Consider the following 59,752-nt stretch of genomic DNA (forward strand, 5'->3'; position numbering starts at 1 on the left):
ATATTTTAATATAGGTCTAGGATCCATTTTGAGTGTAGTTTTGTACAGGGCTAAGGTCTGTGTCTAGATTCTTTGCCTGTCTTTTTTTTCTTTTGCACGTGGACATCCATTGGTTCCAGGAACACTTGTTGAAGGACTGTTTCCGCTTCATGAACCGCCTTTGCTCAACGATCCGTTGACTGTGTGGGTCCTTCTCTGGGCTCTCTTCTGCTTTATTGATCCGTTTATCTTTCTTTTTTTTTAAACCAACACCACACTGTCTTTATTACTGTCACTTTAGGGTAAATCTGCGGTCAAATAGTGACAGTCCTCTGACTTTGTTCTTCCGTTTTGTGCTGTTTATTCTGAGTCATTTGTATCTACATATAAGCTTTAGAATCATTTTGTGAATATTTGTGAAATTACTTTCTGTAATTCCTATTGGATTGCACTGAATCTATAGATCAAACTGGGAGGAACTGACATCTCGATAATATTGAGGCTTTTTATCTATTTATATGAAATATCTATTTATTGAAATATCTATGGTCTTTTCTTTCTTATATCAGAGTTTTATAATTTACCTCATCTATCCCGTACATATTTTGTTGGGTTTATACATAAGATTTCTCTCTTTTTTCAGTGGTAATATAAATGATATTGTGTTTTTAACTTCAAATTCCACTTGTTCATTGCTGGTATATAAGACACAATTGACACTTGTATATTAACTTGGTATCCTTTATCCTTTCCATAGTTTATTAGTTTCATGAGTTTTTCTTTTTGGCACTTTGGGATTTCTATGTAGACAATCATATCAGGTATGAACAAAGACAGTTTTATTTCTTGCCCCCATCTGTATACCTTTTATTTCCTTTACTATCTTATGGCAATAGCTAGGATTTTCAGGACGATGTTGAGTAAGAGCAGTGAGAGTTGGCATCCTTGCCTTGTTCCTGATATGAGCAGGAAAGCATCTTAGATCTTAGTTCCTCGTCAATAATGTTAGTAGTAGGTTTCTTGTAGATGCTCTTTATTAAGCTGAGGAATTCCCCTCTATTCCTAGTGTGCTAAGAGCTTTTATTATGAATGAGTATTGGGTTTTGTCAAATGCTTTCTCTGCATCTATTAAGATGATCATGTGATTCTTGTCTTTAGTCTGTTGGTCTGATGGATTGCCTTAATTGATTTTTCAAGATTGAACCAGCCTTGCACACCAGGAATAAATCCCAGTTGGTTGGGTGTATAATTCTTTTTACACATTGCTAGATTCAATTGGCTAATATTTTGTTGAGGATTTTTACATACATGTTCATGAAAGATAATGGGTTTTTAAATTTTTTACTGGCTACAAATGACCTCAAAAAAATTTTTTTTGAGGAAGACTTTATTGCACCTTAACTTTTGAAGGATAACTTCACTGGGCACATAATTAGGGTAGTTCTTTTCTATTAATACTTTAAATATTTTGCTCCACTCATGCTGGGTGTTCTCTGAGCTTCCTGGAAATGTGGTTTGCTATCTATCATTAGTTTGGGAAATTCTCAATAACTATTGCTTCAAATATTTCCTCTGTTCCTTTTTCTATTTCATCTCCTTATTTCCCATTAAGCATATGTTATATCTTTTGTGATTTCCCCGTATTTCTTGGGTATTCTGTTCTTTTTCATTCACTTTTTTTCCTCTTTGAATTTCAGTTTTGGAAGTTTCTATTAACATTTTCTCAAGATTGTTGATTCCTTTCTCATTTGTAAGCAGAATTATAATGATGCAACAATAAAGGTCAGTCAGCCACCAATTTTCTTAATACTCCTCCTGTTCTATGCCAAAACCTTGGTTTTTCAAAAGGTCTCATTATCAGGATCTGGTACACAATGTGAATGCCCTCCTCAGATCTAAAGCTCTTGGGTTGAATTTTTCCATAGGACAACTTTGTTCAATTGATCAAATATGAAGGATTAGTAAAAAAAAAAAAAAAAGTTCCAGAGCAAGTTTCTTAGGTCCCTTTATCATACTCTCAGACAGAGCTACAGGAGTATGTAACTTATGGGGGGAGTGATCCTCAGAAGGCGTGGCAGGAAACAACAAAACAAAGATGTAGCCTTGGATAAAGTCTGCTTTAGCCTGACCCTTGGAAAAGGGGGGTCTTGAGTCACTGAGTTAGGGGGTTTGGAGTTTTCTGCCTGTCCCTCCCATCCCTTAGTTATTATTGGTGTAGCTGATAATGGAGTGCTCATCTATTCTATGAGATGTCTCTAAATAGTCAAGGTCAAGTCAGTGGAGAAGGTCACATGGATAAACCATTGGGAGGATGGGTGTGGAGTCCTGAAAAAAAACAAACCCAGAAAGAGGGAAGAAACTATATTACTGTAAGACAATTCTGGGTTTGAAACTTTAAAATGAAGTGTGAATGTCCCATGTATTGTCTATTAATTTAGGAGAAATTATAGATTTTATTTCTTTGCTAGTATAAACCACTCATTTTGTTTCAATGCTTTGCATTCCATAACAAATTAGTACAAATTGGGTGACGTAAAACAACAGAAAATTATTCTCTCATCGTTCTGGAGGTCAGAGTTTAAAATCACACTGTGGGCAGGGCCATGCTTGCTCTTAAGGTTCTAGGGTAAAACACTTCTGTGCCTCTTCCAGCCTCTCAGGGTTCTAACAATCCTTGGTGCTCCTTTGTGGTCAAATAACAGACATCTCCGCCTCTGTCTTCACGCGGCCTTCTTCCGGGCGTGTCTGAGTCTCTGAGTCCAAAACTCCTTTTCCGTCCTCTTCCAAAGACACCAGTCCTGTTGTGACCTCATCATGACTTGATTACATCTGCAAAAGCCCTATTTCCAAATAAGGTCACATTCGCAGGTACTAGGGGTTAGGACTTCAACCTATATTTTGGGGAACAAAATTCAACCCACAACGCGCCTGGAACCTTGGTCTATAAATTTAGGATAATACCTCAGAGGGCTATGGCAGTGGTTAAACACCTGACACCCAGTCAATTAACAACAACAACGATAATAATAATGGGCAGCACGATATAGTAGATCTTACTGATTGCTTATTTATGTGCCAGACACCCTTGTAAAATATGTTGTGCGCCCTGTAAACTATCAGGCACACCTACCGCTATTTATGTCTCTCATTTGACGACAGTGATGCCCATTGAGGTGAAGCAATTTGCCAGAAGTCCCCCGGCTGTCCGGTGGAGCTGCTGAGGTTTGAACACAGACCGTGTGACCCAGGTCAATGACGTCCTAACCAAAACGAACAGAGGTGAGGTCCGGGCATAGCTGGGGAACAGTTTGCTGATTGTTCAGTCCTGCTGTGTATGGTCCTTAGAGTAATATAGTAGCCACTTCATGACTATGTCTTATTAAAATATTAAAAAAACAATTTTGAAACATTTGCCCATGGTATTCTCCAAGAGACAGGATAACGTTCTCTGATGACCCTGCCCCCATCCTACATACTCCCTTTATTATCTTCTTGCTTAACTTTCTCCATAGACTTCATCAGTATCTCATATACTTACGATTTTGCATATTCATTTCTTTATTTTCTGTATCACGCCAGGGGAATGTACGATCCAGGACGGAAATGATTTCTGTTAGCTGGGTTCACTGCTGTATTTCCTGCTCTTAGAAATATGCCTGGGCGGTTATCAGAGCTGCGGATAGGGGATGGGGCAAAGTGCGTAAAGGCGCATAAAAGGTATAAACTTCCAGTTATGAGATAAATATGTCCTGGGGATGTCATATACACCATGGTGACCACAGTTAACAGTACTGTTTTATATATTTGAGAGTTGCTAAGAGGGTAAATCTTAAAAGTTCTCATCACGAGCGGAAAAAACCTTGCAACTAAACAGAAAGGGGGGGTAGGAAGAAAGCAAGCAAGCCCACCATATAAAAGATCAGCAGTGAGTGTTGCTGGATTAATGGATGGAAGGATGGGAGACAAGAAGTTACTGAGGTTCCATAAATCCCCAGGGCTGAAACTAAGCCACCCTGGTAACTGGCAGAATTCTCCAACCTAAAACAGTGTGGTGGTTCCTAAAGACATTAAAAATAGAGCTACCCTACGACCCACCAATTGCACTACTGGGTATTTACCCCAAAGATACAAATATACTGATCTGAAGGGGCACCTGTACCCCAATCTTCACAGCAGCAATGTCCACAAAAGCCAAACTATGGAAGGAGCCCAGATGTCCTTTAACAGACGAATGGATAAAGAAGGTGTGGGTCATACAATGGAATATTCCTCAGCCATCAGAGAGGACGAATCCCCACACTTTGCATTGACATGGATGGAACTGGAGGGGATTATGCTGAGTGAAGTAAGTCAAGCAGAAAAAGACAATCATCACATGGTTTCACTCATACGCGGAACATAATGAATAGCGTAGAGGATCACAGGGGAAGGGAGGGAAAACAGTGGGAAGAAATCAGAGAAAGAGACAATCCATAAGAGACTCTGGATTGCAGGGACCAAACTGAGGGTTACAGAGGGGAGTGGGTTGGGGTAGGGGGTAACCAGGTGATGGGTATTCAGGAGGGCACGTGTGATAAACACTGGATGTTATACGCAAATGATGACTCGTTGAACACTACATCAAAACTAAAGATGTACTATATATCAGCTAAGTCAACATAATGAAAAAAAATTAAGTAAAAAAAAAAAAAAAGAATTCTCCAACCTGCTCTTTTCCCACAACTTTGTCATTTCACTGGGACTGTGTCCAGGACATACTACTTCCAGCTGATCATTATTCCTAAAGTTTCCTTTGGAGGACTAACAAGGGATCATAATTATTTTTCCTTCTCCTCAAAATGGGAAGCATGCCCCTGCAAATTTCTTTCTTTTTTGTGGTGAATCGTGGCTTCAGCATTCATTAATTTCTCCTATTTTGTGAAATCATTACAGAGCCGGAGACTGCTGGAACCTAGAGAGGTTACACATACCCACACGCCGCGTGCTTTTCACTGTAGCAGGCTGTGGGCGCTCAAAACCCGGTAATGCAGAACGTGTACGAGGTGACCGCGGCTCAGGTCACAGGCCCGGTTCTTTGGCCGCGGTTTGCATCTGAATTGTTGGCGCCTTAGAGTCGACTTCTCTTCAGGAGGAAGGAATTGGAGAAGCGGCAGCCGAAAGACATGCGCCTAAGCGGCGCGGCGGTGGGTTTGGTGAGAATCATTGGGGATCAGGGGGTCTGAGGCAAGGGATCGCGCCCACGTAAAATGGTTTCTGGGGCGTGAGCTCCCCGAGAAAACGCCAGGCCCTACTGGGAGTCGAACCCAGGATCTCCTGTTTACGAGACAGGCGCTTTAACCAGCTAAGCCATAGAGCCACCTGCGAGGCCCGGCGCGGCTGGAGCGGCCTCACTGCGCTTGGACTAGGTGGAAAAGGGAACTTACGCTCCGGAGGTTTCGGTGGTTCCAGAAAACTTGCCGCCTGCGGGGAGCCGCTTCCTTTCCGAGGGGCGCGCCGGGCGCAGGACGGCGGGAGGCGACGTCTGAGGCGCCGTACGGGGCGGACAGGATTTTGCTCTCATCCGAGGAAAAGCGTAGCGGAAAGTCGAGGCTGTGCGGCCGGAAAAGACCTAGAAGGAAAACCTGTGATTTAAAGAGCACGTCAGGTCTCGGCGTGAAGGGCCGGTCCCGCGCAGCCCCGTGAGGGGAAGAGGCGCCGAAAGCTCGGGTTTGGGCAGCCCGAGGGCGCCGTTCGGGCGGGCGGCGGCGCGGAGCCCCCAGCGGGTGTCAGCCGGGCCTCGAGGGAGCGGCTGTCCCGGGGGGGCCTCTCAGGACGAGCGCGGGGCTGGGCTGGGCGGTGGGGGACGCGGGAACCTTCGAAACATCCAGCGAAGCCCAAGAGCCATTTGCGGGTGGTTTCCCGCCTCTCGCCCACGTCTGCTCCCCTCGGGCTAGCTTTTCAGACCCTGACAGTTCCGCACCTGAGCTCGCGAAGGATGGAAGGCCTCTCCGCTCCATCCCCGGCCGCACACCCCCGGGGACCCGCGCGCCCGAGAGGTCGCACCCCTCCCGCGGTGACCGGCATACCCTCCCCGAGGTCGCATCCCCCGCGGTGACCCACACCGCCCCTGAGGTCGTAACCCCTCCCGTGACCCGCACCCTCTCCCCGAGGTCTCACCCACGTGGTGACTGCAGCCCCTCCCCGAGGTCGCATCCCCAGCAATGACCCTCACCCGGTCCCCGAGGCCGCAGACCCGCACCCCCTTCCCGAGGTCGCACCGCGGGCGCTGCGTGCGTGGCTCAGGAAGCCGGTCGCGCGGCGCGCCGGCGGGAGGGGCGGTGTCTGGCCGGGGGTGGGAGGGGCCTGGACTCGGGGGTCTGCGGGCTGGACGCCTGGAGGCGCGGGGCAGCGGGGCAGCGGAGTGCGAGGCGTGAGGGGGCGACGGGGCTAGGCGGGTTGAGGCGGGGCGCCCGGAGCTGGGCTGGAGCGGGAGACTCACCCAGCCCGCGCCGGAGCGCGCGGCCGACTGTACTCGCGGGCTCCCTCGCGCTGCCCACCGTGTGCTCCGCGCGCGGCGCGGCCGGCAGGGCACCACCGGGCTGCAGGACAGATCTGTGGTCTCCGTCTGGGCGGGTCACTCGGCTCCGGGCGGGCGTCGGGTGGGACCGGCACCTGGTGTCCACTCGGTGGGGTCAAGCGCAGGTCCAAGCACACGAGTCTGACTCTCACGGCTCCCGCTGGGAGGCTGCGGAGTCCCCGGTGCCCGGGGGAAAGGCGGTCTGGACGTGCGCAAGCTCCTTCCGCGTTTGGCCTTTGTGTCTCTGCAACACTGAAAGAGCTCTGAAGGAATTTGCGGGTTTTTTTTTTTTTCTTTCTTTCTTTCTTCTTCTTCTTCCTCCTCCCTCCTCCTCCTCCTTCTTTTCCTTCTTCTCCTTCCTCTCCTTCTCCTTCTTCTTCTCCTCCCCCCACCCCGCCTCTTTTTGAGCTAATGGGCGTAAGCGGCCCAGAGAGCTGGGTGAGGGCTCTAGTCTCCAGTCTCAGGCAGATTCGAATCCCACCCAACGCCGGTCACTTCGTGCAAAAGCCACAGAGCGGTCTAGGGACAGCCCTTCCGGTCTCCCGCCGCGGTCCTTTGCCTCCTGGGGAGGGGATGTCTCTGTCACAATAAGGGATAATTGAGACCCGGTTAAGAAAATAAACTCGAACCCAAGCTCTTCCCCTATTTCCCCTTTGTTGTCCTATCTTTGGTCACGATTTGGAGTCCCAAAGGTTAGGATTTTACTTTTGTAGAGCGATTCTATTTATTTAGTTAGTTTTTAGAAAGAGAGAGACAATGCCTGTGCACAAGCAGGCGGGGAGCTGAGAGAAGGAAATGTCAAGCAGGCTGCGCACTGAGTGGGGCGCCCCATGGGGGTGCGCATGGAAGCATGACCTGAGCCCAGACCCAGAGTTCCGTACTTAACCAATGGAGCCACCCAGGAGCCCCCACTCTTTTATTTTTTTTTTAAAGATTTTATTTCTTTTAAGTATTCTCTACACCCAAGGTAAGGCTGGAACTCCCAACCCCTAGATCAAGAGTAACATGCTCCACTGACTGAGCCAGGCAGGCGCCTAGAGAATCACCCTTTTATTTGATATTTTCTAGGTTCCATCTTTCATTGTCCTACCTTTGTCTGAGAGAATATTGCTGTGATTCCATAACCCACATCTTCAGACTATCCAGCATAGGCTGATAACTTCTAAGTGTCCTTCTCACACAGACCTCTTTAGCATTTCACAGGATTATACACAGCTGCTGATAAGGCATTTCCATCTTGAACTCACCCAGTCCTTCCTATTATGGCTTTTCTCCTTGTTAGCACCACAGTCTGGAACCTGGGGACTCACTCTAGATGACTTTCCATCATTCGTTCCCTCCTCACACACGAATCCATCAAGTGTCTGCTGTTTAAGCTCAAGCAGGAACACTTTCCTATCTAATGGTGGCAGTCTCGGCATTCTAAGTGGAACCTACTACTGAAAATCATAATTTGACGTGATTGAGAGCTTTTACTAGAAATTCCTTTAACCTGTCGATAAGCTAGCTAGTCTAAAGATAAAACTCTGGCTGTAATCTGATATTTGTTTCTAGAGAAGCTTATAGTCTAAATAGATAGCAATCTGAGCTTTTGACTGGACAGAAAATTCTGGATCAAGCTTACCATAAAGGATAGTTGAATTTGACCAAAAAATTAAGAAAGACGATCTTAATTGGTGGCATATAGTGTTCCAGGTTTGTTCCTTTTTGCATAGAGGGAGTTGCAGACATTGGGTGGCCTGATTGGTGGATCTGTAAAGGGCAGAGTGAGCCACAGCCCCATGAAACCCGAAACTCCATGGTAAGACTTTCACCCTCACATTTGTGCTATTTCTGTCCCAGCCCTGAGGGTACCTCTTAAAACACAGGATGGGTGTGAGCTTTGGCTCCTGTTGAATAATCCAATTAGGGAGCACCTGACACAGGCTTTTTTCCCTGGGCCGTCTACTCTGTGTATCTAATGTCAGGTGCACATCAACTACCCATTCTCTCTTATACTGAGAGAGGACAAGTAGAAATAGAGAGTTTAAAGTTAGTTCACATTGTGCCTAGGGTTTGGAGATACTGTTTGCCAAACTGTACCGGCATAAAGCGGCTGAGTTCAGGAGGACGTGGTGGCAAACAGAGGGCATGGATTCTGCAGAACTGCAAATTAGGACTCGATGTTGAAGCCCAGAGACCCTCGGAACCCTTAGAACATAGTGACTGATTAAAATGTATTTTATTGGGACGCCTGGGTGGCTCAGTTGGTTAAGCAGCTGCCTTCGGCTCAGGTCATGATCCCAGCGTCCTGGGATTGAGTCCCACATCAGGCTCCTTGCTCGGCAGGGAGCCTGCTTCTCCCTCTGCCTCTGTCTGCCTGTGCTCGCTCTCTCTCCCTCTGTCTCTGACAAATAAATAAAATCTTTAAAAAATAAAATGTATTTTATTTAATTTTATATTAGAATTTTAAGTAGACTATTAAAGTCATAAATGATGTCCCCTCTTTGGTGGGAAGTCACAGTTTGAAATTTAGTTTTCCCTAATAAGGGAACAGAAAAATTGCCCTGCTGAATGTCACTGAGTTTGGATTACCATGCACCTTTCTAAGTAACACTCCTGCTTGCTCAAGCATATAATGCTTGATTCCATCTGTCTTTAATGTATTTTCCAAGGTACTAATGTCCTTAGTATCTCTATTTAACACAATTTGTGTATTCTGCCCATCTCACCACCAATTTGTTTATTAATCATCTGTACTTTGCACGTCTTATGAATTATTCCCTTTGTTTCATAAAGCTTACTATCTACCGGCTTACTATCTACTGGCTTACTATCTAAGGGGGGCAGAATCTCTATCAGGAATGTCCCAGATCCAAAGAAAATAACGTTTCTGACCTGACACTTGAAAGGGCGAGAGAAAGCTCTGTAGTCAGATGGATGAGTGGGCGGGAGGGGTGGTGAAGGGAGAAGAGAAATCAAACTTCCCTTTGCCTCCAAATCACATTGTATGTCGGAGTCTTTGGGAAGACATGCTAAAGGGAAATTGTTTTGACTTGTTAAAACAGTAAAGAAGACTTTATTTAAGGTTATTGCAACAAAGACCAGGAATGGCAGTGGGGGAACAAGACTGATCTCATCTCTGAATACAGCAGGGACACGTGGGGACTTACAGCCACAGGCAGAGAGAGAGGAGTGGACAGAACACCATGAAGATGACATACCAAGGGCAGAAGTGTGCACTGACTTAGGAGGATTCTTGGTAAAGGCTGGCCAAGGTCCGGGCCCGGTTGGGAAGGGGGATCAGAGGAGCCAGACCAAATTCTGGTTGAGGAGAAAGTCTGCCAAATAAAGCACCTTGAATTTGGACCCAGGTGGAAAACACAAAGGTCAGAGACTGAGGCCACTGAAAGCCAAGTGGATGGCCAAATTGTCCGTGCCAACCCTGGGTCCTAGGAACACCTGCTGGCCGAGTGGGGGGCTCAGTGAGGCCGAGGCTGGGCAGAGAAGCCAGTAATCGCAGAGAGCACAGGGGAAATCTCCCCTCATTCACCCAGTGACAATGACAATGACAATATTTTCTGCATATCTCCATTCCCCAGGGCACTGGTCTTCAGACGTTAGCATGTCCTAGGACCTCCTGGAAAGCTTTTTAGAACAGAGATTGCTGTTCTCGCCCCCAGCATTGCTAGTTCAGCGGGTCTGGGAGGGACCTAAAACCTGTGCTTCTCATATGTTCTCGGGTGACTCTTGCTGGTGGTCAGGGGTCATCACCTTGAGAATTAATTCCCTATCGATAGAGGATGAGAAAAGGGAACGTGAGTGAACGAGGGGACTCGCCTGAGTACTAAACTGTTTGTGGAGGGTATCAGGAGGGTACCAGGTAGTGTCTAGGGCCTCAGGCGTGTTTACGAGGGCAGGATGGTGTGCCCCTGCCCCACACCTGTGCTGACGGCTGGCTGCTAGTGGCTCACAGCTGTCCCTTCTCCGGAGATTTTCGTTCAGCCCTCAGAGCCACCTCCTTGGGTACTTTGTGTCCCTGGGGCCTGCGGGTGATCTCATAGCCAATAGGTGACTGACCTGAGTTACAAAAGGCCATCCCTCTTCCTTCAAGATGGAATGCAGATAGTGGGATTTATTCCGAAGCTAATCTCTAGCAGAAATCTCGTGTTGTCTTCTTTCTTCTGCCCTATCCTGCCGCACTGATTCCCTCTTTCGGAAACCACCCAGGAAACTGTGGGTGCCTGGATCCTAGTCCCCACTTCTGTCTTCTGGGAACAGAAGCCAAGTCAAGGAGGATTTCTGAGACCACAGGATAACCTCAGACGTTCTCTGGGATGGACTCGGGCCCCCTTTCTCAGATCTGGGGACTCCAGCTTCCAGAACAAGCACGGACTCTCCTGAAGCCCAGAAACCTCCAGTATTCACGCGGTCCTCAGGGCAGCCGTGGCATCTACGCACTAACAGCCACGAGGGAGCTTGCGGGCTGTTTCACAACAGGTTGTTGGCGAGGGGCTGAGTCCTGCTCTCTGGACTTTAGGAACCCCATCCTGCCCAGGGGCTCTCCTTGAAGGCTTTGTGATCAGCAGAACAGTTGTCATTGTAGACACCTGTTCGGTGGTTTATGGGGTCGATTTACGTGAAAACACTGGTTTTGGAATCAGCTAGCTCAGGTCTATCTAATTGGCATGATAGTTTGTGGGAACCTCTGGTCTGAAGAAACAATGTGGCAGCAGTAACAGTGCCGGTGAGGTAATGGTGATCACGGTGACAGTAATGGGAAGGTTCTAACTTCTGTAACGGACCGGAGCTTCCAAGACAGCCCAGTCAGTCTGCCTGCTTCCAGAAGGTTCTGTGCGTGGCTCTCCTTGGGACCAAGACCTGTTATAAGGGTTGGTGTGGAGGGAAGAAGTGGGCTTCTTTACCTCCAGATGCTCCCTTTGTGAAGACTTCAACATTCTCCTTGTCGTTGTCATCATCACGGGCAACGTTCTGATCAGGTCTGCAGCCCCCACACCTGTCCCCAGCTGCACTCACCTCCCCGTGCAAGGAAATTTGTTTCTTGCTTCTCAGGTCCTTAGGCGGTCCCAGGAGCTACCTCGGTTTTCTGTTCAGGTCAGCCCCTGCTGGGCATCAGGAGGAGGGAATCTGGATCTCTCAGAGCGGTTATGGGATGGGGCCTCCCGCAGATGCTGGGCAGAGCGCCCTCCACAGGAAGCCAAGCTCCCCCCCCCCACCCACCGCCTTCACTGCTTCAGGACTTCTCCATGGGGCAGGGGACTGGGCTTTCGGAGGATTCACTTCCGCAGGGCAAGTGCAGGCCTCCGGGCGAGGCTGAGTCTGCACACTGTGTGGCCCCATCCTTCTCCACCGCCCACCTGGATCCTGACACTTCTGATCTGAAAACAGTAACGGATTTGACCCCTTCTGAGGACAGCTACGGTCCCTGGGGCAGCTCAAGAACATGAGACACCCAGAAGAGAGTCAACGACGAGACATACTTCTCACACCACGGCGAGCTGGTGCCCGCTGAGTCCCACGGAAGCCTACATCCTGTGGGTATGGCCACAGACTGCCAGACTTTTTCCCCTTGCTAGACTCTGCATGCAAGAAAACATCCAGGTGTTTGGAAAATGTTTTCCATGTGTGTCTACCCCCTCTGAATTTTGGAAGCAGCCCACTCCTGGTGGGGAGGCCCCAGGTCTCCGCAGACGCCAGGTCTTCCCCGAGGCCCGCATCGACACAGGTGGTCCCAGGTTTCGGCAGTGCTCGTGTTCGTTCTGGAAGCTGGAGTCGCTTTCCTTGTCAGCCCCGGCTTTGCCAGCTTTCACCTTGCCGTAGGAAGGTTAGGTCAGGGATCATTTCTGTTTGGGAAGAGGATGGCATCTCCCACTGACGCTGATACTTAAAGTCCCTCTACTTTCCAAGTGCCAAATAAGATTTTAAAGGACAAAGAATTTAAAGTGCAAAAGATGTTTGAAATATGTTCAAAGTAATTTTTGAAAGGGAAAAAAAACAGCTAGTTCACCTCACTTCCTAGTACCAGCTTCTCTCCTCTTCTCTGTCCTCACAGGAAAGACCGAACTGTGACGATGGCACAGCCTTTGCACGGGGCTTCCTGGCACCTTCTCTACTCCTTGGACTGGGAGGGAGCTTTGGTATACTTTTCGCCTGTTTTTATGTGTTTTTAGATTCTTAACAGTGAGCAGGAATTTTATAGGCAGAACATCCGTGTCTTTGTTGTTTCGAGAAAGCAAGATTACCTCCCACTTGGGTCCCCCAGAGACCGGCATGGGGGTGGCAGACTCTCAGAGGTCTGTGTCCACCCCTCACAGCAGTCCACAGCGGCCAGCCCCACGTGGTGTCTGGATGGGCCAAGGAAATTTCCAGAGCGTGTTTGAGGAGCTGGGTGAGGTATCCGAGGAAGCTGGGACCAAGTGAGAGAGGTGGACGTCCCAGACATAATACGGGGGTGGGAAAACATGACAGGAAGCCCACTGCCGCAGAATTCACTTTATTTGAGACAGTGACGGGAAGGAGTTTGAAGGTGGGGCAGCTCAGGTGAGGGGAAAGCGCGTCCTTCAGAACGAAGGGACATCCCTGCCCAGGTGCCATGCCTGAATGCACTAAGGGACAGGCACCAAGGAAGGCTCTGGTCGGGTCCGACCCAGACGGCTTCAGGACCTGCCGTCATGGAGATGCCCCTCCTGTCACGTGAGGCCTGCAGAGATCGGTAAGAAAGAGAACTCCAGGGCGTCAGGGGAGCGAAGGTCACATCCGGGAGGAAGAGCCTTACAACCTGCTTTATCTGGGAAGAGAGAAAGGCTACAAAGGGGATCTTGAGAACCTTCTAGCTTCTGCTTCTTTAACCCTTCAGGCTGGAGAAAGGACAGAGGTCGGAACTTCCAGGCATCGCCTTTTTAGGGACACTGGGTAGTCTGGACCATCCACCCTGGCATATGCTTTTCCTTTGGGGTGGAACGGTGAGAACTTGGTATTGCTGGAGCAGAGATTTGGGGACAAAGGTATTCTTTCCCTTGTTTTCGAACACACTCGTGAGCGCACAAGTGCCGGCGCACACCATGCTTCGGGGAGAGTCTGGTCATAGGGGCGCTGGGCGGGAAGGGACGCGGAGCAAAGATGGACCCAGTGTTGAACACATCCTTCGGGTGGGAGGCAGGCGGCCGCTTAGGACGGTCTCTGGCCCTTTCTACTCGCTTTGGAACTGTTTCAGGTACTCCAGGATGTCTGCCTTGACCGTGCTGATGGGAGCCTTGTGGAACCAGCGCATGACAGGGACTCCGTCAGGCCCCACCAGGAACTTCTCAAAGTTCCAGCGGATGTCGTGGACCTTCATGGGCTCCCAGAAGAGCTGGTTTGATGAACCCAGAAGATCAGAGGTTGGAGGGCAGGAGTTCTGGAGCAGAGATAGGAAAAATAGAAGGGTTTTCCCCCTGCTTCTGCATGGCCCAGGTTTATCCCCAACCCTGGAGAGTCTACTCACCATCCTGTATCTCCATATATTAACTACCTGACGTGATCCCAGGAAGCACAGACACTTAGTGCAACATTGCCCACCCCGCAACCGGCAACGGCCGTGCGGGCTAGAGAGTGTGACAGTAAACAGAAAATACCCCTCCTTTCCCTGTCCACCCCTCCCAGGATTACATCATGGTGCTGCAGAAAAATACTATTTTCTGTCTTCTTTGATAAGTCATATCATTTCTAGAGCTTCAGTTTTCTTAGCTGGAAAGAAGTGCTTTGGTTTAGAGTAGTGGTTTTCAGAGCTAGGGCCTCACAGCCTGGTAAAAGTTCAATAACTATTTCTTGGAGATTAGTATAGAATAACTAACATTTTATTAACATTTAGTTACATAGAATAACTAAATAGAATATCTAGGATATAATAGAATAACTATATAGAATAACTAAAAATCAAAAGTCAACTATAACTAAATTTAAAAATTAACAGATTTTTAAGTATTAGGTTGAAGAAAATAAAATCAGTCATATCACCATTTTTGGGCAACACAAATGGTTATTTGTATGATTTAACTCAACATTAATTTAGTATCAGAATAAATGATGGCCTTTTATATTCAATAAATTAGGCTTTGTGGAAAACTCCCCACACTGTGTTTTTTTTCCAGGTTGCCATGAATGGGTTAGAATTTTAACAGACCTGTCTGGCAGGCCAGCAGAGGGAACCAGTGGCAAAAGAGAACATCAGATGGTTCTGTGGTCTTCGTGGTTCTAACACTCAGCGGCTCCCCGGTCAGTTAGCACATGGGACCCTCCATTCTGTGCTCCATGTCTGTCCCCCCAACTGCACAGGGGTCCGCCAGGGAGGGTCTGGGCCCTGTTAGTAGGTTCGGGCTCCCTGTGTGGCACAGCTGCTCACAACTGGGACGGATGCCATGACTGTTGGTCACATGAGCAAATCATTGCCGTTTGGGAGGGGGCGTCGGCCACGTCAGAGCTGCCTTGTTCCATTTCCTGTACTTGAGCTCAGGGCTCACAACGGATCTGGCCATGACTCCTGAACTTATCTGAGCATTTCTTTCCAAGGAGTCCAACCTCAATCCTAGAAACGAGCCCCATGCTTTCGGGGCATCTCTGCCTACCTGACCAGTTCACGCAGGTGGGTGGTCACTCACCTTCAGGAAGGTAAAGACCTTCTGTTCTTTTTCTCCATTCACATCCCCTTTCTCAAAGAGCTGAAAATTGGGAACAAAACCACCACCAGGACGCACATACCTGCAATGAAGCAGAGTGTTCCCAAGAGGGTCCAAGTTAGGATAAGGAGGGGCGGTGACGGCCACAAGTCCATGAAAGGAAGTCAGAGATAAAGAGGAAGAGACAGTGGACAGGGAAGGTGAGGAAAGAGAGATGTCTGGGGGTCAGGACTTCATGCTTTACGGAGCCAGTAGACAATTCTAAGGAAACTGGAAGGGAGTGTTTGAAGGTCAGGATTCCCGACTCATTTCTATTTCCCACATTCCCTCCTCTGCCCTGCGCTGCTTTTCCCATAGATATTCCCCTAATGTCTACGTCAAGAGCCCGAGGCGAGTGAAAGGTTGGGCGTTGCCAGCCACGCGAGCTTGCACGCGAAGCTTCACAGTGATGTGCCTGAACCCCGTGATCCACCACCCGCCCCGGAAGCTTCCAGAGGAGGAGGCCTCCAGGCAGCAGGAGGAAGGGAAAGGCTGACAGGACCTAGGCAGGGACCCGAGCCGGCACTCACTTGAGCCCAGAAAGGATCTCTGAGTTCTTTCCTGGTTCTTGTTTTCCAAACTGGTTGCAGGGAAAGCCCAGCACGACGACACCAAAAGGCTTCAGCTCCTCCTGTAGTGCATTCAGTTCTGCGGGGAGACAATGAGCAGCATGGGAAGCCCGGCAGGGAGCCCCGGAGGACGCTGGGATGTGTCCAAGTACAGTGACAAGTGTAGGGGGAAGGTTCGAGATTACAGAGACTGGGGAGGCGGGGCACAAACCTAGAACACAGGGTGACAGAAACACACCCAGACGGCCGCCATCTTTCTTTTGTTGGTTCCCTACGCGGCTGCACGGCACCCTCCAGTGGGGGGATCCCAGAGAGCACAGATGGGTTAGCCCGTGGGGTGGCGGGGGCACCCGCTGGATGCTGAAGGGAATTAAAATTTAAATGCCACGGCCAGCTTCCATTGTGGCGGATTGACTGACTGACCAAACATTTTGAAGGAAAAGGCAAACAAAATGGACCTGCTCCCTCTGCCCCCATCATGCCCCACAGGGACACACCTGACACCCCAGTCGTGCTCCCAAGAGCCCCCTTTGGCACTCTCACCTGGGAGCTGTGGAGGGAGCCCAAATCTGAGCCCAGCTCCAGAACATGCTCTACCCTTTTGTCAACTCTAATGACCTAATGGGTGTCACTGCCCTGGGACACTCACTGGGATTCCAGGCTACAAACTCCAAACCGCTCTTCAAGACTGCTGGGAGGGCTTCCAACGTGTCTGTGTAGACCCGCACCAGTCTTTCTGCCTTCACCACTCTCGTCCCCACTGAGTCAGTCCCAGTGCCGCCCCACCCGACTCAGCTCCACGTGCTGCTGTCTCCCCGAAAACCCTGGGCTTCAATGGCAGTGCCTTCCTGTCCTTGTAGGTTTCTTCATAACAATCCCTACTCGCTGCCTTTCACCATCAATAATACATCCTTGCTATGGCAGAAACTGCAACAGACCCTGCTGCTAGGCCTCAGGCAAAGCCCTTCAACTCTCGCCATTTCCCTGTCTGGAGTAAAATCTGAATGAGACACTTTTTTAAAATCTCAGGTATTTAGTAAAATTCTCATGGTTAGTAAGTCATGTCATGGCAACAGAGTGGAAAACTGTGGCTTCAAATACATGAGGAAGCTCATTGCGTGTTGATACAGAAGAACATCTGAGACATTGTATCATGTGAAAAAACAAGGTGTGGAATCAGTTGTGTGTGTCTGCGTATATGAGAGAGATTTGCTTGTCTATACATTAAAGATTTATGACAATATACACCATAAACTGATAACCTTGGTTACTCAAAAAGAAAAATGGTGGATATTCTCACTCTTTCCCCCCCCGCCCCAACATGGAGCCAGACACAGGGCTTGAACTCACAACCTGAGATCAAGACTTCAGCTGAAAGGAAGAATCAGACACTCACCCACCCAGGGGCCCCCTAGAAGCTTTCTCTCCTAAACCCTTTTGCATCTTTTAAATTTTCAATGTGAATATATTCCCTATTCAACACAAATTTAAATTAAAACTAAATTGAAACAGATTTTTTTTTAAAGATTTTATTTATTTGTTTGACAGAGAGATCACAAGTAGGCAGAGAGGCAGGCAGAGGGTTGGGGGGGGGGAGGCTCCCTGCTGAGCAGAGAGCTCGATGTGGGGCTCGATGTGGGGCTCGATCCCAGGACCCTGTGATCATGACCTGAGCCGAAGGCAGAGGCTTTAACCCACTGAGCCACCCAGGTGCCCCTTGAAACAGATTTAAAAGCAGATTCACATTCCATGGAACTGCTGTTTATATATCATGACTTTTTAAACTTACTATATTTTTTCTCAAATTTAACTTTTTGAAGGGAGGAAAACCCCTACTTGCTAAATGATACTAAACTCTTGCTAAATGATACTAGTCTTAGATTCTGAGATTTTACACAAATTAAAGATTTAGCCTTAGCTTTTCAAGTTCTCCCTAGGGTTGATTATACATAAAAATAACTATAAAGTGAGCCCAAAATTCTTTCAAATGTCAAATCTTCCTGTAATCTGCACTTTTGGGAAAGTATCTTTTTATGCACAATTTCATCATTAAAAAGTCTTTAGGTTCTCTTGGTGAATGTGAACCATTTGGTTTTTGTTGTTCTTTGAAGGAGGGGCTATTTCAATACAATTTTTGGCTAAGTCAAGCAGCTCCTTCTGTATTAGTCCTTTTAGGATGCTTTAACAAATACCATAGACCAGGGGGCTTGTGAACAATAAGAACTTATTTCTCAGAGTTCTGGAAGTCCAAAGTCATGGTGCTAATGTGGTGGGGTTCTAGCAAAGGCCCTCTACCAGGTTGCAGACTGCAGGCTTCTCACTGTATCCTCCCATGGTACAAGGGCTTGGAGGGGCGGTGGTTCTATGCTGTTTATTCTTATAAAAGCACTAATCCCATTCATGGAGGTTCACCGTCATGATCTCAACATCTCCTGAAGGCCCTGTTGCCATCGTATTGGGCAGTGGGATTTCAACATATGAATTTCAGGGGGACACCTGCTGACTGTTCAGACCATAGCACCTGCTGACTGTTCTTCTTTTTCTTTTTCTTCCTTTTAGAGAAAGAGTGTGAGCAGAGTGGAGAAGGGCAGAAGGAGGGAGAGAGAGAATCTTAAGCAGCCTCCGTGCTGGCTTAGTCTCACGACTCTGAGATCACAGCCTGAGACAAAATCAGGAGTCAGACGCTTAACCAACTGAGCCAGCCAAGTGCCCCTGAATTTTAATTTTAAAATATCAAAATTTAGTGAGCTGTGTATCTTAAAGGTGAAATTACAATACACTTAAATTTAAGTGGTGTTAAAAAAGAGAAAATTCTTCAATATATTGTTATTGAAGTCCCATTAAGACAAATTGATGGGGAAAAAAAAAGGAGAGAAAGAAAAGACAAATTGATGGGACTTTATTTTTGATCATTTGAATAGATACCAGTGTCAACATGTGGAAAATTTTTCTTAGAAACTGTTCACATATTATTTTGCATATATGCATATGTTCACATATTAATTATTGCAATTAATCTTAAAAAAATTTTTTTGAAAAGCAGAAAAATCAAGTTATGGCATGTCAGAAACTGCATTTATCTCTATTACGATCCATATGAAACTTCAAATAACCTTTTCTGGATCAACAGGGAAACCAAACTCTTCCCCATGAGCACAAAGAAAATCCGTAGAAGGTCGGGCCAGGTTTGGAGAGATGGAGCGTCTTTCCAAAGAGCTGTCGCACCAAAGATTACCTGCGAGAAAGCTATATTTCCCTCTTGGAGCTGATGAAGAACCCAAGAGCACTTTCCAGAAAATCCTCTCTGCTGTCGTTCCCAGAAGTCACCAATGAGAAGGATAAAGGTGGCCCCTTGAAAGCTAGACTCTGGCCTGGGGTCGTAGCTCGGGTTTCCTATTCTCCTGTTAAACAATTTCACAGGGGTGCCCGGGTCGCTCAGTGTTAAGCCTCTGCCTTCAGCTCAGGTCATGATCCCAGGGTCCTGGATCGAGCCTCTGCTCAGCAGGAAGCCTGCTTCTGCCTCCCCCTCTGCCGGCCTCTCTGCCTACCTGTGATCTCTCTCTCTCTCTGTCAAATAAATAAAGTCTTTAAAACAACAACAATTTCACAGAACATCAATATCACACAACATCATGGTCACAGTGGTCATGATAAATCAAGACCTTGGCCTTGCTTTATTCCCCTGACCCCGTAGATAAGATTTATTAAGACATATCTGAGTCACAGTCACAGAATTCTCCCCACTCCCTCATTTCCTGACAGCATCCAATTCAGAGCAAAGCTTCAGTTCCTTGAATCTTTCCCCAAAGCACCGAATACAAGCCCAGATTCTCAAATAAGTTCTTTCCAGCACTTTCTTATTGAGAAGCCCCATGGTTCCCTACAATATATGTTCTCCCTCACGGCATCAAGCAGCAAACCCCACTTGTTCAGTGATAGGTATGTTCCTGGTGGTTTTTGATGAAAACTTTGGGAGAATCTCATTCCTCCAATCTGGAGATAATTCTCCTGGCCTCCTAAGGAGTAGAGCAGTGGCAGGATTTAGAGGGACGGACTCCCCTGATCACCTATTCCCTCCTCACCGCCCTCCTCCCAACAACAAATTAGGAAAACTCTGGAATTAGAATATGGGCATCTGACCAAGCTCGTTCCGGAGGAATCGAAACCGGAGCTCTTACCAGGATACTGAGCCGTCAGGCCTCAGTACGTGGCCACGTTGACAAAGAGGACATGCTTGCCCACGTAGCGCTGGAACTGCACGTACTCCTCATCATTGAGGGTGAGGGCTCCATACTCATAGATGGTGCCCGTCACCCCCTTGTAGCAATCCAGCTGTAATGGAACAAAAACCACCATGCTGTGACAATAAGGCAATAATAACCCCTAACAGCCATGGACTTCTGCAGAGCGCTCAGAGCTCTTTCATGGAACACCTCGAGATTCTAAGAACCGAAGAGACCTCTGTCTGGTAGTATTCTTAGTTATGGCGAGACCACCACCAGAATATGTGTCTTGTAAGTTAAAATACTTTCTGTGTGGGGGTCGCCTGGCTGGCTCAGTCAGTGGAGCATATGACTCTTGATCTTGGGGTTGTGAGTTCGAGCCCTAGGTTGGGTATAGAGATTACTCAAAAAATAATATCTTGGGGCGCCTGGGTGGTTCAGTGGGTTAAGCCTCTGCCTTCAGCTCAGGTCATGATCCCAGAGTCCTGGGATTGAGCCCCACATCGGGCTCTCTGCTCCGAGGGGAGCCTGCTTCCCCCCACCCTCTGCCTGCCTCTCTGCCTCCTTGTGACCTCTGTCTGTCAAATAAATTAAAAAAATCTTTAAAAAAAATCTTAAAAAAAAAAAAAAGGCCTGTGTCTGTGTGTGTGTGTGGCATGGGGACAAGCACTTTGTGATGCTCCCAGCTTCTGTCTCTCACATAGGTATCGTCCTATGAGCTGGGATGTCGAATCCCAAGAAAACCGTGGACTGGAAGGGCTGAAACTTTCCAACTCTGACGTTAGTTCTGCTCCAGTCTGAAGGGACCTGATACTCAAAAATGCAGCCTTTTATTCACAAGATGGCTTTCTACAGCTGGAATTGCGCCCCAAGCAGGCAGTAGTGGCTGACGTGGGCCCGGATGCCCCCTCATAGGTTGCCTTTTTTAAATTTCAGAGAGGGGAGATGGTCTTACGAATGCTGGTCTTTGAGCATCTTATGTACATCATCTTACATGTCACAGGGACCCGATAACAGAGCACTCAGAGTGGTTTGAGGACCTGAACAATACCGGGACATATTAGAAATGCAAGTGCCTGAGACACCTCTCCAAAGAAGACATCCAGATGGCCAACAGACACGTGACAAGATGCTCCACATCACTCGGCATCAGGGAAATACAAATCAAAACCACAGTGAGATTCCACCTCACTCCAGTCAGAATGGCTAAAATTAACAAGTCAGGAAATGACAGATGCTGGTGAGGATGTGGAGAAAGGGGAACCCTCCTACACTGTTGGTGGGAATGCAAGCTGGTGCAGCCACTCTGGAAAACAGTGTGGTTCCTCAAGATGTTAAAAATAGAGCTATTCTATGACCCAGCGATTGTATTACTGGGTATTTACCCCACAAATATACAGATTCAGAGGGGTACATGCATCCCAATGTTTATAGCAGCATTATCAACAATAGTCCAACTATGAGGAGAGCCCAGATGTCCATCGACAGATGAGTGGATAAAGAAGATGTGGTATAGGGGCACCTGGGTGGCTCATCATTAAGGATTTGCCTTCGGCTCAGGTCTTGATCCCAGGGTGCTGGGATTGAGCCCCGCGTTGCACTCCCTGCTAGGCAGGAAGCATGCTTCTCCCTCTCCCACTCTCCCTGCTTGTGTCCCTGCTCTTACTGTGTCTCTGTGTCAAACAAATAAATAAAATCTTAAAAAAAAGAAGAAGAAAACATGGTATATACATATACACAATGGAATATCACTCAGCCATCAGAAAGAATGAAGTCTTGCCATTTGCAACAATGTGGATAGAAGTAGAGATTATGCTAAGCAAAATAAGTCAGTCGAAGAAAGATAAAAATGTGATTTCACTCATGTGTGGAATTTAAGAAACAAAACAGATGAACATAGAGGAAGGGAAGGAAAAGATAAGACAAAAAACAGAGAGGAGGGAAACGTGAAGACTCTATTGTTAAGTGAACAAATTGCGGATTGCTAGAGGGGCAGCGGGTGGGGCATGGGCTAGATGGGGGACGGGCACTAAGGAGGGCACCTGCTGTGATGAGCACTGGGTGTTCTGTGTAAGTGATGAATCACTAAACTTCACTCCTGAAACCAATACTTCCCAATATGTTAACAAACTTGAGTTTAAAAAAAAAGAAAAGAAATGTAAGTTCCTGGTTCTCCTAAGGCCTGCTGAATCAGAAACTTTGGGGTGGCGGTTGGAGAAAAGGAGCGAAGGCTGGACTTTGCTTTAGATCAGCTGGCAGTCTCTAGGCAGGGTTCCTGAGGCACACAGACCGTAACAACTGTACGGCTCCCTCAAGGATTTCCTTAACATTTTACCACTATAGCTTTGCTCTGGTTAATGCCACTTCACTTTGGTAACCTAAAACCAGCCATCCTCCAAGCACATGGCCCACCAATAGCCATCTTAAGGGTTTCATGACTAATGTTTCATTAGGCAGTAGTCAATAACTTTATCCTAACAGCAGCTAACCCCTCAAGGTCCTGGAAGTCTTGCTTCCAAATTCCTTAGACATTTATGCTATCCCTAACCCCTACTAACTAGAAAGCTTAAAACCAGTCACTCCTCACAACCTCCGTGCAGCTCTTTCGGCCCACGGGTCCTGTTCCTGTGAATAAAGCACTTTCCTGCACTGAAAATGTCTCAAGAATGCTTTCTTGACTCTTTGCTCAGCCGCCCACATCAGGTGGGACCCAGCACCTTGTGCTTTGACAAGTCAATGAATCTTGTCTGGGGATCACTGCCCTCAATCATGGGTATTCTCCTTCTTCTGGGGGTAGGGGAGCCAGTAAGAGAAATGTAACTGGTTTGGGGGTGCCTGGGTGGCTCAGTGGGTTAAAGCCTCTGCCTTCCGCTCAGGTCATGATCCCAGGGTCCTGGGGATCGGGCTCTCTGCTCGGCGGGGAGCCTGCTCCCTCCTCTCTGCCTGCCTCTCTGCCTACTTGTGATCTTTGTCTGTTGAGTAAATGAATAGAATCTTTAAAAAGAGAGAGAGAGAGAGAAACGTAATTGGTTTAAATCCACAAGTGAGACTGAGTTATTGAATTAATTCATCTGGTTTTAAAGTTAAAACCTGGGCACCTGTGTGGCTCAATGGGTCGGTCCTCTGTCTTTGGCGCATGTCATGGTCTGGGGTTCTGGGATCATGGTCCTGGAATAGAGCTTCACATTGGGATCTCTGCTCAACGGGGTGGCCGTTTCCGCCCCCCCCCCCCACCGCCTGCTGTTCTTCCTACTTGTGATCTCTCTCTCTCTCTCTCTCTGTCAAATAAATAAAATCTAAAAAAAAAACAAAAAACAAAAAAAAAACCAAAAAAACCCAACCTGCTGGTACCACATCACCCACTTGAATCCCGACCCCACTTCCTGAGGCATATCACACACCTCTGACAGGGCGGCTACTGACTGATCTCCAGTGCAGATATTTTTTTCCCAAGGGCATCAGGAGATCAGGGCTCCACCAAGACCCAAGAGCAAATCCTCTTACTCTGGTCCACACTTTGTCCTTCCCCACTAGCTGCCTCTCACCACCCCACCTCCTCTAACATTAAAATTGGCCAACAGCTACCCTGGCCTTCTGTGTTTTATTGTCACGGGGAGAAAAGCCACTCTTCGCTGACCCTGACACTCCCCAGAGCACACTCCGGCATCAGCCAGTGGCTCTTCCCCTGCCCGGGTCTGAGCTGCTCCGGGGAACGCGGGCAGCCACCCTCCCTCCCACCCCGTGCTCCTACGTGTCCCGTTTCCCGGACCCACAAGGCTGCCGGGAGGTCAGAGCAGGGGCGGCGGCGGCGGAGGGGCAGGCAGGACAGCAGCCTTGGCCCTCCGTCCATCTGCTCGACGAGCGCCCGGTGACGGACACGGCCCGCGGAGGAGGGGCTTCGCGGAGCCCCAGCCTCGGAGAGCGGCTGCCGGGGTCGGCCGAGCTCGGGAGGCGGGTCCCAGCCTCGGAGAGGACGAGGGAGGACTCCTCGCATCCCTGGACGCCAGGCCAGTCGACAGGGGCTGCAGACCGCTGGGTCCCCAACGGGACACTCACCTTCATCTTCTGGGTCGGCTGGGCGAGGCCGACCAGGAACAGCGGGAAAAGCCCCGCAGCCCAGAGCTGAGGGAGCATGGCTCGCGCGCGCAGGGCCGGGCGGTCTGCGGTCCCCGGGCCACCTCGGTCCCTTTTGAGCCCCGGTGGGGATCGGAGCCAAGACGCTCCCTCCAATCGCAGAGCAGCACATACACACACACATACACACGCGCGCGCGCGCACACACACACACACACACTGACACACGAGCAGGCCCCTGCCCTCCCCCCACTATCCCTCCCCTCGCTTCAGTCCTGCCCACCTCCCCCGCCCTCGAGGCCCCTCGGCCAGCCCCACCGCTCCCCTGCGCCTGTCGTGGCGGCGCACGTGTCCGGCCGGGCCGGAGGAGGCCTCTGGCCTTGGAACCGGGAGTGCTGTGTCCGCCCTCCCCGAGGGCCGAGGGCCTCCTGGGGTCGCTGTCCGCGGAATCAGAAACTGCTTTTTTAAAAAAACGAGACCGTCACGTGATGCACATGCACAGTAAAGTGGTCGCGGGTGACAGTCATCCTCCAGTCTGTCGCAGCACGCTGTCCTAGCGATGAAGCCGGGCCGCGGGGCCGCACCGTGTCAGACGCCCGCCCCGCCGCCCGGCCGCCCGGCCGCCCGGCCCCTGGCCAGCGGCTTGTGGGCGCAGGCGGCCCCGTCGCGGGCATGGGCGCCCTGGGCAGCGGCGGGGCCAGAGACCTGACCTGCAGTCGGGAGGGCCCCGGGCTGCAGCTGCCTCCGCGGCAGGATCTCCGCTCCCCACCCCCTCCCCGCAGTGGTGAGGCCCTCCTGGGAGCGGGCGGAAAGCGGTCGCAGGGGGAAGCGGCCAAGACGCACAGAGCTGCTTCTCCCGCCCCCTTTGCCCGCAGCTCCCACGGTTCTCACGGCCGCTCCGCTTTGCCAAAGTCTCCTGTGACCCGGGGGGACAACCCCTTCCTTCCTCCTCAGCGCTAAGCCCTTCCCAGCCCGGCGAGGCCAGGGTCACACCCACCGCCCGCTCCGCTCCCGGAACAGAAGGCGCCTCGGGCTGAACTCCTGGGAACGCCTGGGAAGACGAGCTTTGTGCTGGCTCAGATTTCCGAGCTCTTCTCAAAGGCCTGTGAACCGGCCTGGTCGCTGGCGGCGATCCAGCCCCGCGGGTCCGCAGGGCGCCCTGCTCGGCACGACCTGGGCGCGCTGCGGGCCTCTTCGGCCTCTCCCCGGTGTCCGTTCACAGAAAGGGCTGAAGCTCACACTGTGAGGCGACAGAGAGACCGGGTGCGCCGCGGACTGGCTCCTGGTCTCAGCACGACTTCCCGGCTCTGGGCCCCACTGTTCCCATCTGCACCGTCAGGGGAGTCCTACAGTCGGCCTGCTAGGGCTGCTGAGCCCTGATCATGACTCTGAAGGACTCAGCCCAGCACTGGGCACAGGTCAGCAACCACTCCCACCGTCGGCTTTGAACCTGGACAAATGAAAAAAGCCAGCCCCGGATTCCTGCTGTCCACCCCCCACTCTTCTCCAGTTGGGTCAAGTCTGCGCAGAGACAGGCACGTTTGCTCATCCTGCAGTCTCCGGGACACGCCTCAGGACAGAGCTCATCACTAGGTCCGATGGCTGAAACTCCGACTCTCCAGTCCTGCTCCAACATTCCTGACAAACTTCTGGGCACCGTGGGTGCTGGCCTCCAGAGGCGAGAAGGGAAGGTGTGGAGTCTGCACTGGGCAGCAGGAACGTGTCTCTGGTCAGCTGGAGGCTATCTCTGCGCCGTCGTCCCCATCTGTCCTCCAGAGCCCACTTCCCTGACCTGCTCCCAGGAATCTTGCTTTAGGCCCTTTCGCTTGTCTCCTTCCTTCCCCACAGTCTGCCTCTGTTGCATGACTTGTTTTAAAGATTTCATTTATTTATTAGGGAGAGAGAGAGAGAGAGCACGAGGGAAGCACAGACGAGGAGGGAGAAGCAGACTCCCCACTGAGCAGGGAGCCACAGGCCTGGGGCTCAATCCCATGACCTGAGCAGGATGCAGCCACTTCCCTGACTTAGCCCCTCTGTTGTATGGTTTTCTGAAGATCAACTTTGTTGACGGCCCTCATGTTAAAAATACTTTGGTTCCTCCCTAATTCTTACACCATTCATTTGAAATCCTCCCAGGGAGCACTCTGGATGTGACACCGTGTCCCCTCCCTCCATGAAAATGTCATGTTTCTGGCAGACTGAACTGGCCCCATCACCCCACCTCCACCCACTGAGCTGTCAATTCTAGACATTTTAGGAAAAATCTGAGCCAATACTTTGGGAGACTTCCTGAAAGATTTCTTGACATATTAATGACCTATTATTCAAAATTCAAAATGATGGAACACAGTTTTATCAAATGAGACTTCCGAGGTGACTGCTGAGGCCTGAGTCACAGATCAGATCCTAAACAGCCTGACCAGGACTTGAATCGGACCCAAGCTCAGGCCGGCTGCCTTTCTTGAGGAGCCTAGGGCAGAAGAGGGTGAGACTCAGATCAGTTTGTCTCAGTCACCGTTTCTGTGGCCCAGTCAGGATGAAGCAGTTTTTAAAAGGGCGTAGGCAAGAGTCCAAAGGGAAGCAATGATCCACACCAGGTTGTAGGATGGTACGGGCTGAATTATGTTCTCCCAACGAGGTGTACTGAAGTCCTAACTAACCCTCTGTACCTTGGAACGTGACCTTATTTGAAAAGAGTCTTGCTGCCACTGTGAGTAGTTAAGATGAGGTCATCCTAGAGTAGCCTCTTTGTAAGAAGGGTGTCGAGTGAGGCTGTCCCGTGAAGACAGGGACAGAGACTGAAGTTACGCTGCCACGAGCTAAAGATGGTCTGGGGCCACCAGACATGGGGAGAGGCAAGGAAGTGTCCTTCCGTCCAGGTTGCAGAGGGAGCAGGGCCAAGGTGACAGCTTGGTCTCAGACTTCTAGCTGCCAGGACTCTGAGACAATACGCTGCCCCGTTCTCAGCCACTCAGTTGGTGGCCCTCTGCAGGGCCGCTCTCGGAAACACACAGTAAGCTCCCATTCAGAGACAAGGACTCTGTTCTCTCCTACTGCTTTCCGGTTTCTTCCGAACCCTTCTGTCTGTCCCCATGCTCGCCAAAGCATTCCTTCATTCTCAATTACCTTGACCAAAAAGGAAACAAATCCCCATATGGCTTCCATACGTGCCTTCATCCTGGTTCCAGAGCAGAACTACTTCCCTGTTTACCTGAACGCCGACTTAGAGGTTCAGGCCTCTGCTTAATGCTACCTGGAATTGTTCGGGTTCAGTCCATCTTCCCAGGTACACAGGGGCCGCCCTCGCAGGACGCAGGGATCTCCTTCTCTGCCCCACCAGGCAGAGACGCAGGCGGCTGTTGTGGACCCGCGTGTCCGGAGTGCCATCCTGCTGTCTTGCAAACCGTGTCTTCTCGTTCACCGTCTTGTGTCGTCCTCCCCGCCGGAGGACAGATGCGGTGGGAGAAGCAGCTCCCCTTCAATGTACATACATGAGAGTACAATGTACAAATATGAAGTTATTTGATTTCAAATCTAACTTTTTGTCTGTTTTTTAGTCTCCTTTGACTTCTTTAAATCCGTTAACCACATGTACTAGGAAATTGAGGAGAGTGATGATTTTGCCGTATTTTGTTGTTGTTGTTGCTGTCACATTTTTCAAAAAAAAAAAGGTTAATTTACTTTAGAGAGACAGAGGGCACGGGTGGGAGGAGGGGCAGAGGGAGAGACTCTCCTGCAGACTTTCTGGGGACCGCCGGAGCCTGCTGTGGGGCTCAATCTCATGAGAGATCATGACCTGAGACAAGATCGAATCAAACGCTCAACCTGCTGAGCGCCCAGGCCCCCCTGCTGCTACGATTCTGTCCACGTCTCTGTGTACTATTGCCTTATCCTTGAGGACCCCTCAGACCTAGGCTGGCTGTGGCCCTAATCCAGAGCCTTTGAGAAGGCACCGGGGTCCTGAAACGACAACCCCCTGGAGGCCTTGCCCCCGCTGCCCACGTTCCCACCCTAGTCTGCTGCACTGGGTAGCTCTAGTGTTTGGTGAGGCAAAGGGGACAGCATGTGCAGAAGACTGTGCTCTCCCCAGGGGGCGCGAGTGCCCCATCACCTCCACATTTGTGCTCCAGAGAGGCGTCCTGGGTCCACACACAGCCGGGGGTGTCTGGGATGCCATCAGCACCCACAAGAGCTAAGCAACTTCTCTGCCATGGGACCAGCTGTCCCAGAGCTTCTGTGACCTGGGCCTTTCTCCTCCCGGGAGGAAGGAATCCGTCAGCTCATCAACACCGCAAGCCAAAAATCCATCCACTACCTGTGGACCGGCTGGACTACAAGTGCCCGCCTTCTCTGCCCTTGACACTTCACGGCTCCTCCTACTTCCGTTTCCTTTAAGAGGTGCCGATCTCCTGGTGATTTAATCTGACCACCTGCCACCCTGAGAAGACTGGGAAGAGAAAGTGTTGACTGGGGAAAACTCCACAGTTTTAATGCCCGAATGTTTTCGTTTCTTCAGTTCACATGTGGCCTTTCAGAGGCCCGGAAGGGGCAGTAAGGGGCCCGTCTGACCTCGGGTGGCCTTACCTAAAACACACGCGCTGCCCTCTGTCCCGCAGCCATCCAGTCGCGCCAGGGGCAACAACGTGCAGCCGGGAAGCGTCCCTTCCTCGTGTGGATTCTCACCCAGTGGCTCACACCGAGAGCTCCAGCCGGGAGGTCCCGCCGCTCTCAGCCTGTCTTGGGGCAACCCGCCTGCCTCTCCCTGGAGCAGACCCGCAGGAGCAGAGTCGGGAGGAACACCGGATACTGGAGGGACTGGGCACCCGAGCGAGATGGGGGGAGTTAGAGGAGAAACGGGAGTGATGAAGGGAGAGGGGAGAGGAGGGAAGAAGGAGGGGAGGAAAGAACAAAGTACAAAGGACTAAAAGGGAGGAGAATCAGTCTGTATCAACTCCGGTTTAGTAATTCCTAAATTTAGGAATATTTAGATCGATTTTCTGAGTCCAGCATCACCAAAATAAGCATTAGGTTAATATTTTTCTCCATTTTATAAGTAAGGATGTAAATACAGAGTAAAAACAAGTAGCTTCTCAGGTTATAGAGCCATAATATGTCAGGCTGGGACTCACAAGCAAGTGTGTTCTGATCCCAAATCCAGACCCCTTAGCCTGAATGCTAGCCCCAAAGGTACCAGGCATTAATCCCTGGAACCCAGAGGTTATGTTGTGTATGGCAAAGATTTTGCAGATGTGATTAAGTTGTGGATCTTGGGATAAAGGGATTATCCCGGATTATCTGGGTGGGCACTAAACACAATCACACGTATTATTCAGGGACAGAGCCAGGGGAGATTTCACTAAGAAGACAGGAGGGACATGAGAGGGACAGCGGAAGCCAGCAGTTGGAGTGGTGCCAGAAAGGGTCACGAGTCCTTCTTTCAGTTTCCCACAACATGTTCCTCCTTTCCTTCCCAGCCCTTCCCAGAAGCATCCTTTAATACCCATATTTCTGCAACAGTTAGCTCAAGGCATTCTAGGATTTTTCTATCATGCACCTCAAGATTCTTCAAGTCTCTACACATTACCCATTTTCAAAGCCACTTTGAGATATATATGAAACAGCTAGACATATAGCTATCTGTATCTTTTTATTTATATCTGTATTTATCTCCTGATAAGGATACAGATAACTATATCAATATATCTGTATTTATGTGTATATATAGAGAGAGACAGAAACAGACACAGACACAGAGAGGTGTATTATAAGGAGTTGGCTCACCAGATTATGGAGGCTGAGAAGTTCTAAGATCTGTTACCAGCAAGCTGGGAACCCAGGAGAGCTGATGTACTTCCTGTCTGAGTCCGAAGGCTTGAGAACCTGGGGAGCTGATGTTGTAAGTTCCACTCCGAGTCTGAAGGCAAAGGACTAATATTCCAGCTCAAAGACGCAATTCTTCTTCTTTATATATTTAGGTAGGTAATATGCATCTCTGTTTGATTGCACCAGTAATACACCATATAATTACACAATTTAAGAGCATGGCTTTTGTGTCATAAAATTCTAACTTCTTCATATCGCCTAGAAAGAGGGGGAAAAGAAGCAAAATAGCTATTTATGACTAGAATCTGATATAACCCTTGTGCATTTTGTAATCTCAAAGAATGAGCAAAGTGTATATAACCACCAACCTTATGGGAGTGGGGGAGGGGGAGTAAACATATACCGAACCGTTCAAGAGAAAACAAGAAAGAAGGATATAGAACAGAAGGGACAAACTACACACCTAACACAGAGACATATATAATGCTTGAAAGTAAAAAGATGGGAGTTACTAAGCATAAATAAACCAAAATAAAATTAGCCATGTTGTTTTGAGACAATGTAGATTTTAGGACAAAATGGATAACCAAGGATTTACAGAAAGTTTTTGTAATGATTAAGCATACAATTCACCAGGAAGATAACAGGTACTCTAAATTTGTAAGCACCTAATAACATAACTGATAAAAAATATATATGTTAAAAATTGACAGAAATCTACAGAGAAATATGTTAAATCTGCACATCACAGTGGCAGACTTTGACATACGTCTTTTAGTAATCGATAGAAAAAGCAGGAGTGAGTAGTGATGGGTGAGATTTAATCGGCATGTCTATCAAATTAGACCTAGCAGACAGTTATAGAACATCCAACAACTGCAGGATACAGAATATTTTAATGCAAACACAGAATGTTTATAAAAACCCATCATGTGCTGGGCTATCAGCCAACTACCTGCACATTTCAAGGTCTGAAATGATACAGACCATATTCTCTGACCACATGCAATTAAGCCATTATTCACCTAACAAATGACTAGACTATTCCTACTTACTTGGAAACTGAAGACTATTATACCATAAAATAATGTATGTTTATAAGATGACATCAGAATGGAAATTACAAAATAATTTTTCCTGGGAAAAAAGTTTTAGGTTTTGAAAATACATTTCACATTGGTTGGGCCGTTCACTCTCTGCTTCAGAGTAGAGGCCTCCAATGCTAATAGCTTTCCAACGTGTCCTTGATTTCCTTCAAATAATGTGTTTTTCTTCCTCTCCCACGTTCTTATGTCCTCTGTGGCCTGCTTCTGGACTCTAGGAAGTATTCTGAGCTGAATGATAATAAAATTATGATGGCAAACGTTCTGGGCTACACGCATGGGACGCATGGAGGAAATTAAAGAAAAGGGAAGGAAGGAACTATAAGGGTAGAAGCGAGAACTAATGAGACAGCAATCCGAAATAAAAAGAGGCTGACTTAACCAAAAACTTTAAAAAGACTACTGTTACTGATAACTCTGGGAAAAGTGATCAAGAAAAATGGAGAGAAAGCACAAATAGCTCATATTAGAAGTGGAAAAGGAGAGGGCTTGCCTGGCTCCGTTGGTAGAACATGGAACTCTTGATCTTGAGGTTGTAAGTTCCAGCCCCACGTTGGGGGTAAAGTTTCCTTAATAATGATAAAAAAGAAATGGACAAGGAGACATCACTTCATATCACTTGACATCCTACAGGGGTTAAGAACACATATATCATGAACAACTTACTGCCGATGAATATACGAGCCTAAGTGAAATAGACAAATAAGAAGATATAACTACATCTTTTCTACATTTATTTCTGTAATAAGTAGAACATATGAACAATAATTCAGTGCTTAAAGATACTTGACCTATTTTTAAAAATCTTTCACAAATAATTTTTCAAGTATAGATGACTCTACTAGTAAATTCTACCAAACATTTAAAGAAGAACTGATCATGAGCTCACAGAAAATCTTCCGGAGGATAGCAAAAGAAGAATCCTGAATCATGTTATGAGGATAGTGTAGCCATACTTCCAAAATGTGACAAGGACAAAAAAAAAATATATGACAAGGAACACCTGGGTGGTCTGCCTGCGGCTCAGCTCATGATCCCAGGGTCCTGGGATCAAGTCCCACATCAGGCTCCTTGCTCAGTCGGGAGCCTGCTTCTCCCTCTGCCTGCTCTGCCTGCTGCTCCCCCTGCTTGTGCTCTCTCTCTGAGAAATAAATAAATAAAATATTTTTAAAAATATATGACAAGGACAGCCCGGCGTGCTGCGGCGGAATGGCTGTTGAGCTGCGCGGGGTTCAGGTCCCCGGCTGGTTGGTGACTCCCGTGCTCTGCTTCTCCCCACTGAGCTGCTGCCTGGTGAAGAAGAAGCCATGGCACTCCGGGTCACCAGGAACGCAAAAGTTAATGTGGAAAATAAGGCGAAGATCAGCATGGCAGGCGCAAAGCGCGTGCCTCTGGCCACGACTGCGGCCTCCAAGCCCGGGCTGAGGCCGAGAACAGCCCTCGGAGACATTGGTAACAAAGTCAGCGAACAACCACAGGCCAAATTGCCTCTGAAAAAGGAAGCAAAAACTTTGGTTCCTGGAAAAGTTATTGCTAAAAAACTACCTAAACCTCTGGAGAAGGCACCCGAGCCTGTGCCAGAACCTGAGCCAGAACCTGAGCCCGTTAAAGAAGAAAAACTTTCGCCTGAGCCTATTTTGGTTGATACTCCCTCTCCAAGCCCAATGGAAACATCTGGATGTGCCCCTGCAGAAGAATATCTGTGTCAGGCATTCTCTGATGTAATTCTTGCAGTGAATGATGTGGATGCTGAAGATGGAGCTGATCCAAACCTTTGTAGTGAATATGTAAAAGATATTTATGCTTATCTGAGACAACTTGAGGAAGAGCAAGCCATCAGACCAAAATACCTACTGGGTCGTGAAGTCACTGGAAACATGAGAGCTATCCTTATTGACTGGCTAGTACAGGTTCAGATGAAGTTCAGGTTACTTCAGGAGACCATGTACATGACTGTTTCCATTATTGATCGGTTCATGCAGAATAACTGTGTGCCCAAGAAGATGCTGCAGCTGGTTGGTGTCACTGCCATGTTTATTGCAAGCAAATATGAAGAAATGTACCCTCCAGAAATTGGTGACTTTGCCTTTGTGACGGACAACACTTACACTAAGCACCAAATCAGACAGATGGAAATGAAGATTCTAAGATCTTTAAATTTTGGTCTGGGCCGCCCTCTACCCCTGCATTTCCTTCGGAGAGCATCTAAGATCGGAGAGGTTGATGTTGAGCAACATACTTTGGCCAAATACCTGATGGAACTAACTATGTTGGACTACGATATGGTGCACTTTCCTCCTTCTCAGATTGCAGCAGGAGCTTTTTGCTTAGCACTGAAAATTCTTGATAACGGTGAATGGACACCAACTCTACAGCATTATCTATCATACACTGAAGAATCCCTTCTAAGTGTTATGCAACACCTGGCTAAGAATATAGTCATGGTGAATCGTGGGCTTACAAAGCACATGACCATCAAGAACAAGTATGCCACATCTAAGCACGCGAAGATCAGCACGCTGGCACAGCTAAATTCTGCACTAGTTCAAGATTTAGCCAAGGCTGTGGCAAAGGTGTAACTTGTAAACATGAGTTGGAGTACTATAATAACTGCAAATAAAATTGGCACCATGTGCCATCTGTACATACTATATGTTACCTTTACTGACTTTTAATAAAGTTTGTGGTCCTTTTTACTTATACCTTAAAAAAAATATATATGACAAGGACATTATGAGAAAGAAAAGCCATAGGCACAATCTTTTTCATGAACATAGTTGCAAAAATCCTATACAAAATTTCAGTAAACCAAATTAAGCAATATAAAGTTGGATTTCCACCCCCAGGAAAGCAAAAATGGTTTAACATTCAAAGTCAAGCAATGAATACACAAATTTAACAAAATAATGTCACAGGGTCATCTCAATATGTGCTTCAAAAAGCATGTGATAAAATTTGGCATTGAGGGGCACCTGGGTGGCTCAGTGGGTTAGGCCTCTGCCTTCGGCTCAGGTCATGATCTGGGGGTCCTGGGATCAAGCCCTGCATTGGGCTCTCTGCTCAGCAGGGAGACTTCCCCCTTCTCTCTGCCTGCCTCTCTGCCTACGTGGGATCTCTCTCTGTCAAATAGATAAATAAAATCTTAAAAAAAAAATTCGGCATTGACTCATATTTTAAACTTACAGCAAGCTGAGGAAAGAAGAGACCTTTCCTACCTGATAGAGTATCTAACACATGTCTGCCACAAGTGTCACACTTCTTGGTGAAGTTTCATTATTACCCTCTGAAATAATATTCAAGGAAAGGATGTCTCTGTTACTACCTCAGTTCAGTATTGTGTTGGCAGAATTAGACAGTGAATTTAAGGCAAAAGGGAAATTGAAAAATTAGAAACAAATGAAACTGTCATTAGTATACCCTGTAAACATATAATTTAAAAATAAACTAGCAATAAATTATTATAATTTTGTGACCTTGGCAAAGTTGTTAGATAAAAATTAATATGAAATTCACTATATTTCTACATAGTTTTCATAAACTACAAATTTAAGCTTCATTTTTAAAAATAACATAACCAAATACTCAGCAGTGAAGTTAGCAAAAGATGTCCTACATTGCTTTGGTGAGAAATGTTAGTCTTAACTGGTACATGTTTGAAGAGTCCTAAATTAATCTTTAGTATACACATTAATGAGTTAGAAGAGTCAATGATGTAAGAATGTCATTTCTTTTGTTTAATAATTAAAATAAGAAATATTTTAATACAATAGCTTCTCATAGTCAAAATTAATGCAAAAAAATCCATGATGAACATTATTAAAGTTTTAAATAAGTACCAGTGTTCAGCTGAGCCATATTGGAACCTAAGGTAAAAAGAAAAATGTGGAGCGGTTCGGAAGGGGCCTCCGGGAATGGGCAGAGCTGCGTGGCAAAGAGGTGTTTGCAATGGCTGCTACTGTGAGCTTGGAACTTGATCCCATTTTTTTTTTTAAAGCACTAGGCTTCTTACATTCAAAGAGTAAGGATTCTGCAGAAAAGCTAAAGGCACTACTTGATGAATCTTTGGTTCAGGGCATTGATTCAAGTTACCGTCCATCTCAGAAAGATGTAGAGCCACCCAAAATTTCAAGCACAAAACCTATTTCTGTTAGAGCCCAAAACATCATCCAGTCTTCTTTCTGGCAATAGTAACGGCAAGGCCCTCATAACTGAAAAAGTAAAGAAGGAAGCTGAAAAGAGACCAGCTGATAAAATGAAATCAGATGTCACAGAAGGAGGTGATATTCCAAAGAAACCTAGATTGGAGAAACCAGAGACACGGTCCTCTCCCATTACCGTCCAAACTAGCAAGGATTTAGCCATGACTTACCTTTCCAGTTTTGAGGAGACTAGTGCTGACGATTTTGCCATGGAGATGAGATTGGCTTGTGTTGTTTGTAGGCAAATGATGCTGGCATCCTGTAATCAATTAGAAGAATGTCAGGAGTGCCGTGATCTCTACTACCAAGATTGCCACGAGCCCCAGGTGACAAACAAGGAAGTGAATGACCCTTGTCTTGTGTGGAATTGTGCTCGATGAACCAGACAAATGAAAAGAATGGATAAAAAAAACTCAGAAACCACCACAGAAACCAGCCCCCACAGTCATTTCTGTCGCTCCAGCTGTCAAAGAGCCATTGGTTAAGAAACCAGAAACTAAACTCAAGCAGAGACAACTTTTCTAGCATTTAAGAGAACAGAGATCAAGACATCCACAGCTATTTCAGGAAATTCTTCTAGTCCCAGTGTTTCCTCTTGAGGACCTAGTGGCCTAACTGGATGGGCAGCTTTTGCAGCTAAAACTTCCTTCTCTGGTCCATCAACAGCGAAATTGAATTCAACAACCCAAAATAATAGTGGGAAGCCTGCGACCTCATCAGCTAACCAGAAGCCCTAACTGGCCTGGCGACATCATCTACAGGTGGAATAGGTTCCAAAACAGGTTCCAGTAACAGCACTGCACCCTCTGTTCCACCGAAACCACCTCCCCCTCTAACTTTGGGCAAAACTGGCCTTAGCTGCTCTATTAGCTATGACAATGTTAGCAAAGTGGGTCTTCTAGTCCAAGTAGTTTAGTTCCAGGAAGCACCAGCCAACTCAGTGGGAACGGAAATAGTGGGACATCAGGGCCCAGGGGAAGTACCACTAGCAAAACCACTTCAGAATCAAGCAGCATCCCTTAAAGGTCTGACTTCACAAGAATCACAGCTCAATGCCATGAAGCGATTACAGATGGTCAAGAAGAAAGCTGCGCAGAAGAAACTCAAGAAGTAATGTGGCCAAGTAGTTTTTTATGTCACATTACCCTAAAATCTTATTATTAGAACATAAACTGTAATATACTATAATTTAATAAAAATCTTCACAATGAAAGAAAAATGTGTATCACTATAGATATGTTTTTATGGATTTTGAATAGTTAACTTTTTTCCAGAACATTTAAATGTTGAAAAAATATTGAAAAAACAAAATATCAATATCGAACAATCAAAAAGTATTAAAACTCACCATGAGCTTAAATATTTTGTTGATAACACAGAATGCATTATAATTTTACTTCCCTGGCTGTAATGGGACAAACCCAACAACATTTTCGAAATCTTCTTTGCTTATCTCATTTTCAGTTGTGAGAACTGCAATGCTTGACAATTTCTCTTGACAAAGTAACAATCTTTTAGATATCTTTTTAAGACCACTAGTTCACAAAGATCGTTCCAATCTAACTTTAACATTATAAAATGGATTCTACCTTGGTTTTAATTTTTAGACAGCTCTCTCTGTGTCATGGTTCAAAGCAACTAATAGGCAAAGGCAGGAACACCACACCAGGAAAGGGACAAGAACACAGAGAAACAGTCTTTGGGGTGCGCTGGTGTGCAAGGTGTGCTGAAAGCAGCCAGGCAAGCAGGACACAGAGCTTTCTGGCACTACAGTATCTACAGTAGACACTCAGGAGCGGCAGCCCACTGGGGGAATCTGAAATTAACCTCAAAACTAAGCAAGGACCTAAATGTGAAACATTTTAGCTACAGAACTTCCAGAAGAAAACATAGATTTTTGTGATCTTGGGCTAGGCAAAGAGTTCTTAGGACACCAAAAGCACAATGCATAGTAGAAAAACTTATAAACTGAACTCTATAAAAATTAAGAACTTTTACTCTTTGAAGGACACAATTAAGGGGCTGAAAAGACAGGACGGAGACGGGGAGAAAATATTTCCAAGTCACATACCTGATAAAGCACTTAAATCTGGACTATATAAAGAACTTCCAAAATTCAATATTAAGAAAACAACTCAGTTAAAAAAATGGTCAACTGATTCAAACATACAGACTGCCCAAGACACACAGAAGGCAAATAGCACATGAAAGTTGTTCGGGATCGTTACTCATGAGAGAAACGCAGTCTAAAGCCACAGTAAGATACCACTACCCCTGAAATGCAAAGACTGATCACAACAAGTGTCAGTGAGCACGTGCAGTACCTGCAACTCTCACACTGCCAGCGACAATGTCGACCATCACAGGAAGCACCCCGGCCCGTAAACACGGAACTTGGCGTGATTCAGCTATTCCATTCTCAAGAGACAGGAAAGCATGTGTGCGTGTGAAGACTTGCACACAAATGCTTACAGTAGCTTTGTTTGCAGCCCGCTATGAGAAGCAACCCAGATGCCCACCAACAACTGACTGGATAGACAGACTGTGGTGCAGCTACACAGTGCAGTGCTGTGCTACTCAGAAGGGAACTGGGAATATAGGCCCCAACACAGAATCTCAGAATAATTATATTGAGTAAAAGAAGCCAAACAAAGAAGAGTATACACTACATGATTCTATTTCTGTAACACTCTAGAAAATCAAACTAATCTAAATGACAAAAAGCAGATGTCATTTCTACCCAAATCATTCTATAAATTCAATGCAAATCCTAAGCAAAGTCCCAGATTTCCCAAATTCCTAAATTTCTGTGGACTGAAAAAAATGATTAAGAAATTTAAATGTGGCTAAAATAAAAAACACAGTAAACAACGTGTGTTGGAGAGGATGTGGAGAAAGCAGAGCCCTCTTACACTGTTGGTGGGAATGCAAGTTGGTGCAGCCATTTTGGAAAACAGTGTGGCGATTCCTCAAAAGGTTAAAAATGGGGGACGCCTGGGTGGCTTAGTTGTTAGATATCTGCCGTCGGCTCAGGTTACGATCCTGGGGTCCTAGGATCGAGTCCCACGTGGGGCTCCCTGCTCAGTGGGAAGCCAGCTTCTCCTCTCCCACTCCCCTTGCTTGTGTTCCCTCTCTCACTGTCTCTCTCTCTGTCAAATAAATAAATACAATCTTAAAGAAAAAACGTTCAAAATGGGATTACCTTATGATCCAGTAATCACACTACTGGGTATCTGCCCCCCCAAATACAAAAGCACTAAATCAAAGGGATATGTACATGTCGATGTTTATGGAAGCATTATTTATAGTTGACAAATTATGGAAGCAGCCCAAGCATCCATGGATAGATGAATGGATATAGAAGATGTGGTGCCGGGGTGCCTGGGGGGCTCAGTGGGTTGGGCCTCTGCCTTCAGCTCAGGTCATGATCCCAGGGTCCTGGGATTGAGTCCCACACCGGGCTCTCTGCTCAACGGGGAGCCTGCTCCCCCCGCACCCTGCCTGCTTGTGATCTGTGTCAAATAAATAGATAAAATCTTAAAAAAAAAAGAAGAAGATGTGGTGTCTCTCTCTACACACACACACACACACACACACACACATACACACACACAGGAATATTACTCAGCCATTAAAAAGAACGCAGTCTTGCCATTTGGAACACCATGGATGGAGCTAGAGAGTATTATGCTAAGTGAAAAAGTCAGTCAGAGAAAGGTAAATACCATATTATCTCATTCATATGTGGAATTTAAGAAACAAAACAAATAAAGGAGAAAAAAAGAGACACATCAAGAAAAAGACCCTTAACAAACCGATGGTCACCAGAGGGGAGGTTGGTGGGGGTTGGGGGAAATAGGTCATGGGGATTAAAGGACACTTACCACGATGAACACAGAGTAAGGTACAGAATTGCTGATTCACTATATTGTTCTCCTGAGACTAATATAACACTATGTTCACGATACTGGAATTAAAACTTAAAAACTTAAATATAAAAAAATCTGCAAAAAATTTAAATATAAGTGCAAATGGTCAAAAATCATCAAGACTTTTGAGGGATATAGGAGAACTTGCTTATAAAATATAATTGCTCATTAAAAGCTACATTAAACATTGCTATCTTAAGGATGAACAGAGCAATGGAAAGAAATAGAAACAGACATGTGCATATCACAACACTTGATTTACGACAAAGAACACTGCAAATAGAAAAAGAAAGGATTTTTAAAAAATAAATAGTGACCATTCAATTGGATATCCATCAGGAAAAAAATTAAAATGTTACCTCCACCTTATGTCATATACAAAATATATCATATACAAAATCTCTGTCCATTCAAGTCTTTGGCCTCACTCCCACCAAAGCAAGAAATACAGAGGGAGAGAACCAGATGAATATCACTGACTGAGGAACCAATGAGGCAAACAGGACAATTGGACTTGTGTCTTCAAAGATGCCCTTAAAAAGCACTTTAGTGGGATTGTTCCAGATTTAAAGTAAAAGATGTGAAAAATATATTAGCAATCAATAACAAAACATGAACCTTGGGAGGTGCCTGGGTGGTTCAGTTGGTTGTACCTGCCTTCAGCTCAGGTCATGATCTCAGGGTCTTGGGATCGAGTCACACATCGGGCTCTCTGCTTGGCGGGGAGTCTGCTGCTCTTGTGCACGCTCTCTCTTTCCCACCTGCCCCTTTACCTCACTCATGCTCTCTCTTATTCTCTCTCAAATTAATAAATAAAATATTTAAAAAAGAACCTTGAGGGGCGCCTGGGTGGCTCAGTGGGTTAAAGCCTCTGCCTTCGGCTCAGGTCATGATCCCAGGGTCTTGGGATCCAGCCCCGCATCGGGCTCTCTGCTCAGCAGGGAGCCTGCTTCCTCCTCTCTCTCGCTGCCTGCCTCTCTGCCTGCTTATGATCTCTGTCTGTCACAGAAATAAATAAAATCTTAAAAAAAAAAAAACAAACCTTGAATGAATCCCAGTTGGAACAAAAATTATAGTCAGTTTAGGAACTGTTGGATGATTTTGATTATGGAATGAATGTTAGAATTGTTGGGGTTTTTAATTGGTATCTGAGGAAGAATCAGATATCTTTAGGTAGAATATGTTGTTCTTAGGATCCAAGTTACTGATGTATCATGGTTATGTATCTGTATGTCTGCAACATACTTTCAAATGATCCAACAAAACAAACAAGCAAAGGCACATAAGTGCACATAAGTTAACAACATCAATACTGCTGAAAGCACAAGGTGGCTAATCCAGGGATCACGTTTCTTTTTTTTTTTTTTTTTTTTTTTTTTTAAAGATTTTATTTATTTATTTGACAGAGAGAGATCACAAGTAGACAGAGAGGCAGGCAGAGAGAGAGAGAGAGAGGGAAGCAGGCTCCCTGCTGAGCAGAGATCCCGATGTGGGACTCGATCCCAGGACCCTGAGATCATGACCTGAGCCGAAGGCAGCGGCTTAACCCACTGAGCCACCCAGGCGCCCCACGTTTCTTTTTTTAAAGCAGGCTCCCTGCCAGCGGCTGGTCTCGAACTCATGACCTGAGGTTGAGAGCCGCATGCTCCGATGACTCAGCCAGCCTGGGGGCCCCCCACACTTGTATTTTTCCAGTGATCATGTTTCTGTTTTGTAAGTGTATATTTTTTCATTTCCAGAATAAAAGCTTGTGAATAAATGAAATCTAGGAGTATTATAGATAAAAATGTGAAAGGCTAAACAATGAAGTTTGTAGATGACAAATATCTCTGTGACCTGGGGATTAAGAAAAACGTCTTGGATAACACGCAAGAAATACTGATTATAAAGGGAATTTTTTTTAAATGACTGAAGAAACGTGTGAAATTCTGCTTACCCAGTACATCAGAGCACAGGTGCCTTCAGTACGCTCACAGTATTTTGTTCGACTATCTAGCGACTGTGCAGAGAGGTTTTTCAAGATCATGAGTATGTAGATGTGTCAAAGGAGGAGGTAACACATTTAAAATGTGTGTATACTCTTCATGTAGTGGGAGAAAAAAATTCAGCTGATTTTTTTTCCTTTCCTTTTTTCTGGGGAAGAGTGAGCATTCCCATTAAGCTGCAGTACAATTTAGCCAAGACAAGAGGAACGGGATCAGCGGAGAAGCCGCCTGTGCTTTCCACTGACCCCGCAGTTGCTCGAGTTTGCTGGGAAGGTGATTGAACTCCCGGGATCTGGAGCGAGGACACGCCGGGCACTTTGGCAGTGCTGTCTGCTTGTTTCAGCACGCCGAGCCTTGTTCGGCTAGGTCAAGGAAGCCGGAGCGCATGCCGAGATGAGCTTATGTGTTATACTCGTGTTGCCTGTACAAGGTGGTCTATCACAGAACCGTTCTGCCCGCCACGCTTCAATGCACAGACACAGAGTAGCACGGAGTATTATTTAAGTGCTCTGATCCTGAGTTCAGGGGACGGATGTGGGTGCTGCCCCTTCAGCAGTACACGTAGGGCCTGGACCCGCACAGCAGCGGCCCTACTCAAGGGCTGGGGTTTCTCAGAGCCCAAACCAGGAAAACCAATAGCCGGTGACGAGAGAGAAACTTGGAGCTCCCGGGATACCTGTCTTTGTTTCAAAGGCTCTGAATACCAGCCAAGGCTCCTGGGAAAGAAGCAAAGTCAATGTGAAGTAACATTGCTTCCTTGTCAACGATTAACCTAGCATTTTCTTCAAGTTCTGCATGTATCTCTTCCTTATTCCCTTTCTGCTATAATTTAGCGTGCAAACACACCCATACAAACTCACAAGAAGTTAGTGGCAGAGCCAGTCACGAATGTCCAGCAGGTCCTGGGTGCAGGTAGCAGGGGACAGGGACTGCAGAATTTGTGTTCCCTCCACAGCAAGGTCCGCACACGGCACCCCAGATTTAAATCATTCCTCACAAGAGTCAAGGCTGAGCAGGGCCACCCCTTGTTGCCTGGGGATCTGGGAGTGGCTCTGGAAGGCCACCTTATCAACCCAGTCCCTGATGCTGAATGCACTGATCCCCATTCCTTCTCCTATGTTTCCCCCCATTTCTACACTTTATACACTTCAGCAATTGTGTCTACAATTGCTTTCTCTTTTCCTCCCTCTCTGTTGTGCACAGGGTAAAAAGTTTGGATTTAGGATTTAAACATACCTGGCTTTGAGTTCTTTCTAGCTATGCAATTTTGAGCAAGTTATTTAATTTTTTAAAAAAGATTTTATTTATTTATTTGACAGAGAGGGAGAGAGAGATCACAAGTAGGCAGAGAGGCAGGCAGAGGGGGAGGGGGAAGCAGGCTCCCTGCTGAGCAGAGAGCCTGATGTGGGGCTTGATCTCAGGACCCGGAGAACATGACCTGAGCTAAAGGCAGAGGCTCAACCCACTGAGCCACCCATGTGCCCCAAGTTATGTAATTTTTATGTATTAGCTTTTTCTTTGTAAAAGAACACAATGATACTGACTTTTAAAATAAAGTTTAAGAAATTATACCTGAAAATGTCTGGCACGGAGTAAGGACTTAGTGAATGCTCATGTAAATCCCACTGTTTCTTTGTCTTCTTCCTTCTGATGAGGGAGCAGAAGTCAAGCTGAGAGCAAAGCAGAAGCTGACACTCCACACCCCATGGATGTGTGTCAGGGACAGTCCTCGGGCACTCGGGCGACCCTAAAGGAAGAACAAATAGTTAACTTGTAGAGATCACGATCCTGCAAGACTGGAGTCTCCCTCCACTTACAAAAGCCCTAGTGATTTACAAGGAAGGGGCTTTCTTACCAATAGCCTAACTTCCAGAGACCCAGAACTCCCGTTCCTGAAGCCCTAACATCACTCTCCCCTCCATACAACTGAGGGAGGCTGAGGCGGAGGGAAATGTAAATAAAACTGAATTTCTTTTAAACCTGCAGCCCATTGACAAGGACGTGGGATGGGAGGAATATAACGTTCCTCCAGGAAGCTCCCAACTGTTTTCTTCTTTTTTTTTTTTTCCCCAACTCTTTTCCTGTTAGTGCCTCATTAGAGGGAAAACGGCCTGGGCTTGTGGACAGCCAGGCCTCCAGTTTCCTGAGCATCCTCATCAGCATACGAAAGTGCTCTCAGAACCTCCCTTTCCTCACCTCCCCAACCCCCTAGTATATAACCACCACTCACAACCCTGGGAGAGCAGCTCTTTCTGTCTACAGGTCCTGTCTCCGCACTTTAATAAAATCACAGATTTGCACCAAAGATGTCTTAAGACTCTTTCTGGTCATGGCTCTGAACCTCACTTACATTCTAAACTTTCATCACTTGCCTCCTTCCCCTTCTCTCCCACTTATCTCATTCACCCTCTGACCTGCTCTATTCCTTTTCTATCCATGAGTTTTATGAATTCCCCCACCCCGGGTGTCTTCATCGTGTTACTTTTAGTTAAAAGTTTATTACAGAACATCTCAAACATTACGAGGGGTAGAGAGGAGGGTACGGTTCCCCTCACGTAGCTATGACGTCAGCGGCGACGAGCTCTGCCGCTGCTCATTTCCTCTGTCTAGATCCACATGCGCTCTCCCCACAGCCCCGGCCCTGCCCCAGACGCATTCTCACAGAATCATTTTGAGACAAATCCCGACCATCATACCACTTCCTCTATGAGTATTTCCTGCCTCTGGTGATCTTAGCCACAAAGAGCACCCATCTTGTCTCTGGGTGTCCGTGGGACACTGCACGGAGGTTCGAGGTCAACTCCTGCCCTTTCACTGCCCCGACACCCTTCCTCTGGTGCCACAAGCCAGCAGGCTGTAGGATGGGGGAGGAGAAACTAAGTGGTCTTGGTCTCGAATTTGTTGTTCCAAATCTCAACTCACTGCCACGGAGAGGGTGCGTAGAGGGTCTGTGTCTGTCTGGCCCTGGCACTGAGCCTGGACAGGGCAAACTTTCCACCTTCCTGAGCATCTGGTTCTCATGTATACAGTTGTGGCCTGGAAACCTAGATGACTGTATGACACAGCAGAGCTTGAAATTCCTAAGATTTCTTAATTCTTACTCTTGTTTCTCAGTCACCTACAGGTAAAAAACTGATCAAATCAGGTTCAGAGGTGATCAGAATCTCTCAAAACCTGGCAAAATGAACTGAGGATGTCAGCCTTAGAAGGGACTTTGGTGATTCTGATTTTTAGGTGGGTAAACTGAGGCCTAGGGAGGTGTTTTCCCAATGCCCCATGGTGCTGTTCCAGTGGAGTCGCTGCTGATGGCTGCAGGTTGTGCTTGTAGATATGGGCATGTTTATTCCTGCAGGAGCAGCGAGGGCCGAAGGCACAGCCTGGAGACTTTGCGGGGTGGTGGGGAAGGATGGGTGCGCTCAGGTTTTGAACAACATGGGCCCCTCAGCTTCCGGTGGTTGTGCATGGACAGGGAGCCCTCTCCCATGCCCTCCCCCAGCACATTAGGACAGGAGTAACAGACGAGAACACTGCTAGGGGAGCACACAGCCTTCCTCTCACCGCCTCCCAGCCTAACCCCCAGGAAGCAGAGCTGTTCCAGCCTTCCTCCTCCCTGGAGGCCCGGGAGGAAGGCAGACATCAGGGACACACCCTTCGGAAAGTCGGAGTGAATCCTCAGGGCCATGGCCAGCCTCGCCCAGAGGAGAGCCCCGGACATCAGCATGTTCAGGGGAGGAAGTCAGAAGGTTAAGGAAACGTGTGGATGAAAATTAAATGTGAAAGGACAGTGGTCTCTCTAGGATTTTCCTTCATTTCCAAACATATTTTATGAGGAATAGAGCCAAGAGTGGAGAGACAGATGGATTTGAAATAAAAACCAAGTTTATGGTCTAGGTCTACACTATTCTGAGACTTTGCCCAAGTCATGTCCCCCTTCTGAACCTCACTTTTCCATTGCAAATTCGAACAAGGAATGCCTGTCCTCCCTACACAGGGGCTCAGTGGGAGGGCTAAGTGGGATCACTGATGTGAAGGCCATTTGTGAGCTACAAATCTTATAGAAATGTACGCACTATTATTTTATAGTTGGAGATTTAGGAATAGGTCTCATGCCGCATACTTGCACCTGGATTAAGGAAAATCTTGGAGGTCTGTGTGGGGTCCCAGATGCCCACAGAGATGATCAATTCAGGGAAAATATTTAAGTAAAATTGTCCCCAAGTAAATGGGGACAAAAATCTCTAGGTCAGGTTTGGGTTGGGAGGCTGGGTTTGAATCTGGGAGGAAGAGGAGGACAACATCTTGGCAAAAGTTGAACTTGCTTCCTTTATGATCACAGGAACCAAACTTCTGTTACTTTTAGCTAAAACCCAAGAAACTTGGTATGGATTTTCAGGTAGGATGAAGTCGTTTTTAGGCTAGGAGGAAGTGTGAGGGCTTTATTTGAGTCTAAGTCACCACTCACTAGCTGCATGACCTTGGGTGAGAAAGTTTTCCTTATCAACATCCTAGCACAAGGAGTCTGAGTGGGAAAAAGCAGGCAGTGGTTAAGATGTAGGTATTTTTGCCCCTCCATCTAGCGAAGATTATGGACTACTTGCAATCATAGGATTTTTACAGTCAGAAAGTGACAAGCACGGCAGTTTAGATCCGGACAGGCTTTCCGCCTTAAAGCTGTGGCTCAGGTCACGAACACTCCCACTTGGGATCTTGTTTGATAAAACTGCATTCCGGGGGTGCCTGGCTGGCTCAGTGGGTTAAAGCCTCTGCCTTCAGCTCAGGTCATGATCCCAGGGTCCTGTGATCCAGCCCCACATCGGGCTCTCTGCTCAGCGGGGAGCCTGCTTCTCCCTCTCTCTCTGCCTGCCTCTCTGCCTACTTGTGATCTCTGTCAAATAAATAAAATCTTAAATTAAAAAAAAACTGCATTCTGCAGCCTCTTAGCAGGGGAATCCCAAGGTCCTCTGGATAATGACCTCCAAGATGAAGAATCTAAGTGCACACAAGTGTGTGTCAGGGAGTGCGTGCAGTTTGCCGCTGTGCAGAGAACGCGGGAGGGAGTCCTGAGGGGGAGGGCACTGTCCGGAGAGCCGCAGGACCTGCATGTCTGGCTCCGATGCTCTCCTCACCTGGTCAGCCTGACCTTGCCAGTGGCACGGGGTCAGCCGGCAGGTGTCCAGAGGCTCCAGCGGCTGCAGGAAGGGAAAAGCCTGGAAGAGAGAAGACGAGCCGGAGATGGTTTCCACGTTCCAAGAAGGAAACGGTGGGATTTGATCGTCGGCTCCAGCAGGAGGTCGAAGACAAGGCAGCAGCAGCTGCTAGGGGCAGGTGGACCCAGACAGGAAGTGCCCCTTGGCCTCCTGGGGAGATTTCCAGAGACTTCCCCCGGACAGAGTTCTTGTCTCCGGGAGGCTACGGCAGTGGGACACAGGGACTGGGGGAGATTTTAGCCCCTCGATCTGACCCATGATGCAGAGTTTATGATGCAAGTTTCTCTTCTCCTCTAGGAGTTCCTGTGCACTGAGCAGAGATTAAATGGCAAAGAGGCAAGGAATTTAAAACAGTGTGCGGGAGCAGGGCGTGCGCTCACAGGACTTTGGGGAAATGGATATTTCTGTTTGCGCTCTGGTTTCTTCATCTGTTGAGTACACGCGGCGCGCTTACCTTGGGGCCACGTCCAGGCCTTGGCATTGAAACGAATTGTCTTTATTTTTTCTACTTACCCCTGTTGAGTTCATGTTATTCTCCCAATTTGACAAGTAAAAGCCAGAGGTGCAGAGGGTAAGTTGCCCCAAGTCCTGCAGCTTGGGCAGGAACAATTAAAACCGTGATTAGGGAAGCTGCAGCTTCCAACTCCAGCATCCTTGCATTCTTTGAGCAGAGAGAGGGGACAGGCAGGGGAGTCAGCAGGGGTGGCAGACACACTCCATGGGAAGCCAGCTCAGCTGCCTGGGCTCAGGGAGCTTTGGGGCCGGGTCAGAGGTCATTGTTTTGGGCTCCCCTTCTCCCCTTCCCACCAGTAGACTGGAGGCTTCTGAGAAGAGGTGACGAATCTGGAAGAACAAAAAGCTTCTGTTTTCCAAGAGAGCTCAGGAATGTTCAACTCACACAACGGAGCTGGAGCTGATGAGACATGAGTTTTTGGGAGGAGGAGGCAGCGGTGGCAGCTCTGTGTGTGGCCCTGGAGGGCCACTGGGGGGAGATGAACTTACAGCAGGGCAGGGGGAGTGACCCGAGCACCCTGGCTTGAAGACCTTCTGTGGGGGAGGGCTGTGGGAAGACGGGGGACAAGATGGGAGACGACCTCCTCAAGGAACCCAGAGTTTCCAGAATCTCCTTGTCACTCACCTTGGCCTGTGGAGCCCAGGGTGGGATTCCAGACTCTAGGGACAGCCAGCCCACGAACCTTCCCCCTTGTTTTACTCATTCGCCTCTTGTCATCAGGGCCCTCAGCCTTCCAGGATGCAGAGCTCTTTCCTCACCAATTCCCCCAATAGCTGGGAAAGTGGGAGTGGACTGGGGACAAAAAAACAATTTTTAAAAAAATTAATATAATAAAGGGTGCCTGAGTGGCTCAGTGGGTTAAATGTCCGAGTCTTGATCTCAGCTCAGGTCCTGATGTCACGGTCATGAGTTTGAGCTTGGTGTGGCGACTACTTAAGAAATATATGTATATAATAAGACACTCATTGCACAGCCTAATGATGATAAAGTGCCACCAATTTAAGAGTTTGGTTAGCTCAACCCTTTGAATCTGACGTCCAAATGGGGGGGAAACCTAAATGATGTTTTAAGCGTCAAGGGACTAATAACCTGATGAGGGACGCCCACGTTTTTCAAGAACACAAACAATAGGAGTATGAGTCATACTTTACCCATGGGGAGAGGGTAGGGAGAACGGGAGTGGAAGTTGAAGTCTGGGAACAATACACAAAACTAGAGAGGGACCTTGCAAGGACAAATGGTCACGAATTCGGGACTGCGATGAACTGTGACCCCAGCACTTGGGGACCAAAAGTAGACTCCCTGGGAAGCGGGGGTTCAATACGTCATGTAAGTGGGAAATCCCCGAATTCCTAGGCTCCAGTCCGTGTCCCCCATCCAGTCCCCATGTTAGCAGAACTGCAGCCCAACAACGGCGGCATTTTTCTTCTGGAGGAATTTGTGTGTCCTGTCCTTGTCCTTTTCTGGCCCTGGGGCTTCCCAAGATGAAGAGCACTTTCAAAAGAACTGCCTACACACTCCGAATGGCGGGTTATCCCCCAGAAGATTGGCAGCGGCCAGTCCCCCTCCTCAGTCTGGTGCCCAAGGGCCACCTAGACTGGACCCACGACCCCCATGCCGGGTGCCTCCACGCCTTTCAACGCTGGCCAATCTGATAAACACGGAATGCATCTTTGATCATGGGTGAGGAGAACACTGTCTCCCAGCTCAGATGCCGAGGAGTCGAGTGCCTGCTGCCTCATCTGCAGGGCTGGCTGCTCTCCTGATGACTTGTTGGCCCTTGAAGGCAGTTGGTCATGAACGTAGAAAGGGGCTTCCTTCGCCCAGGTTGAGAGTATCTCTCCCTCCTCGGGCCCAGTTTCCTTCCAGCTCTCTTGGAGAGGTCCTAGGTGGTCCACACATCGAGTGATTAGGAATGGGATCTGGGCCGTCTCTGTTGGCTGTCTGCAGGGACCCCACTGAGAAGCTGGGGAGGCTTTGTCTGCATCCACCCTACTCCCCACGCAGGTAAAACACACAGTAATCTGCAAGGACCGTGGGTGCATGCCCTCACCTTTTCATGATTCTGCCAGAATTTATATGTCCCAGATCCGCGCCGCACCGGTGAGCACCAAGTGCCCACGGGGTGTGTGTGGGTGAGGGTGTGGTTTAAATTCTACGTCCCCACTCACGGCCCAGAAGTCCCTACCGCCTTGCGATTGGCCTGCGCGGTCTTGGCTGGTATCTGAAGGCCACCGGGGTGAGCGAGATCTCGGCCTAGAAGACGAGAGCCACAGACAGCAACCATGACCGCGCAGCTGAGGGCCTCCCTCCTCGCACTGGTTCTGCTAGTCAGCTCTCTGCAGACCCGCGCCAGGCCTGATAAGACGAGGGTGAGTGACCTCCAGACAGGCTGAGCGACTGCTCTGTCCTGCTCCAGTCCTTCTTGTAAGACTCTGACCTCTGCTTTCTTTCTCCTTGTGGTTTTCCATTAACCTTTCTTCTCTTCTGGCCTCTTCTTGTACCCTAGAGACGGGTGCTCCTTGAGCTGCATACCGGGAGGGAAGTCTCCTTACTGTGGTCCTTGCTCTCCTGCATCTCTAGTCAGGGTGGCCACACCGGTACCTGCGTCAGCGCGGGCCCAAGGCGCAGGAAGGCAGCGGTGGGGGCAGGGTTTGGAGGAGAGGGTGGGCTATGTCATCTGAGCTGCAGCTCAGTGGGACAGCTAGGACGAGGAGGAAGAAAACCAGTGTGGAAGTTTTATGGGTGGATAAAGTCAGAGAGTTAATCAGAGAAACATAAAACGCAGGCAAAATAATTGGAGGTCTAGGGGCACGTGGGTGGCTCAGTTGGTCAAACATCTGTCTCCTGATCAGGTCATGGTCTCAGGGTCCTGGGACTGAGCCCGGCGGGGAGTCTGCAGCTCTCTGCCCCTCCCCCTCCCACACGCATGTTCTCTCTCTCTCTCGCTCTCTCTCGCTCTCCCTCTCAAACACATAAATTAATCAATCATTGGAGGCCCTCAAGCAACTGGATTTAGAATCAGGAGTCTTGGATTCTGGCCCCAATCTAGTCCCAGTTCACGGCTCAGCCGCCTTACTGGCGAACCATGGGGGCAGCTGCGGGGTGGGGGGGCAGCCACCTTGTGTGTAGCTGCGGAGTGGGGGTGGGGGTGTAGCCGTGGGAAGGGACACAATGATCTGGGTGACCTGGAGGCAAAATGGAACCATGAAGGGAGAGGCCGGCAACCTTTCATCCAGGTAGTGTAGCCGTCACTTCTGGTCTTGGACAAGTCCCTTTGCCTTGGTAGCCTCTGCTTTCTTTCTCATCTGAAATCTGTGGGCAACAGAATGTACCTCGTGGGCGGGTGAGCAGTCATCCTGACACGTAGAATGTGTTCCGTAAAGGGCAGCGACGGTAAGACCTTCCTACCTCTCTGAAATTGACGGGAGGACCTCCTGGCTGACGCTCTACTTTTGAGAATTTTTGTGGCTTTTCTGTTACTCAGGGATGCCTAACTGGGTATTGGACCCTGAGCCCTGGGCCGTCACATTTGCTTCAAAAAAAGCTGAGTCTGGAGGTGTCGGAGAGGTATCAGACGGACTTAAATAGGCTTGAAGCAGCGACGAGTGTAGGAGCCAGCTGGTCTGAGAAGGGCTCCCCAGGTCCCGAGCCTCTCTGAATCCCCACACCCTAGTTACCCAATGTGATTTTCAGTAAATGCCACTGCAGTAGCAAAGGAAAAAAATAAGAGAAAAATTCTTAAAAATATTTATGTTAGAACCAGCACCATGGAACGGATGGATGCTTTGACACAGTGTTCTCTCCGTGCCTGTCTCAGTTCTGCTCCAGGAAACATGTGAAAGCCTGCATGGGGAAGGCACCTTTCTGCCCAGGAGCAGGGAGAGAGTTCGAGAGCCTGGTGAGCTAGTGAAGAAGCAGTTGGCCTAGAAGGCTGGAGAAAGTCTGGTTTTGCTTGTGTTGCATCTGGACAGGCGGTGGTTGGCTAAAATCCTTTCCAGTCCATTGGATTTCCAGGGAGCCTGGCTTCCTCCTAGTTTAAGCCTGGACCTTCCTTAACAGATTATGACCTTCTTCCCTTTCTCAGATCAGTTCCTCGGCCTTTTTCTCACCATGTAGATTGGTGGTTTCCTTCTCACACTTTCTCTTTCATACTCCCTGTGCTCCATGAGCAACTGGCAGCAGCTTTCCCAATGTCGGAAAAGGGGTCCTGCACGGACCCTATGTGGCTAGCAAGGAGTAAGAATCAGGTGGGATCTGTCTTGGAGAGGGATTTAACCACAGAACAGGCAGCGAGGACGTCCTGGACAATTCATTTCTGTATTACAGGATTTATCCGTGTTGGTGGAATTCTGCCCAGATGAGTTCAGGACACTTGGGGAGGAACAGGCCAGGTGGAGCCGTGCTGAAGGCGAGGCTAGGACAGGCTGAGGGGCTCACACTGCAGCCCTGGGTGCAGCTGGACAGATTTCAGTGCCTTTAGCAGGTGGACCTGCGCCCTCCGCATCCGCCGGGGGGAGCTACAGACGGTTTCTGAGTGGTGCCTTGGAAGACCATCACACCAGCAAGAGAGGGACAGGACGGAGGACACTATTCAAGGCACGGCTAAGATCAGGTTCTAGAATGTTAAATGGGGAAGGCGCCCTGAGGACCTGATTGGAATCTAGATAATGTCTTCATTTTACCAGTGGGGAAACTGAAGGCCAAGCATGACTGCCCAGGTTCACAAGAGACCTCGACAGCAGAGCTGACTTCTGACTCGCAGGCCAGAGTTCTCTCTACCACATACACAATCCTTCACTGGGGAATCCAGGCAGGACACCCTCAACCCAGAGCCAATGAGTCGCCTCATTTGCACAGAGGCATGAAAGGCAGCAAGCCTTCCTCTCTGGCCTCACTTCCTTCTAGGGTTCCCATCCCAGCTCAAGGGTCTCTGCTCTGTGCCTCTCACTCAGCGCATCTCCTGCTCTCCTGCCTCTCCCAGGGTAACAGGATAGGGAGATGGACTGTTGCTCAAAAACCAGTGGCTTCCAAGTCACAACACTAAGCCTCAATCCTGTCATACACCCGTAGACAACTCCTGTTTGTTTCCTGGTTTGCCTTCAGGTAACAGGCACCACTCTGAGTGCTTTGACAGCATACACAGACGTTAGGAACTGTTGTTATTAATATCATCGTTTTTTTAACTCTCAGATGAATTGCTACAAAGATGTGAAAGGCACCATCTACAACTATGAAGCCCTCACTCTGAACGAAAATGAGCTCATCCAGTTCAAGCAGTACGCGGGCAAGCTCGTTCTTTTTGTCAATGTGGCCACCTACTGTGGCCTGACAGCTCAGTATCCGGGTAAGACTTCAGAGCCGCATCTCCTTGGGACTGAATTTTCTCATTATATTCTAAATCATAATTAGAACAACAGTCTCATTACACATCAAAATCAATCCTTGTGATCAAGTGACTTTCTTCCCTGACGTCAGGAGCTCACTGGCAAAGGCGCGCAGGCCCAGTCTGGTGGGCCTGCCTTTGGAAACAAAGTTTTATGGGAACACAGCCCTGCCCCTGCACTTACACACAGATTTCACGTCTCCAGGCAAGGGGAGTAGTTGGCGGTAGCGGTGATGGAGGCCGCCTGCCCAGCCACATCTAAGGTGTTCACTGTCTGGACCTTTACAGAAAGTTTGCTGACTCCTTCCCTATGTCCTGCCTCTGCTTTGCTCCTGAGCGTTCCAGGAGAATCGACATATGTCGGAGGGCTAGGAGCCCCTCCACAGATTCCAGAAGTCTCCTTGGTAAATACCAGAGACAGGATCCATGTTGGTGAGACTCTCCCAGGGTTTCACAGGTCACCTACAAAGCGGGGGGGGGGGGGTGCTGGGGTTTCATACGTGCAGCTGCATTTGCTGAGAGCTGGTAGAGCAGGTGGGGAAGGAGGCGGGTCTTCCTGCCCCAGCTCAGTGCCTCCTGGACAGAGATGCCCCCTGGGAGGGACGTTATCTTTCTCATACCTCAGACCATGTCATTTAGAAGATGATGAACAACAAGCAGGATGAAGGGTGCCTGAGTGGCTCAGTTGGTTAAATGTCCAACTGTTGATTTCAGCACAGGTCTTGATCTCAGGGTTGTGAGTTCAAGCCCTGCTACAGGCTCGGTGCTGGATGTGGAACCTACTTTAAAAAAAAATAATGAATAAGATGAATTTTACCAGAAATAGAGGGACTTATATTTAAACTAACAAGAACTTCATTTTTTGTTGTTTTTGATTATGTTTTTAATAGGTAATATATTCACAAGTCTCCCAAGTTATAGGAATCAAAAATCTAGAGTGAGAAGTCTTTCTGCCTCCTTCTTCCTCCCTTTAGATGACTGGTATTATCATGTGTACAAAATACACAGATAGAATTTTTTTCCTGCACCCCCCAGCGGCAGAATAATATAAATACTACTTGCCACTTTGCTTTTTGTTTTAATAAAAGTATTTTAGAGTTAAGACCATCTCCTCATTCCTTTTTAAGATTGAATAACATTGTGTTGGACCATAACTCATTTTACCAGTTTATAGTGACTTCAAAAGTCAATGTACTCAGTTCCCACTTTGTACATAATAGACGAGGACACCAAAGAGTGGTTGCTTAAGGACTGGAAGACAGGATTCCCAATTTATTGTCTTTTTCCCGGAAGGAAGTGATCATGTACAGTGACTAAAGATGGGGAAGGATGTAGGGAGAGGTACTGAGGAACTATATGGAATCAGGAAGGTGATCTCTAGCTTGTGAAAAAGCAGGAAAGAAAGAAAGGGAAGGGAAGGGAAGAAAAGGAAAGGAAAAGAAGGAAAGGGAAGGAAAGAGAAAGGAAGGCAAGGCAAAGCAAAGAAGGAAAGGGAAGGGAAGGGAAGGAAGGAAAGAGAAAAGGAAGGGAGAAGGAGAAGGAGAAGAACAGGACCCGGGAAGTACCAGTTGACCAGTTGGCCGTGCAGAACCTGAGTGGGAATGGCTAGTGTTTGCCAGGGGACTGAAGTCATCTAGCCCAGAAAGTGCTGGCGATAAAAATCTGAGCAATCAAAGTGGAAAACAGCGAAAGAAGGCAGGTGCAATCTTGTGTTTTGCCATGTCGGTGAGGACCGTTAGGGAGAACGTATCTTTCACATCCTGAGGACTGTTGAAGAACACCAGAAAGCTGGGTCTGGAATTTCTCTGGTTCTCTTTGCACCTGTCAGGTTTATCTGTTCCACCCAGGGCACCCAGTCTGTACGGAGGAAAGAAGCCCATTCTCATCGGTGTCTTTTCCTTTAAAACGGAAAGCTTCAGTCTAGCAACTAACCCACTAGGGAAGGCAAGCTCTTGTTTGTGTGTGGTTAACAAAAGATACGACACAAAATTGACAATTTTAGCCATTCCTGTTACTGGTCAGTAGTGTTAAGTGTTTTCACATTCTTAAGAAATGGATCTGTAGAACACTTCCATCTTGTTGAGCTGAAACTGTACCTGTTAACGACACCTCCGTTCACTTTCCATGAGCACTTGCACCTCTTACGTCAACAGGAACCTGGGGAGGTTCCGAATAGTAACGATGACTGGGGGCCGCCTCAGAAGAAGGGACTCAGAGAATTCTTTGGGACGGGACCTGATCATCCCTAGTTTTCAGGAAGGGCCCTCAGCCGGTTCTGATGTGCCAGACACTTGGGAAATATAATAGGGCCCTTATGATAAAGGGCTTTCGAAGGTATGTCAGGAGCTCCAGCCTCTAGGAGTCTTTCCAATCCAGAGATTTTCCCTTCCCGAGGCCTCTCTTTCCCTGAAAATGGGCCCAGATCATTCTCTCCGCAAGGCAGAGTCTCCAGCCCGGCCTCCTTACTGCCCCTTCTCTAACCCACAGAGCTGAATGCACTTCAGGAGGAGCTGAAGCCCATGGGCCTGGTTGTGCTGGGCTTTCCCTGCAACCAATTCGGAAAGCAGGAACCGGGAGACAACTCGGAGATCCTTCCGGGGCTGAAGTAAGTGCCTGCTTGTGACCCCAGAGGAGGCCTCCGTCAAGCTTTCTTCTGTCTCCAGCCTCTAGCGCCTCTCTTACTGGGGATTCCCGGGAGGGTGGGGATTAGGCGTACCTGCAAACGGACATCAGCTTTGTCCAAGCCTGATGTGAGTCTGGTGGCATCCAGAGACCTCCTTCTCCCTGGGAGCGAGATCTAGGGGACCAGAGAGGTGCAGGAACACGGACACAGCTAGAACAGAAGCAGTGCGCGGGGCCCAGCAGAACAGAGGAAAATTATGGGAACCAGGGGGCCCAAAGTCCAAAATGGCCTTATTCTCCCTTCCCAGCCCTGTTTTCCACATCCGCCCTTCTCCCTGTCCCTCCCGTGGCCCCATGGTGCCCCCCTTAGCTTGCTCACGTATGTGCTGGAGCTTCCTGGGAACATTGTGCCTCGTTGCAGGCACGTCCGTCCAGGGAGAGGATATGTACCTAATTTCCAGCTTTTTGAGAAGGGGGATGTGAATGGTGAGAAAGAACAGAAGGTCTTCACCTTCTTGAAGGTGAGTGAATTACTGACCCAAACGTCTTCTTCCCCAGCATTCCTAGCACAGAGCTGGTGCGGTGGAAATGGACCCAAGGCTCATGCCTGGAAGTGGCGTTGGGTTATTGGCAAGAGGGCTCCACATTAGCATAGAGATTGGGGTTTAATTTGTCAGTATGTCTGAGATTCCGGCTTTCGTGATGGAGGGGGCTGTGGAGAGTGGTCGTGTTTCCGAGGACCACCCTCGTTTGCTCACTGACATTCATTCATTCAAGGTACATTTGTTGAGTATGAGGCAGTTTGCTATGGATATAAAGTATGGATATAAAGAAGGGGGGGTGCCTGGGTGGCTCAGTCATTGAGTGCCTGCCTTCGGCTCAGGTCATGATCCCAGGGTCCTGGGATCGAGTCCCCGCATTGGGCTCCCTGCTCAGTGGGAAGCCTGCTTCTCCCTCTCCCGCTCCCCCTGCATGAGTTCCCTCTCTCACTTTCTCTCTGTCAAATAAATTAAGTCTAAAAAAGAAGAAGAAGAAGGATAAGACACAGTCTCTGGTCCTTGATGGGTTCCTACTGGAGAGGGAGAAGTAGACATCAACAGGTTAACACCATGTCATAAGTGCCTTTTATGAATCACTGACTTTTAGATCCAGAGAGCAGAAGGCTGAGAGGGTCCCTAACCACCAGCTGTTAATTGTTCCTAAATGCTGGATGGCAAGCCAGCGCTGGCCCAGATAGAGATGTTTATACACCCTCAGAAAATTGAAGAAAACAGCACTGTGTAAGGAGGTTTCATAAACTCAACTGACTCATAGGGCTTCCCTTTACTCTAAGATTCGGACCTATATGCAATTTATTCTTACAATGTTCTTTTTAAAAAATTAAACGATGAAGTGATGCTGTTTCTCTAAAGTTTTGTTATTGGACAAAACAAAATGTTGGAACTCCATGTTGGTCCCAGAGATATTTTTCGAATGCTACTGGCCCAGGAGCCCTAAGAGCTGGGAAACTGCTTTCTAACCTAAACCACTGGCTTCGCAGAAAAGGAAACTGACAGTCACAGAGGTGACGTGTTTTACGGTGGTGTGGCTTTGTGGTCACAGGGGTCACAGGGGTACAGAGGAGGGAACAGACTTTTGCTGTTACATCTACAACCATCTGGATAGCTGGCATGGTGGCAATCCAGAGGATTTGTTAAGCATCACGGGAAATCAGAATGTCTAGGCATGGGAGGGAGCGGATTCCCTCTGGGTGAAAATAGCAGAAATGATGCTGTTTGTCTGTTCCGTCTCTGCTCCAGCTCTCCTGCCCTCACCCCTCGGAGGTTCTGGGCTCTTTGAGACACATATCCTGGGATCCCGTAAAGGTCCACGACATCCGCTGGAACTTTGAAAAGTTCCTGGTGGGGCCTGACGGAGTCCCTGTCATGCGCTGGTCCCACCGGACTCCCGTGGGTGCGGTCAAGGCAGATATCCTGGAGTACCTGAAACAGCCCAACAGTAAATAGGGAGGACGGCGGGGAGGAGCCGCCCTGCTTCTTCCCGGAAGACCTTCTAAAAAATGTCTCGTCTCACTACCCTCTTCCTACACGGCCTCCCCTTGCCCAAATCACTCCATACCACAGCGTCACCACTCTCTACTGAGCAGAGTCATGCAGAAGGCGACCGCTATTACTCCCTGGGAGAGTACCCATGTGGGAGAAGAAGGAAACGACGGAAACCCCAGATCCTCAGAGCTCTGTTACACATTCAATCAGTCCTCCCCATCCAAGGAAAACCAGCCTTCCGGAGGATGGTTCAGTCTGCCGGCACGGCCTGAAGAAGAACGTTCCTAGACGGAATGTTCCCCCTTCTCTGTCCACCCTGGAGATGCAGAGGCGACAGGGGCGGGCGGCTATGCAGCCTCAGCTCCACCTCCTAGCACTCGCCCTCCCCGAGGTACTGTCACTTTCTAAGTCCCTTCAGATCAGTGCGCGACACGCCCCCTCCCACACGCACGCTGACTGGTCATTCTGGTGTAGGAGCGTAAGGAGGCGTGGGAGCAGGAGACGGCCTTGCATGGAGATAAGGGCATGTCCATGGCAGTGGGACCCAGAGCCTCTCTCTAATTTAGATCCTACAGAAACTTCCCTATTGTCTGACCTTCCAGCGCACTCAGGTTAAGACACCTGGGCAAGGCATCCTTTGAAGGATGGGCTCTCCCCACCCCCGCGGATTCCTCAGCCCTGCACTGTCCCTAATAAAATGTCTTTGGCAGCATCTGGCATGACTGTGGTGGTTTTTGTACCCTAGCCTGCGCTCAGACTTGTCTTATCTCTCTCATCTTTCTCGCTGTGATGATGACAGATGGTGTGTTTCCCAGACTACCTGAACCCCTCAGATAGAAGGAATTATCCTCCCAGATCTTTGCAAGGTTGTCACCTGGAGGCTCTCAACTGTTAGCCTTTGTCAGGAATGACAGGTTGGGTCGAGGTCATGTCCCCTCCAGATGACTGAAGGCCGAGGGTGCTCTCTGACCAGTTAAAGGCTAACTGTGGAAGCCAGACTGCCCCGGTGGAAGGAGGTAAAGAACCTTTCATCTCCTGCAACCCAAGGGCACAAGAGGCTGTGGTTTAGGTCCAAGAGTTAATCATAGGAATAGCAGATCCCTAAAGAAGGTTAAATTCACCAACTAAATTGTGCCTAGGTCATGGCCTTGATTGGGAAAGAAGAGAACCTGAGACACTGGGTGGAGACATCTGGTTGGTTGCATTAGAACACCTAAACCCCAGACTTTCCAAGACCCCCAGTTCTCCTTATTAAGGGTAAACATGTCCTTCTTGCTTGATGACAACGCAGATGCTTCTGTTCTGCCAAATGCTACGGGCTCTGCCCCCGACCCAACATCTGTCCAGTAAACAACTAGATTCTAAGAGTTCTGGATCAAGGGGCATGGGACACAAAGTCTGCCACAGGAGGGTTCACTGGTATTGGAGCATTTTCCCAAAGCGTAGAAATTTCACACATTGGCAAGAAACCAACACACTGTTTGGATTCTCCAGACTGGAAAAAGAAATGGCTCTCACTAAATGCAGTAGAAATGCCAGGACTGTCGTGGCTGATGGCAGAAAGGAAGGGTCAAGAGCTGAGAGGCATGTCCGCACTAGAGCAGATTTACCATGTGATGCTGGAAACCCACTGATGACGATGTTGCGGGAGTTTGAGAAAATAAAAAGAAGTAGGATCACAGAGAAGTTATGTGGCAAGTGTCCTCGAAAGGCCTGGGCTCAAAGGAGATTCTGCTGAAGTAATCTCGCTGTTAGCAATGTGGATTATAGGATCCCAAAACGATTCCGGCCAGAGACGGCAGCACTCATCCATCAGAGTGTGAGAGTGCGTGCTGGGGGTGGGGGCAGCCCACTCTCTAGAGTGCTGGAGATGGCGCATAGAACACAGCTTCCCTAGAGCAAGGTAGGTGAACAGCCAGCACTGGTTACCATTGTCCAGTCAGCAGAAACCAAGAATGGATCACCGGAGCCTGAGGGCAGCAGCCCCAGCTACACATAAAATCACAAAACCTTGTTCAGCTTCCGATCCTGAATCGGTTTTCAGACCCAGAATCGCTGAGTAAAGGAGAGGCCAAGTCCTGAGAAGGTAGAACCTGCACCACCACCACAAACACATAGAAAGTAACTTCCCCATTCCTTTTCTAAAGGGACTTCTGACCATTCACTCAGCAACCCTAAAACCGAGAAGGGGAAATACCATTATAGCTCAAGAATTGCTGGACGTAATAAGATCCAGGCGGCCGATGATACCGGAGGGCCCGACGTGTCACCACGGACCCCGTGAGAACAGAGGCTTTGGGGACCAAGCAGCCGGAGTCCGGGCCCAGGTCCAGTTCACGGCGCATCCACTGAGGCCAAGGATGCATCTGGTAGAAATTTCTCTTGTCCCCACCGTACAGTTAGAATGACACACGTGGTAGTGGGCAAACCTGCTACACCAGCATCTTCGCATGTGGCACACGAGCTGTCACAGCAGAGAAGGCCAAGTGGAAGGCCTGACACTGATGCCCAGACCCGCCACCAGGGCAGCAAATGCAGCCATCCTCCCAGGCAGAGTGACCGAAGGGCCAAAAGGATCAACAGGACACACGACCGTATCTCCGTGTAACACACCAGTTTGTTCCTACAAAGAGGAAAAGGAAGGTCCTGGGGAATGACAGTGACCACCTGCCTCGATGAAACCAGGGAACAGCCCAGATTGACACTGCTGCCCCTGATGCGGGGTCTTTGTCAGAAAAGATTAATTTACATCCTTGGAGCCTTTAAAGAAATAAGTGGAAAATAAGATTATGTGTAACACTTTTGGGACCATTAGTTCAAAAAAAATCACCTGAACACCATCATA

General features: G+C 48.2%; 3 protein-coding genes, 1 non-coding gene and 1 pseudogene across 4 annotated transcripts; 3 read left to right on the top strand and 2 right to left on the bottom strand.

Annotated features, from left to right (window-relative positions):
* Positions 1-5,261: 5,261 nt before the first annotated feature.
* Positions 5,262-5,335, bottom strand: TRNAT-CGU. Its single transcript has one exon. It is a non-coding gene; the product is annotated as a tRNA-Thr (tRNA).
* An 8,275-nt stretch (positions 5,336-13,610) lies between these two features.
* GPX6 (glutathione peroxidase 6) lies at positions 13,611-24,154 on the bottom strand. The gene is made up of 5 exons (XM_032847823.1): positions 24,077-24,154; positions 19,976-20,129; positions 15,759-15,876; positions 15,172-15,271; positions 13,611-13,931 (listed from the first exon to the last, which is right to left on the bottom strand). Exons 1-5 carry the CDS (start codon positions 24,152-24,154, stop codon positions 13,725-13,727), a joined length of 657 nt encoding a protein of 218 aa, XP_032703714.1. The 3' UTR covers positions 13,611-13,724.
* Positions 24,155-32,229: 8,075 nt separating this feature from the next.
* LOC116861267 (G2/mitotic-specific cyclin-B1) lies at positions 32,230-33,720 on the top strand. Its single transcript, XM_032847820.1, has one exon. It carries the CDS (start codon positions 32,328-32,330, stop codon positions 33,597-33,599), a length of 1,272 nt encoding a protein of 423 aa, XP_032703711.1. The 5' UTR covers positions 32,230-32,327; the 3' UTR covers positions 33,600-33,720.
* Positions 33,721-34,965: 1,245 nt separating this feature from the next.
* On the top strand, positions 34,966-36,333 carry LOC116861265 (annotated as a pseudogene).
* A 12,806-nt stretch (positions 36,334-49,139) lies between these two features.
* LOC116861271 (epididymal secretory glutathione peroxidase-like) lies at positions 49,140-56,868 on the top strand. The gene is made up of 5 exons (XM_032847824.1): positions 49,140-49,226; positions 52,048-52,201; positions 54,728-54,845; positions 55,284-55,383; positions 56,662-56,868. Exons 1-5 carry the CDS (start codon positions 49,140-49,142, stop codon positions 56,866-56,868), a joined length of 666 nt encoding a protein of 221 aa, XP_032703715.1.
* The last annotated feature ends 2,884 nt before the right edge of the window (positions 56,869-59,752 follow it).

This window comes from Lontra canadensis, unplaced genomic scaffold (assembly GCF_010015895.1).
Source record: "Lontra canadensis isolate GAN:19392208 unplaced genomic scaffold, GSC_riverotter_1.0 scaffold194, whole genome shotgun sequence".
Taxonomy (NCBI): domain Eukaryota; kingdom Metazoa; phylum Chordata; class Mammalia; order Carnivora; family Mustelidae; genus Lontra; species Lontra canadensis.

Bases quoted from the DNA above. Each gene is read 5' to 3' on its own strand.
- LOC116861267 (XM_032847820.1), top strand. From the start codon at position 32,328: ATGGCACTCCGGGTCACCAGGAACGCAAAAGTTAATGTGGAAAATAAG.
- LOC116861271 (XM_032847824.1), top strand. From the start codon at position 49,140: ATGACCGCGCAGCTGAGGGCCTCCCTCCTCGCACTGGTTCTGCTAGTC. The intron at 52,202-54,727 runs GTAAGACTTCAG...TCTAACCCACAG, and splicing joins CCTGACAGCTCAGTATCCGG to AGCTGAATGCACTTCAGGAG. The intron at 54,846-55,283 runs GTAAGTGCCTGC...GCCTCGTTGCAG, and splicing joins GAGATCCTTCCGGGGCTGAA to GCACGTCCGTCCAGGGAGAG.